Here is a 72,089-nt window from a genome sequence, read left to right as displayed (position 1 = left end):
TTGGACTGCTAGAAAGCAGGCATTCTTTATTGCAGCGCTGGATACACGGGGGATAATTCCACCTAGCGTGCATACCACAGCTTTAGCACAAACAGGTTATATAGAATAACTAATTGCATATTAACCAGATTAGTATACATATTCATAGAAATGATTATAACTGATTATCGTAGCACTGCCTACATCCGATCATGCGTAACGAAGGATCCATTTGAATCGAAGGGCTGCTTTTACAACCACCGACCCATTTGAAGTTCTCGTTGGCTGTCCTTGAAGTCTTTATTCTTGTCCTTGTTCTTTCATCTTGAAGCTTAACGCAGTTTCAATCGCATGCGGTCTGTTTCAACATTGTTCTCATCTAGCGCACAGGAACATCTACTCCTAAGCGCAAAGAACGGCGAAACTTAGGAGTAACTACTTCTACTAGTTAATTGCTCGGCTATACTTTTGTCTATTGTTTCAATCATAGTGTTAGTAGAAGATTTCCAATCATTATTTACCAAATCTCACTTTTACAGTCACCTAGCAGCAAACCAGTCTCCATGGCTGGTACAAAATATTAAAACCATCAAAATATTTAGACATACCATACAGAATGTACGGAAATATGCTACCAATTCCCCCCCTTCCTGCTTGAGAATACTAATTCTTTTAGTAGTCTCGCTTGAACAGAGATCGTGCCGCAGCTCGTTTAAGACAGCTAAAAGCGAGACAGATTATAACAATGATGATAACTACTTCTCTTGCTTCGTTGGGGCGACAAGGGAAAGCTTCAGGCTACCCGGTAAAGGTATCGACTAGAACTGGGATATATCAGTATCCCTCTTTTTGAAGGAATTCTGTAAAATCAATTTGCCAATATTTTCCTGGAGAATTTCCTTGCTTAGTCATTCCAAAAAGGATTTTATTATTGGTTTGGGGATTATTACATATACAAACCTACTTGTAATTATTCGGATACTTTTTATCATATCTCTATTCAAAATACACGTTTGTAAATGTTTAACAAGGTTTTCTGTTCCCCAATGTACTTTGCTATGTTCAGCCGGGGCAATTTCTCTCATTGTTGCGGGTGGGACGCTTATTTAACCTGTTGGTGTTAACGGCCCATCCTGTTTCATTTTTGTTAGCCTGCAATTTAATAATTAGTTCTTCACCTTTTTCATTATAACTTGGAGCACCTTTAGGTAAATTTACACTTGCTCTGGAACTAGTGCTAGGATGCCTTTTTCTGCAGCTTCTTTAGCAGCTCTAGCAGTCAACTGGTTACCTGTTTCAGGGACGGTCCTACCCCACTGACGTGCTTTACGGTGCATTATCATGACTGCTGTTGGCTTTGGAATGGCTTCGAACAATTTCGGCATTTGTTCTGCATGCTGAATGGTGATTCCTTGTGCGGATAGCAGTCCTCTTTCTTTCCACGCTGCTCCACACGCACGTACTACTCCAAAAGCATACTTTGAGTCTGTCCCAATGTTGATTTGCTTTTCTTGACTTAGTTCCAGTGCTCGAGTAAGAGCTATCAATTCAGCCTTTTGGGCAGATGCATTTGAAGGCAAAGCTCGCGATTCAATTACCTTCTCGGTAGCGGTTACCGTGTATCCTCATAAACGTTTTCCTTCACGGATGAAACCGCTTCTGTCGGTATATACTTCCCAATCCGTTTCTTCCGCTGGCGCATCTCGGAGATCCGGTCGGCCGGAGTAGACTTCTTCAATTGTCTGCAGGCAGTCATGTTCCGGTTCTCCTTCAACCTGATCGGTTGTTAAAAACACAGCAGGGTTAACGATAGGAGCACTTTTTAAGGAAACATCATCTTGCTCCAGCAACACCGCTTGGTATTTCGGCATTCTACTAGGGGATAACCAATGCCCTCCTTTCTGTTCGAGCACAGCGATCACTATGTGGGGAACATACACTGCAATTCTCTGTCCTAGGGTGAACTTACGAGCTTCTTGGATCAATAGCGCAGTTGCAGCGACGGCTCTCAGACGACCGGGCCATCCCAGACTCACGTTGTCTAATTGCTTCGAGAAGTAGGCCACAGCTCGCCGACTTGGTCCCAGATATTGGGCCGGCACACCCAGAGCTATACCTTTTCTTTCATGAGTAAAAAGTTCAAATGTCTTTGTGAGATCTGGCGGGCCTTGGGCTGGCCGCCTCCATTAAAGCCCGTTTTAGTTGTTTGAAAGCAGCTTTCCTGGCACCAATCTAATCTATAAATCCGTTGTGTGAGGTTTTGAGCTGCTCCTATAAAGGTCGGACCAGCAAGCTGTAATTTGCAATCCACAGGCGACACCACCCGACCGTTCCCAGAAATGCTCGCAATTCTTTCAGAGTCTTGGCCTCAGGGACGTGACATATTGTCTTCTTTCTCTCGGTTCCTAATTGTCTCTGTCCTTTCAGGATTTCCAAACCCAAATAAGTTACTTCTCTCTGGGTTATTTGGGCTTTTTCTTTTGACACTCGATAGCCACCGATTCCCAAAAACTTCAAAAGGCTAAGAGTTAACTTGGTGCATGGTTCTTCTGTCTCGGCTGCAATTATTAGATCACCCGCATATTGCAACAAGATTCCTTGATTATTTTCTTTCTTCCAAATCTCTAATTCTCATGCCAATTGACTTCCAAAAATGGTAGGGCTGTTCTTAAAGCCTTGAGGCAAGACTGTCCACGTATATTGGGGTGCTTCCTGACACCTCCTGCCCTCCATTTGCACCCCTGAACCCCCTTCAGTGGCTGCTCCTCAGGAGCCGCTCTTCTGAGCCACATGCCAAATTCTGGGGACACCTCCTAACTCACAACTTCCCAGAGACTCTGAGCTCTGCTACGTGCCCACAAAGTCAAGTCCCGAGGCTTATAACCTACGAGGGGCCTGCCACAAGCTGCAAAGTTTCTAGGGACAACATGGCATTCTGTGGGCAATGAGGAAAGGCAATGAGGCATCCCAGACCCTAAAAGACACTATGCCTTATGGCCCTGCTGCCTTCTTGAGAACTACTAAAGCTCCATAGACACATGCATACAAGATGCTCACCCTAACCCCTACTAAATAATGTCACCATCGGTCCTATTAAGAGAGATAGTATCAGCAACTTACACAGAATACAGCAAAGCTGGTGAAAAAAACAAGGTTCCATTTTCAATAAAGTCAGGAATTCCAGGAAAACACAATGCATCGAGAACTAAAAAAAAAACCAAAACAATGCATACTATTAAACCATCTCACCGCCCCTGAACACTCAAAACAAAATTACTGACCTGAAAAAAAAAGAAATAAAAGCTACATACAAGTGTTACTTTCTACCACACATGCTGCTGAACCTTGAGTGGTCCTGAAGCTCTTACCTCAGGCAGACACCTCTTCCCAAAGAGCTGAGCCAGCTCAAAAGCTGTAAAGGACTCAAGAGCTGAGCACCAACACCAGAAAAACCCAGGAGCACAATGAACTCCCTCAGCAGAGGCTGTGGCTCATATACCCTGTGGCCCTGCCCACCACCCTTCCCACATTCACCTGGGAAAGGGGAAGGGCAAACCACCAGAACTTACAATGTCAGCTGGAGGAGCAGCAGCAGTGTTCTCACCTGCCTTAAATTTAGAGCAAGCAAAGCCCTGAACAGAGAAAGCGATCCTTACTAGCAAAAACGATACCTGCTTTTGTACTACAGCTACAACTATGGCATCGGCAACGTGACCAGGTAGGGAATTAAACTTAATTTTTCTGGGGCGTAGATAGAAAAAGATAGATGTCCTTCTAAACAATGTAAGAAACTAGCTCATTAAATGCAATAACAAAGCTGTTATCAAAATTGAAGTGCTTGAGTTTCCTATAAAAAAAGCCAAAATGCTGTAGGGTTACGCTTCATTTCTAGCAAGGCTGTGCATACCAATTTCTAGCAAGGCTGCACGCACCGCCTAACTTCTACCAGAACTACCTTCTGGATAGGACTGAATCACAAACCAGAATTACATTCCTTAAGAATCCCTTCTCAAAAATATCTCTGGTTGCAAAGTAAGTTATTTACGGTAAATCGCTGACATTTCAGGGTCGCTATGATTGTCTCTCTGACTGACTCCCTTAAGAGAACTAGATGATTCCCAAAGGACAGAAACCATTAAAAACACATGGAAATACAAGATACGTACCAGGAACTGTATGAAGCAGCCTAATTAATACCTTACTAGCTAAAGCAAAACTAAATTGCAAAACACAATAAACACCACCACGGGAGATGTGTCGATAAAAATAGATGAAGGCTATTGCCTCCTCTGAAAAACTCAAGAGAAGATCTAAGCTGACGATAGACATCTTTGGGGTACCAGACACCAAACAGAAACATACTGTAAGGTGGGAAAAAAAAAAAGACTGCTTTGGACCACAAAGATGGCTTTGGAAAAGGCTCCAGTAGAGCAAGAGGCATCGTCGCAGGGATTAGAGAGATCCAGAAGGGGCCAGAGAGACCAAAGAAGCCTTGGGGGTGCAAGGAGCTCAAAAGGGAATTGAACAAAGAACAGGTGTCCTCAGGGGATCGGGGACCAAATGGAGGTGCACCAAACGGATGACAGGACAGAAAGACCCACCGGGGTACCGGATATGGACTCAGCAAGGGTTTTTTTACAACACGTTTTTTTACAACACTGTTTTACAACAGTTTTTTACAACAGTTTTTCACAACAGTTTTTCACGTTTTTTTACAACAGGTTTTCACAACAGTTTTTCACGTTTTTTTACAACAGTTTTTCACAACATGTTTTTTCACAACACAGTTTTACAACAGCAACTTCAAAGTTTTACAATAGTTTTACAATACAGTTTTACAGTAGCAACCCTAAAGTTTCACACTTTTTTTACAACACGTTTTTTTACGTTTTTTTGCAACACGTTATTTGGCAACACCATTTTTTTACAGTACAGTTTTTTTACAGTACAGTTTTTTACAACACATTTTTCTACAACACGTTTTTTACAACACAGTTTTACAACAGCAACTTCCAGGTTTACAATAGGTTTACAATACAGTTTTACAACTCAGTTTTACAGTAGCTACCCTAAAGCTTCACAACACGCGTTTTTACACCACGTGTTTTTAAAACACATTTATTTTACAACACAGTTATTTCCAACACTGTTTTTACAAAACAGTTATTTCCAACAATGTTTTTTCAACACGTTTTTTACAACACTGGTTTTTACAACACAGTTTTACAACAGCAACTTCAAAGTTTTACAATAGTTTTACAATTCACTTTTACAGTAGCAACCCTAAACCTTCAGAACACGTTTTTTACAACACGGTTTTTTACAACACGGTTTTACAACAGCAACTTCAAAGTTTTACAATAGTTTTACAAAACGGTTTTACAATACAGTTTTACAGTAGCAACTCTGAAGTTTTTCAATACAGTTTCACAATACAGTTTTACAGTAGCAACTCTAAAGTTTTTCAATACAGTTTCACAATACAGTTTTAGAGTAGCAACCCTAAAGTTTCACAACATGTTTTTTCACAACACGTTTTTTTTACAACATGTTTTTTTACCATACTTTTTTACAACACAGTTATTTACAACACTATTTTTGCAACAAGATTTTTTAGCAACAGGGGTTTTTCGCAACACGGTTTTTTCACAACACGTTTTTTGCAACACGTTTTTCACAACACGTTTTTTCACACCACAGTGTTACACAACACAGTTTTACAACAGCAACTTCAAAGTTTTACAATAGTTTTACAATACAGTTTTAAAACACGGTTTTACAATACAGTTTTACAGTAGCAACTCTAAAATTTTACAATAACATTTTCCAATACAGTTTTAGAGTAGCAACCCTAAAGTTTCACAACACGTTTTTCCACAACACGTTTTTTACAATACGATTTTTTACAACACATTATTTACAACAGTTTTTTGTGACAGTTTTTTCGCAACACACTTTTTCGCAACACAGTTTTACAACAGCAACTTCAAGGTTTTACAATAGTTTTAAAACACGGTTTTACAATACAGTTTTACAGTAGCCACCCTAACATTTTACAATACCGCGTTTCAATACAGATTTACAGTAGCAACTAAAGTTTACAATACCGTTTTAAGGTAGCAACCCTAAAGCTTCACAACGGCTCTTTTTTACAACACAGTTTTACAAAACACAGTTTTAAAACAGCAACTTTAACGTTTTACAAAACAGTTTTACAACTCAGATTTACAATACTGTTTTACAGTAGCTACCCTAAAGCTTCACAGCACGTGTTTTTTCACCACGCCGTTTTCTCCAACGCCGTTTTCTCACCACGCCGTTTTCTCCAACGCTGGTTTTTCACCACGCCGTTTTCTCACCACGCCGTTTTCTCCAACGCTGGTTTTTCACCACGCCGTTTTCTCACCACGCCGTTTTCTCCAACGCTGGTTTTTCACCACGCCGTTTTCTCCAACGCTGGTTTTTCACCACGCCGTTTTCTCACCACGCCGTTTTCTCCAACGCTGGTTTCTCACCACGCCGTTTTCTCAGAACGCCGTTTTCTCCAACGCTGGTTTCTCACCACGCCGTTTTCTCCAACGCCGGTTTCTCACCACGCCGGTTTCTCCAACGCCGGTTTTTCACCACGCCGGTTTCTCCAACGCCGGTTTCTCCAACGCCGGTTTCTCACCACGCCGGTTTTTCACCACACCGGTTTCTCACCACGCCGGTTTTTCACCACGCCGGTTTCTCACCACGCCGGTTTCTCACCACGCCGGTTTCTCCAACGCCGGTTTCTCACCACGCCGGTTTCTCACCACGCCGGTTTCTCACCACGCCGGTTTCTCACCACGCCGGTTTCTCACCACGCCGGTTTCTCACCACGCCGGTTTCTCCAACGCCGGTTTCTCACCACGCCGGTTTCTCACCACGCCGGTTTCTCCAACGCCGGTTTCTCACCACGCCGGTTTCTCACCATGCCGGTTTTTCACCACGCCGGTTTCTCACCACGCCGGTTTCTCCAACGCCGGTTTCTCACCACGCCGGTTTCTCACCACGCCGGTTTCTCACCACGCCGGTTTCTCCAACGCCGGTTTCTCACCACGCCGGTTTCTCACCACGCCGGTTTCTCCAACGCCGGTTTCTCACCACGCCGGTTTCTCATCACGCCGGTTTCTCCAACGCCGGTTTCTCACCACGCCGGTTTCTCACCACGCCGGTTTCTCCAACGCCGGTTTCTCACCACGCCGGTTTCTCACCACGCCGGTTTCTCCAACGCCGGTTTCTCACCACGCCGGTTTCTCACCACGCCGGTTTCTCCAACGCCGGTTTCTCACCACGCCGGTTTCTCCAACGCCGGTTTCTCACCACGCCGGTTTCTCACCACGCCGGTTTCTCACCACGCCGGTTTCTCCAACGCCGGTTTCTCACCACGCCGGTTTCTCACCACGCCGGTTTCTCACCACGCCGGTTTCTCACCACGCCGGTTTCTCCCACGCCGGTTTCTCCCCACGCCGGTTTCTCCCCACGCCGGTTTCTCCCCACGCCGGTTTCTCCCCACGCCGGTTTCTCCAACGCCGGTTTCTCACCACGCCGGTTTCTCCAACGCCGGTTTCTCACCACGCCGGTTTCTCACCACGCCGGTTTCTCCAACGCCGGTTTCTCACCACGCCGGTTTCTCCAACGCCGGTTTCTCACCACGCCGGTTTCTCACCACGCCGGTTTCTCACCACGCCGGTTTCTCACCACGCCGGTTTCTCACCACGCCGGTTTCTCACCACGCCGGTTTCTCACCACGCCGGTTTCTCACCACGCCGGTTTCTCCAACGCCGGTTTCTCCCCACGCCGGTTTCTCCCCACGCCGGTTTCTCCCCACGCCGGTTTCTCCCCACGCCGGTTTCTCCCCACGCCGGTTTCTCCCCACGCCGGTTTCTCCCCACGCCGGTTTCTCCCCACGCCGGTTTCTCCCCACGCCGGTTTCTCCCCACGCCGGTTTCTCCCCACGCCGGTTTCTCCCCACGCCGGTTTCTCCCACGCCGGTTTCTCCCCACGCCGGTTTCTCCCCACGCCGGTTTCTCCCCACGCCGGTTTCTCCCCACGCCGGTTTCTCCCACGCCGGTTTCTCCCACGCCGGTTTCTCCCCACGCCGGTTTCTCCCCACGCCGGTTTCTCCCCACGCCGGTTTCTCCCCACGCCGGTTTCTCCCCACGCCGGTTTCTCCCCACGCCGGTTTCTCCAACGCCGGTTTCTCCCCACGCCGGTTTCTCCCCACGCCGGTTTCTCCAACGCCGGTTTCTCACCACGCCGGTTTCTCCAACGCCGGTTTCTCCAACGCCGGTTTCTCACCACGCCGGTTTCTCACCACGCCGGTTTCTCACCACGCCGGTTTCTCCAACGCCGGTTTCTCACCACGCCGGTTTCTCCAACGCCGGTTTCTCACCACGCCGGTTTCTCCAACGCCGGTTTCTCACCACGCCGGTTTCTCACCACGCCGGTTTCTCCAACGCCGGTTTCTCACCACGCCGGTTTCTCACCACGCCGGTTTCTCCAACGCCGGTTTCTCACCACGCCGGTTTCTCACCACGCCGGTTTCTCCAACGCCGGTTTCTCACCACGCCGGTTTCTCACCACGCCGGTTTCTCCAACGCCGGTTTCTCACCGCGCCGGTTTCTCACCGCGCCGGTTTCTCCAACGCCGGTTTCTCACCGCGCCGGTTTCTCACCACGCCGGTTTCTCACCGCGCCGGTTTCTCCAACGCCGGTTTCTCACCGCGCCGGTTTCTCCAACGCCGGTTTCTCACCGCGCCGGTTTCTCCAACGCCGGTTTCTCACCGCGACGGTTTCTCCAACGCCGGTTTCTCACCGCGCCGGTTTCTCCAACGCCGGTTTCTCACCGCGCCGGTTTCTCCAACGCCGGTTTCTCCCCGCGCCGGTTTCTCCCCGCGCCGGTTTCTCACACGCCGGTTTCTCCCCGCGCCGGTTTCTCCCCGCGCCGGTTTCTCCCCGCGCCGGTTTCTCCCCGCGCCGGTTTCTCCCCGCGCCGGTTTCTCCCCGCGCCGGTTTCTCCCCGCGCCGGTTTCTCCAACGCCGGTTTCTCCCCGCGCCGGTTTCTGCAACGCCGGTTTCTCCCCGCGCCGGTTTCTCCAACGCCGGTTTCTCACCACGCCGGTTTCTCCAACGCCGGTTTCTCACCACGCCGGTTTCTCCAACGCCGGTTTCTCACCACGCCGGTTTCTCCAACGCCGGTTTCTCACCACGCCGGTTTCTCCAACGCCGGTTTCTCACCACGCCGGTTTCTCCAACGCCGGTTTCTCACCACGCCGGTTTCTCACCACGCCGGTTTCTCACCACGCCGGTTTCTCCAACGCCGGTTTTTCACCACGCCGGTTTCTCCAACGCCGGTTTCTCCAACGCCGGTTTTTCACCACGCCGGTTTCTCCAACGCCGGTTTCTCACCACGCCGGTTTCTCACCACGCCGGTTTCTCCAACGCCGGTTTTTCACCACGCCGGTTTCTCACCACGCCGGTTTCTCCAACGCCGGTTTCTCACCACGCCGGTTTCTCCAACGCCGGTTTTTCACCACGCCGGTTTCTCCAACTCCGGTTTCTCACCACGCCGGTTTCTCCAACGCCGGTTTCTCCAACGCCGGTTTTTCACCACGCCGGTTTTTCACCACGCCGGTTTCTCACCACGCCGGTTTCTCCAACGCCGGTTTTTCACCACGCCGGTTTCTCACCACGCCGGTTTCTCCAACGCCGGTTTTTCACCACGCCGGTTTCTCACCACGCCGGTTTCTCACCACGCCGGTTTCTCCAACGCCGGTTTTTCACCACGCCGGTTTTTCACCACGCCGGTTTCTCACCACGCCGGTTTCTCACCACGCCGGTTTCTCACCACGCCGGTTTCTCACCACGCCGGTTTCTCCAACGCCGGTTTCTCACCACGCCGGTTTCTCCAACGCCGGTTTCTCACCACGCCGGTTTCTCCAACGCCGGTTTCTCACCACGCCGGTTTCTCCAACGCCGGTTTCTCACCACGCCGGTTTCTCCAACGCCGGTTTCTCCAACGCCGGTTTCTCCCCACGCCGGTTTCTCCCCACGCCGGTTTCTCCAACGCCGGTTTCTCCAACGCCGGTTTCTCCAACGCCGGTTTCTCCAACGCCGGTTTCTCCCCACGCCGGTTTCTCCCCACGCCGGTTTCTCCAACGCCGGTTTCTCCCCACGCCGGTTTCTCCCCACGCCGGTTTCTCCCCACGCCGGTTTCTCCAACGCCGGTTTCTCCCCACGCCGGTTTCTCCAACGCCGGTTTCTCCCCACGCCGGTTTCTCCAACGCCGGTTTCTCCAACGCCGGTTTCTCCCCACGCCGGTTTCTCCAACGCCGGTTTCTCCAACGCCGGTTTCTCACCACGCCGGTTTCTCACCACGCCGGTTTCTCCAACGCCGGTTTCTCACCACGCCGGTTTCTCACCACGCCGGTTTCTCACCACGCCGGTTTCTCACCACGCCGGTTTCTCACCACGCCGGTTTCTCCAACGCCGGTTTCTCCAACGCCGGTTTTTCACCACGCCGGTTTCTCCCCACGCCGGTTTTTCACCACGCCGGTTTCTCACCACGCCGGTTTCTCCAACGCCGGTTTTTCACCACGCCGGTTTCTCACCACGCCGGTTTTTCACCACGCCGGTTTCTCCAACGCCGGTTTTTCACCACGCCGGTTTCTCACCACGCCGGTTTCTCCAACGCCGGTTTTTCACCACGCCGGTTTCTCACCACGCCGGTTTCTCCAACGCCGGTTTTTCACCACGCCGGTTTCTCCAACGCCGGTTTCTCCAACGCCGGTTTCTCACCACGCCGGTTTCTCCAACGCCGGTTTCTCACCACGCCGGTTTCTCCAACGCCGGTTTCTCACCACGCCGGTTTCTCCAACGCCGGTTTCTCACCACGCCGGTTTCTCCAACGCCGGTTTCTCCAACGCCGGTTTCTCACCACGCCGGTTTCTCACCACGCCGGTTTCTCACCACGCCGGTTTTTCACCACGCCGGTTTCTCACCACGCCGGTTTTTCCAACGCCGGTTTCTCACCACGCCGGTTTCTCACCACGCCGGTTTCTCACCACGCCGGTTTCTCCAACGCCGGTTTCTCACCACGCCGGTTTCTCCAACGCCGGTTTCTCACCACGCCGGTTTCTCCAACGCCGGTTTCTCACCACGCCGGTTTCTCCAACGCCGGTTTCTCACCACGCCGGTTTCTCCAACGCCGGTTTCTCCAACGCCGGTTTTTCACCACGCCGGTTTTTCACCACGCCGGTTTCTCACCACGCCGGTTTCTCACCACGCCGGTTTCTCCAACGCCGGTTTCTCACCACGCCGGTTTCTCACCACGCCGGTTTCTCACCACGCCGGTTTCTCACCACGCCGGTTTTTCACCACGCCGGTTTCTCACCACGCCGGTTTCTCACCACGCCGGTTTCTCACCACGCCGGTTTCTCACCACGCCGGTTTCTCCAACGCCGGTTTCTCACCACGCCGGTTTCTCACCACGCCGGTTTCTCACCACGCCGGTTTCTCACCACGCCGGTTTCTCACCACGCCGGTTTCTCACCACGCCGGTTTCTCCAACGCCGGTTTCTCACCACGCCGGTTTTTCACCACGCCGGTTTCTCCAACGCCGGTTTTTCACCACGCCGGTTTCTCACCACGCCGGTTTCTCCAACGCCGGTTTTTCACCACGCCGGTTTCTCACCACGCCGGTTTCTCCAACGCCGGTTTCTCACCACGCCGGTTTCTCCAACGCCGGTTTTTCACCACGCCGGTTTCTCCAACGCCGGTTTCTCACCACGCCGGTTTCTCCAACGCCGGTTTCTCACCACGCCGGTTTCTCACCACGCCGGTTTCTCACCACGCCGGTTTCTCACCACGCCGGTTTCTCACCACGCCGGTTTCTCCAACGCCGGTTTCTCCAACGCCGGTTTCTCACCACGCCGGTTTCTCCAACGCCGGTTTCTCACCACGCCGGTTTCTCCAACGCCGGTTTCTCACCACGCCGGTTTCTCCAACGCCGGTTTCTCACCACGCCGGTTTCTCCAACGCCGGTTTCTCACCACGCCGGTTTCTCCAACGCCGGTTTCTCACCACGCCGGTTTCTCCAACGCCGGTTTCTCCCCACGCCGGTTTCTCCAACGCCGGTTTCTCCCCACGCCGGTTTCTCCAACGCCGGTTTCTCCAACGCCGGTTTCTCACCACGCCGGTTTCTCCCCACGCCGGTTTCTCCAACGCCGGTTTCTCCCCACGCCGGTTTCTCCCCACGCCGGTTTCTCCCCACGCCGGTTTCTCCCCACGCCGGTTTCTCCAACGCCGGCTTCTCACCACGCCGGTTTCTCACCACGCCGGTTTCTCCAACGCCGGTTTTTCACCACGCCGGTTTCTCACCACGCCGGTTTCTCCAACGCCGGTTTTTCACCACGCCGGTTTCTCACCACGCCGGTTTCTCCAACGCCGGTTTTTCACCACGCCGGTTTCTCACCACGCCGGTTTCTCCAACGCCGGTTTTTCACCACGCCGGTTTCTCACCACGCCGGTTTCTCCAACGCCGGTTTTTCACCACGCCGGTTTCTCACCACGCCGGTTTCTCCAACGCCGGTTTTTCACCACGCCGGTTTCTCACCACGCCGGTTTCTCCAACGCCGGTTTTTCACCACGCCGGTTTCTCCAACGCCGGTTTCTCCAACGCCGGTTTCTCACCACGCCGGTTTCTCCAACGCCGGTTTCTCACCACGCCGGTTTCTCACCACGCCGGTTTCTCACCACGCCGGTTTCTCCAACGCCGGTTTTTCACCACGCCGGTTTCTCACCACGCCGGTTTCTCCAACGCCGGTTTCTCACCACGCCGGTTTCTCACCACGCCGGTTTCTCCAACGCCGGTTTCTCACCACGCCGGTTTCTCCAACGCCGGTTTTTCACCACGCCGGTTTCTCCAACGCCGGTTTTTCACCACGCCGGTTTCTCCAACGCCGGTTTTTCACCACGCCGGTTTCTCACCACGCCGGTTTCTCCAACGCCGGTTTTTCACCACGCCGGTTTCTCACCACGCCGGTTTCTCCAACGCCGGTTTCTCACCACGCCGGTTTCTCACCACGCCGGTTTCTCCAACGCCGGTTTCTCACCACGCCGGTTTCTCACCACGCCGGTTTCTCCAACGCCGGTTTCTCACCACGCCGGTTTCTCCAACGCCGGTTTTTCACCACGCCGGTTTCTCCAACGCCGGTTTCTCACCACGCCGGTTTCTCCAACGCCGGTTTCTCCAACGCCGGTTTTTCACCACGCCGGTTTCTCACCACGCCGGTTTCTCACCACGCCGGTTTCTCACCACGCCGGTTTCTCACCACGCCGGTTTCTCACCACGCCGGTTTTTCCAACGCCGGTTTCTCACCACGCCGGTTTCTCACCACGTCGGTTTCTCCAACGCCGGTTTCTCACCACGCCGGTTTCTCCAACGCCGGTTTCTCACCACGCCGGTTTCTCCAACGCCGGTTTCTCACCACGCCGGTTTCTCCAACGCCGGTTTCTCACCACGCCGGTTTCTCCAACGCCGGTTTCTCACCACGCCGGTTTCTCCAACGCCGGTTTCTCCAACGCCGGTTTTTCACCACGCCGGTTTTTCACCACGCCGGTTTCTCACCACGCCGGTTTCTCACCACGCCGGTTTCTCCAACGCCGGTTTCTCACCACGCCGGTTTTTCACCACGCCGGTTTCTCACCACGCCGGTTTCTCACCACGCCGGTTTCTCACCACGCCGGTTTCTCCAACGCCGGTTTTTCACCACGCCGGTTTCTCACCACGCCGGTTTCTCCAACGCCGGTTTTTCACCACGCCGGTTTCTCACCACGCCGGTTTCTCCAACGCCGGTTTCTCACCACGCCGGTTTCTCCAACGCCGGTTTCTCACCACGCCGGTTTCTCCAACGCCGGTTTTTCACCACGCCGGTTTCTCCAACGCCGGTTTCTCACCACGCCGGTTTCTCCAACGCCGGTTTCTCACCACGCCGGTTTCTCCAACGCCGGTTTCTCACCACGCCGGTTTCTCACCACGCCGGTTTCTCACCACGCCGGTTTCTCACCACGCCGGTTTCTCCAACGCCGGTTTCTCACCACGCCGGTTTCTCCAACGCCGGTTTCTCACCACGCCGGTTTCTCCAACGCCGGTTTCTCACCACGCCGGTTTCTCCAACGCCGGTTTCTCACCACGCCGGTTTCTCACCACGCCGGTTTCTCCAACGCCGGTTTCTCCAACGCCGGTTTCTCACCACGCCGGTTTCTCCAACGCCGGTTTCTCACCACGCCGGTTTCTCACCACGCCGGTTTCTCACCACGCCGGTTTCTCACCACGCCGGTTTCTCACCACGCCGGTTTCTCCAACGCCGGTTTCTCACCACGCCGGTTTCTCCAACGCCGGTTTCTCACCACGCCGGTTTCTCCAACGCCGGTTTCTCACCACGCCGGTTTCTCCAACGCCGGTTTCTCCCCACGCCGGTTTCTCCAACGCCGGTTTCTCCAACGCCGGTTTCTCCCCACGCCGGTTTCTCCCCACGCCGGTTTCTCCCCACGCCGGTTTCTCCCCACGCCGGTTTCTCCCCACGCCGGTTTCTCCCCACGCCGGTTTCTCCCCACGCCGGTTTCTCCCCACGCCGGTTTCTCCCCACGCCGGTTTCTCCCCACGCCGGTTTCTCCAACGCCGGTTTCTCCCCACGCCGGTTTCTCCCCACGCCGGTTTCTCCCCACGCCGGCTTCTCACCACGCCGGCTTCTCACCACGCCGGTTTCTCACCACGCCGGTTTCTCACCACGCCGGTTTTTCACCACGCCGGTTTCTCACCACGCCGGTTTCTCACCACGCCGGTTTCTCCAACGCCGGTTTTTCACCACGCCGGTTTCTCACCACGCCGGTTTCTCCAACGCCGGTTTTTCACCACGCCGGTTTCTCACCACGCCGGTTTCTCCAACGCCGGTTTTTCACCACGCCGGTTTCTCACCACGCCGGTTTCTCCAACGCCGGTTTTTCACCACGCCGGTTTCTCACCACGCCGGTTTCTCCAACGCCGGTTTTTCACCACGCCGGTTTCTCACCACGCCGGTTTCTCCAACGCCGGTTTTTCACCACGCCGGTTTCTCACCACGCCGGTTTCTCCAACGCCGGTTTCTCACCACGCCGGTTTCTCCAACGCCGGTTTCTCACCACGCCGGTTTCTCCAACGCCGGTTTCTCACCACGCCGGTTTCTCCAACGCCGGTTTCTCACCACGCCGGTTTCTCCAACGCCGGTTTCTCACCACGCCGGTTTCTCCAACGCCGGTTTCTCACCACGCCGGTTTCTCCAACGCCGGTTTCTCACCACGCCGGTTTCTCCAACGCCGGTTTCTCACCACGCCGGTTTCTCACCACGCCGGTTTCTCCAACGCCGGTTTCTCACCACGCCGGTTTCTCCAACGCCGGTTTCTCACCACGCCGGTTTCTCCAACGCCGGTTTCTCACCACGCCGGTTTCTCCAACGCCGGTTTCTCACCACGCCGGTTTCTCACCACGCCGGTTTCTCACCACGCCGGTTTCTCACCACGCCGGTTTCTCCAACGCCGGTTTCTCACCACGCCGGTTTCTCCAACGCCGGTTTTTCACCACGCCGGTTTCTCACCACGCCGGTTTCTCACCACGCCGGTTTCTCACCACGCCGGTTTCTCACCACGCCGGTTTCTCACCACGCCGGTTTCTCACCACGCCGGTTTCTCACCACGCCGGTTTCTCACCACGCCGGTTTCTCACCACGCCGGTTTCTCACCACGCCGGTTTCTCACCACGCCGGTTTCTCACCACGCCGGTTTCTCACCACGCCGGTTTCTCACCACGCCGGTTTCTCCAACGCCGGTTTCTCACCACGCCGGTTTCTCCAACGCCGGTTTCTCACCACGCCGGTTTCTCCAACGCCGGTTTCTCACCACGCCGGTTTCTCCAACGCCGGTTTCTCACCACGCCGGTTTCTCCAACGCCGGTTTCTCACCACGCCGGTTTCTCCAACGCCGGTTTCTCACCACGCCGGTTTCTCCAACGCCGGTTTCTCACCACGCCGGTTTCTCACCACGCCGGTTTCTCACCACGCCGGTTTCTCACCACGCCGGTTTCTCACCACGCCGGTTTCTCCAACGCCGGTTTTTCACCACGCCGGTTTCTCACCACGCCGGTTTCTCCAACGCCGGTTTCTCACCACGCCGGTTTCTCACCACGCCGGTTTCTCACCACGCCGGTTTCTCACCACGCCGGTTTCTCACCACGCCGGTTTCTCCAACGCCGGTTTCTCACCACGCCGGTTTCTCCAACGCCGGTTTCTCACCACGCCGGTTTCTCCAACGCCGGTTTCTCACCACGCCGGTTTCTCCAACGCCGGTTTCTCACCACGCCGGTTTCTCCAACGCCGGTTTCTCACCACGCCGGTTTCTCCAACGCCGGTTTCTCACCACGCCGGTTTCTCACCACGCCGGTTTCTCACCACGCCGGTTTCTCCCCACGCCGGTTTCTCCCCACGCCGGTTTCCCCAACGCCGGTTTCTCCCCACGCCGGTTTCTCCAACGCCGGTTTCTCCAACGCCGGTTTCTCACCATGCCGGTTTCTCCAACGCCGGTTTCTCACCACGCCGGTTTCTCACCACGCCGGTTTCTCCCCACGCCGGTTTCTCCCCACGCCGGTTTCTCCCCACGCCGGTTTCTCCCCACGCCGGTTTCTCCCCACGCCGGTTTCTCCAACGCCGGTTTCTCCCCACGCCGGTTTCTCCCCACGCCGGTTTCTCCAACGCCGGTTTCTCCAACGCCGGTTTCTCCCCACGCCGGTTTCTCCAACGCCGGTTTCTCCCCACGCCGGTTTCTCCCCACGCCGGCTTCTCACCACGCCGGCTTCTCCCCACGCCGGCTTCTCACCACGCCGGCTTCTCACCACGCCGGTTTCTCACCACGCCGGTTTCTCACCACGCCGGTTTCTCCAACGCCGGTTTCTCACCACGCCGGTTTCTCCAACGCCGGTTTCTCACCACGCCGGTTTCTCCAACGCCGGTTTCTCACCACGCCGGTTTCTCCAACGCCGGTTTCTCACCACGCCGGTTTCTCCAACGCCGGTTTCTCACCACGCCGGTTTCTCCAACGCCGGTTTCTCACCACGCCGGTTTCTCCAACGCCGGTTTCTCACCACGCCGGTTTCTCCAACGCCGGTTTCTCACCACGCCGGTTTCTCACCACGCCGGTTTCTCACCACGCCGGTTTCTCCAACGCCGGTTTCTCCCCACGCCGGTTTCTCCCCACGCCGGTTTCTCCCCACGCCGGTTTCTCCCCACGCCGGTTTCTCCCCACGCCGGTTTCTCACCACGCCGGTTTCTCCAACGCCGGTTTCTCACCACGCCGGTTTCTCCAACGCCGGTTTTTCACCACGCCGGTTTCTCACCACGCCGGTTTCTCCAACGCCGGTTTCTCACCACGCCGGTTTCTCCAACGCTGGTTTCTCCAACGCCGGTTTTTCACCACGCCGTTTTCTCCAACGCTGGTTTTTCACCACGCCGTTTTCTCCAACGCTGGTTTCTCCAACGCTGGTTTTTCACCACGCCGTTTTCTCCAACGCCGGTTTCTCACACGCCGGTTTCTCCAACGCTGGTTTCTCCAACGCTGGTTTTTCACCACGCCGTTTTCTCCAACGCTGGTTTTTCACCACGCCGTTTTCTCCAACGCCGTTTTCTCCAACGCTGGTTTTTCACCACGCCGTTTTCTCCAACGCTGGTTTTTCACCACGCCGTTTTCTCCAACGCTGGTTTTTCACCACGCCGTTTTCTCCAACGCTGGTTTTTCACCACGCCGTTTTCTCCAACGCTGGTTTTTCACCACGCCGTTTTCTCCAACGCTGGTTTTTCACCACGCCGTTTTCTCCAACGCTGGTTTTTCACCACGCCGTTTTCTCCAACGCTGGTTTTTCAACACGTTTTTTCCAACACTCTTTTTCCAACACTCTTTTTCCACAACACGTTTCTTTACAACCTATTATTTACAACACAGTTTTTTACAAGATAATTATTTACAACTCAGTGTTACACAACACAGTTTTACAACAGCAACTTCAATGTCTTACAATAGTTTTACAACATGGTTTTACAGTAGCAACCCTCAAGCTTCACAACACGTCTTTTTACAACACAGTTTTACACAACAAACTTTTACACAACACAGTTTTACACAACACAGTTTTGAAACAGCAACTTTAAAGTTTTACAATACTTTTACAATACAGTTTTACAACTCGGTTTTACAATAGAGTTTTACAGTAGCAACCCTAAAGCTTCACAACACGTGTATTTACACCACATATTTTTCCAACACAGTTTTTTACCACACAGTTTTTCCAACACTTTTTTTACACCACAGTTTTACAACAGCAACTTCAAAGTTTTACAATAGGTTTACAATATAGTTTTAGAGTAGCAGCCCTAAAGTTTCACGTTTTTTACAACACGTTTTTTACAACACAGTTTTACACAACACAGTTTTCAAACAGCAAATTTAAAGTTTTACAATAATTTACAATACATTTTTACAGTAGCAACCCTAAAGCTTCACAACACGTGTTTTACCCCACAGTTTTTTCAACACGTTTTTTACCACACAGCTTTACAACAGCAACTTCAAAGCTTTACAACAGTCTTACAATACAGTTTTAGAGTAGCAACCCTAAACCCTCACGACACGTTTTTTTACAACACGGTTTTACACAACACGGTTTTACACAACACGGTTTTACACAACACGGTTTTACACCAGCAACTCCAAAGTTTTACACAACACGGTTTTACACCAGCAACTCCAAAGTTTTACACAACACGGTTTTACAACAGCAACTCCAAAGTTTTACACAACACGGTTTTACAACAGCAACTCCAAAGTTTTACAATAGTTTCACAATACAGTTTTACAACTCGGTTTTACAGTAGCAACCCTAAAGTTTTACAATACCGTTTTACAATACAGTTTTAAGGTAGCAACCCTAAAGCTTCACAACACCTTTTTTTTACAACACAGTTTTACACAACACAGTTTTCAAACAGCAACTTTAAAGTTTTACAGTACTTTTACAATACAGTTTTACAGTAGCAACCCTAAAGCTTCACAACACGTTTTTTGACAACACGTTTTTTGCAACAGGTTTTTTGACAACACGTTTTTTGCAACAGGTTTTTTGACAACACGTTTTTTGCAACAGGTTTTTTGACAACACGTTTTTTGACAACAGGTTTTTTGACAACACGTTTTTTGACAACACGTTTTTTGACAACACGTTTTTTGCAACACGTTTTTTGCAACACGTTTTTTGCAACACGTTTTTTGCAACACGTTTTTTGCAACACGTTTTTTGCAACAGGTTTTTTGCAACACGTTTTTTGCAACAGGTTTTTTGACAACAGGTTTTTTGACAACACGTTTTTTGACAACAGGTTTTTTGACAACAGGTTTTTTGCAACAGGTTTTTTGACAACACGTTTTTTGCAACAGGTTTTTTGACAACACGTTTTTTGCAACAGGTTTTTTGCAACAGGTTTTTTGCAACAGGTTTTTTGCAACAGGTTTTTTGCAACAGGTTTTTTGCAACACGTTTTTTGCAACAGGTTTTTTGCAACACGTTTTTTGACAACACGTTTTTTGCAACAGGTTTTTTGACAACACGTTTTTTGCAACAGGTTTTTTGACAACACGTTTTTTGACAACACGTTTTTTGCAACAGGTTTTTTGACAACACGTTTTTTGCAACAGGTTTTTTGACAACACGTTTTTTGACAACACGTTTTTTGCAACAGGTTTTTTGACAACACGTTTTTTGACAACACGTTTTTTGACAACACGTTTTTTGCAACAGGTTTTTTGACAACACGTTTTTTGACAACACGTTTTTTGCAACAGGTTTTTTGACAACACGTTTTTTGCAACAGGTTTTTTGACAACACGTTTTTTGCAACAGGTTTTTTGACAACACGTTTTTTGCAACAGGTTTTTTGACAACACGTTTTTTGCAACAGGTTTTTTGACAACACGTTTTTTGCAACAGGTTTTTTGCAACAGGTTTTTTGACAACACGTTTTTTGCAACAGGTTTTTTGACAACACGTTTTTTGCAACAGGTTTTTTGACAACACGTTTTTTGCAACAGGTTTTTTGCAACAGGTTTTTTGACAACACGTTTTTTGCAACAGGTTTTTTGACAACACGTTTTTTGCAACAGGTTTTTTGACAACACGTTTTTTGCAACAGGTTTTTTGACAACACGTTTTTTGCAACAGGTTTTTTGACAACACGTTTTTTGCAACAGGTTTTTTTACAACACAGTTTTACAACAGCAACTTCAAAGTTTTACAATAGGTTTACAATACAGTTTTAGAGTAGCAGCCCTAAGGTTTCACGTTTTTTTACAACACGTTTTTTTACAACACAAATTTTTTACCATACGTTTTTCACAACACCTCTTTTTCCAACACGTTTCTTTACAACATAATTATTTACAACTCAGTTTTACACAACACGGTTTTACAGTAGCAACCCTAAAGCTACACAACACTCTTTTACACGTCTTTTACACAACACGTCTTTTACACAACACTCTTTTACACAACACGTCTTTTACACAACACTCTTTTACACAACACGTCTTTTACACAACACGTCTTTTACACAACACTCTTTTACACAACACTCTTTTACACAACACGTCTTTTACACAACACGTCTTTTACACAACACGTCTTTTACACAACACTCTTTTACACAACACTCTTTTACACAACACTCTTTTACACAACACGTCTTTTACACAACACGTCTTTTACACAACACTCTTTTAAACAACACGTCTTTTACACAACACTCTTTTACACAACACGTCTTTTACACAACACGTCTTTTACACAACACGTCTTTTACACAACACTCTTTTACACAACAGTCTTTTACACAACACGTCTTTTACACGTCTTTTACACAACACGTCTTTTACACGTCTTTTACACAACACGTCTTTTACACGTCTTTTACACAACACGTCTTTTACACGTCTTTTACACAACACGTCTTTTACACAACACGTCTTTTACACAACACGTCTTTTACACAACACTCTTTTACACAACACGTCTTTTACACGTCTTTTACACAACACGTCTTTTACACGTCTTTTACACAACACGTCTTTTACACGTCTTTTACACAACACGTCTTTTACACAACACGTCTTTTACACGTCTTTTACACAACACGTCTTTTACACAACACGTCTTTTACACAACACGTCTTTTACACGTCTTTTACACAACACGTCTTTTACACGTCTTTTACACAACACGTCTTTTACACAACACGTCTTTTACACAACACGTCTTTTACACAACACGTCTTTTACACTACACGTCTTTTACACGTCTTTTACACAACACGTCTTTTACACGTCTTTTACACAACACGTCTTTTACACTACACGTCTTTTACACGTCTTTTACACAACACGTCTTTTACACAACACGTCTTTTACACTACACGTCTTTTACACGTCTTTTACACAACACGTCTTTTACACAACACGTCTTTTACACAACACGTCTTTTACACTACACGTCTTTTACACGTCTTTTACACAACACGTCTTTTACACAACACGTCTTTTACACTACACGTCTTTTACACGTCTTTTACACAACACGTCTTTTACACAACACGTCTTTTACACAACACGTCTTTTACACTACACGTCTTTTACACGTCTTTTACACAACACGTCTTTTACACAACACGTCTTTTACACAACACGTCTTTTACACAACACGTCTTTTACACGTCTTTTACACTACACGTCTTTAACACGTCTTTTACACAACACGTCTTTTACACAACACGTCTTTTACACAACACGTCTTTTACACAACACGTCTTTTACACGTCTTTTACACTACACGTCTTTAACACGTCTTTTACACAACACGTCTTTTACACAACACGTCTTTTACACAACACGTCTTTTACACAACACGTCTTTTACACTACACGTCTTTTACACAACACGTCTTTTACACAACACGTCTTTTACACAACACGTCTTTTACACGTCTTTTACACAACACGTCTTTTACACGTCTTTTACACAACACGTCTTTTACACAACACGTCTTTTACACAACACGTCTTTTACACAACACGTCTTTTACACAACACGTCTTTTACACGTCTTTTACACAACACGTCTTTTACACGTCTTTTACACAACACGTCTTTTACACAACACGTCTTTTACACAACACGTCTTTTACACAACACGTCTTTTACACAACACGTCTTTAACACGTCTTTTACACAACACGTCTTTAACACGTCTTTTACACAACACGTCTTTTACACGTCTTTTACACTACACGTCTTTTACACGTCTTTTACACTACACGTCTTTAACACGTCTTTTACACAACACGTCTTTTACACAACACGTCTTTTACACAACACGTCTTTTACACAACACGTCTTTTACACGTCTTTTACACAACACGTCTTTTACACGTCTTTTACACTACACGTCTTTAACACGTCTTTTACACAACACGTCTTTTACACAACACGTCTTTTACACAACACGTCTTTTACACAACACGTCTTTTACACAACACGTCTTTTACACGTCTTTTACACAACACGTCTTTAACACGTCTTTTACACAACACGTCTTTAACACGTCTTTTACACAACACGTCTTTAACACGTCTTTTACACAACACGTCTTTTACACGTCTTTTACACAACACGTCTTTTACACGTCTTTTACACTACACGTCTTTTACACAACACGTCTTTTACACAACACGTCTTTTACACTACACGTCTTTTACACTACACGTCTTTTACACTACACGTCTTTTACACTACACGTCTTTTACACGTCTTTTACACAACACGTCTTTTACACGTCTTTTACACAACACGTCTTTTACACGTCTTTTACACAACACGTCTTTTACACAACACGTCTTTTACACTACACGTCTTTTACACAACACGTCTTTTACACGTCTTTTACACAACACGTCTTTTACACAACACGTCTTTTACACTACACGTCTTTTACACAACACGTCTTTTACACTACACGTCTTTTACACTACACGTCTTTTACACAACACGTCTTTTACACTACACGTCTTTTACACGTCTTTTACACAACACGTCTTTTACACGTCTTTTACACAACACGTCTTTTACACAACACGTCTTTTACACTACACGTCTTTTACACGTCTTTTACACAACACGTCTTTTACACGTCTTTTACACAACACGTCTTTTACACAACACGTCTTTTACACAACACGTCTTTTACACTACACGTCTTTTACACGTCTTTTACACTACACGTCTTTTACACGTCTTTTACACAACACGTCTTTTACACTACACGTCTTTTACACGTCTTTTACACAACACGTCTTTTACACAACACGTCTTTTACACAACACGTCTTTTACACTACACGTCTTTTACACGTCTTTTACACTACACGTCTTTTACACGTCTTTTACACAACACGTCTTTTACACTACACGTCTTTTACACGTCTTTTACACAACACGTCTTTTACACTACACGTCTTTTACACAACACGTCTTTTACACAACACGTCTTTTACACTACACGTCTTTTACACGTCTTTTACACTACACGTCTTTTACACGTCTTTTACACAACACGTCTTTTACACGTCTTTTACACAACACGTCTTTTACACTACACGTCTTTTACACAACACGTCTTTTACACAACACGTCTTTTACACTACACGTCTTTTACACGTCTTTTACACTACACGTCTTTTACACGTCTTTTACACAACACGTCTTTTACACAACACGTCTTTTACACTACACGTCTTTTACACAACACGTCTTTTACACAACACTCTTTTACACAACACGTCTTTTACACTACACGTCTTTTACACGTCTTTTACACTACACGTCTTTTACACGTCTTTTACACAACACGTCTTTTACACGTCTTTTACACAACACGTCTTTTACACAACACGTCTTTTACACAACACTCTTTTACACAACACGTCTTTTACACAACACGTCTTTTACACTACACGTCTTTTACACGTCTTTTACACTACACGTCTTTTACACGTCTTTTACACTACACGTCTTTTACACGTCTTTTACACTACACGTCTTTTACACGTCTTTTACACAACACGTCTTTTACACAACACGTCTTTTACACAACACGTCTTTTACACAACACGTCTTTTACACAACACGTCTTTTACACAACACGTCTTTTACACAACACTCTTTTACACAACACTCTTTTACACAACACGTCTTTTACACTACACGTCTTTTACACGTCTTTTACACTACACGTCTTTTACACGTCTTTTACACTACACGTCTTTTACACGTCTTTTACACAACACGTCTTTTACACGTCTTTTACACAACACGTCTTTTACACGTCTTTTACACAACACGTCTTTTACACAACACGTCTTTTACACAACACGTCTTTTACACAACACGTCTTTTACACAACACGTCTTTTACACGTCTTTTACACAACACGTCTTTTACACAACACGTCTTTTACACAACACGTCTTTTACACAACACGTCTTTTACACGTCTTTTACACAACACGTCTTTTACACGTCTTTTACACAACACGTCTTTTACACAACACGTCTTTTACACGTCTTTTACACAACACGTCTTTTACACGTCTTTTACACAACACGTCTTTTACACGTCTTTTACACAACACGTCTTTTACACAACACGTCTTTTACACAACACGTCTTTTACACAACACGTCTTTTACACAACACGTCTTTTACACAACACGTCTTTTACACAACACGTCTTTTACACGTCTTTTACACAACACGTCTTTTACACAACACGTCTTTTACACAACACGTCTTTTACACAACACGTCTTTTACACGTCTTTTACACGTCTTTTACACAACACGTCTTTTACACGTCTTTTACACAACACGTCTTTTACACGTCTTTTACACAACACGTCTTTTACACGTCTTTTACACAACACGTCTTTTACACAACACGTCTTTTACACAACACGTCTTTTACACAACACGTCTTTTACACGTCTTTTACACAACACGTCTTTTACACGTCTTTTACACAACACGTCTTTTACACGTCTTTTACACAACACGTCTTTTACACGTCTTTTACACTACACGTCTTTTACACTACACGTCTTTTACACAACACGTCTTTTACACAACACGTCTTTTACACGTCTTTTACACTACACGTCTTTTACACTACACGTCTTTTACACTACACGTCTTTTACACAACACGTCTTTTACACTACACGTCTTTTACACGTCTTTTACACTACACGTCTTTTACACGTCTTTTACACTACACGTCTTTTACACGTCTTTTACACAACACGTCTTTTACACGTCTTTTACACTACACGTCTTTTACACGTCTTTTACACTACACGTCTTTTACACGTCTTTTACACTACACGTCTTTTACACGTCTTTTACACTACACGTCTTTTACACGTCTTTTACACTACACGTCTTTTACACTACACGTCTTTTACACTACACGTCTTTTACACAACACGTCTTTTACACTACACGTCTTTTACACAACACGTCTTTTACACGTCTTTTACACTACACGTCTTTTACACAACACGTCTTTTACACTACACGTCTTTTACACAACACGTCTTTTACACGTCTTTTACACAACACGTCTTTTACACTACACGTCTTTTACATGTCTTTTACACTACACGTCTTTTACACAACACGTCTTTTACACTACACGTCTTTTACACAACACGTCTTTTACACGTCTTTTACACAACACGTCTTTTACACTACACGTCTTTTACATGTCTTTTACACTACACGTCTTTTACACAACACGTCTTTTACACTACACGTCTTTTACATGTCTTTTACACTACACGTCTTTTACACAACACGTCTTTTACACTACACGTCTTTTACACAACACGTCTTTTACACAACACGTCTTTTACACTACACGTCTTTTACACAACACGTCTTTTACACGTCTTTTACACAACACGTCTTTTACACGTCTTTTACACTACACGTCTTTTACACGTCTTTTACACTACACGTCTTTTACACAACACGTCTTTTACACTACACGTCTTTTACACAACACGTCTTTTACACAACACGTCTTACACTACACGTCTTTTACACAACACGTCTTTTACACTACACGTCTTTTACACGTCTTTTACACTACACGTCTTTTACACGTCTTTTACACTACACGTCTTTTACACTACACGTCTTTTACACAACACGTCTTTTACACTACACGTCTTTTACACAACACGTCTTTTACACTACACGTCTTTTACACAACACGTCTTTTACACTACACGTCTTTTACACGTCTTTTACACAACACGTCTTTTACACGTCTTTTACACAACACGTCTTTTACACGTCTTTTACACGTCTTTTACACGTCTTTTACACAACACGTCTTTTACACAACACGTCTTTTACACTACACGTCTTTTACACGTCTTTTACACAACACGTCTTTTACACAACACGTCTTTTACACAACACGTCTTTTACACTACACGTCTTTTACACGTCTTTTACACAACACGTCTTTTACACGTCTTTTACACAACACGTCTTTTACACAACACGTCTTTTACACAACACGTCTTTTACACTACACGTCTTTTACACGTCTTTTACACAACACGTCTTTTACACAACACGTCTTTTACACTACACGTCTTTTACACGTCTTTTACACAACACGTCTTTTACACAACACGTCTTTTACACTACACGTCTTTTACACGTCTTTTACACAACACGTCTTTTACACAACACGTCTTTTACACTACACGTCTTTTACACAACACGTCTTTTACACTACACGTCTTTTACACGTCTTTTACACAACACGTCTTTTACACAACACGTCTTTTACACTACACGTCTTTTACACGTCTTTTACACAACACGTCTTTTACACAACACGTCTTTTACACTACACGTCTTTTACACGTCTTTTACACAACACGTCTTTTACACAACACGTCTTTTACACTACACGTCTTTTACACGTCTTTTACACTACACGTCTTTTACACGTCTTTTACACTACACGTCTTTTACACGTCTTTTACACAACACGTCTTTTACACGTCTTTTACACAACACGTCTTTTACACAACACGTCTTTTACACAACACGTCTTTTACACAACACGTCTTTTACACTACACGTCTTTTACACGTCTTTTACACAACACGTCTTTTACACAACACGTCTTTTACACAACACGTCTTTTACACTACACGTCTTTTACACGTCTTTTACACAACACGTCTTTTACACAACACGTCTTTTACACAACACGTCTTTTACACAACACGTCTTTTACACGTCTTTTACACAACACGTCTTTTACACTACACGTCTTTTACACGTCTTTTACACAACACGTCTTTTACACAACACGTCTTTTACACAACACGTCTTTTACACTACACGTCTTTTACACGTCTTTTACACAACACGTCTTTTACACAACACGTCTTTTACACTACACGTCTTTTACACGTCTTTTACACTACACGTCTTTTACACAACACGTCTTTTACACTACACGTCTTTTACACGTCTTTTACACTACACGTCTTTTACACGTCTTTTACACTACACGTCTTTTACACGTCTTTTACACTACACGTCTTTTACACGTCTTTTACACAACACGTCTTTTACACGTCTTTTACACAACACGTCTTTTACACAACACGTCTTTTACACGTCTTTTACACTACACGTCTTTTACACGTCTTTTACACTACACGTCTTTTACACGTCTTTTACACAACACGTCTTTTACACGTCTTTTACACAACACGTCTTTTACACAACACGTCTTTTACACAACACGTCTTTTACACTACACGTCTTTTACACGTCTTTTACACAACACGTCTTTTACACAACACGTCTTTTACACAACACGTCTTTTACACGTCTTTTACACAACACGTCTTTTACACGTCTTTTACACAACACGTCTTTTACACAACACGTCTTTTACACAACACGTCTTTTACACAACACGTCTTTTACACTACACGTCTTTTACACGTCTTTTACACAACACGTCTTTTACACAACACGTCTTTTACACTACACGTCTTTTACACGTCTTTTACACAACACGTCTTTTACACAACACGTCTTTTACACTACACGTCTTTTACACGTCTTTTACACAACACGTCTTTTACACAACACGTCTTTTACACAACACGTCTTTTACACAACACGTCTTTTACACAACACGTCTTTTACACAACACGTCTTTTACACAACACGTCTTTTACACTACACGTCTTTTACACAACACGTCTTTTACACGTCTTTTACACTACACGTCTTTTACACAACACGTCTTTTACACAACACGTCTTTTACACAACACGTCTTTTACACAACACGTCTTTTACACGTCTTTTACACAACACGTCTTTTACACAACACGTCTTTTACACAACACGTCTTTTACACTACACGTCTTTTACACAACACGTCTTTTACACTACACGTCTTTTACACTACACGTCTTTTACACAACACGTCTTTTACACTACACGTCTTTTACACTACACGTCTTTTACACAACACGTCTTTTACACAACACGTCTTTTACACGTCTTTTACACTACACGTCTTTTACACTACACGTCTTTTACACTACACGTCTTTTACACAACACGTCTTTTACACTACACGTCTTTTACACGTCTTTTACACTACACGTCTTTTACACTACACGTCTTTTACACAACACGTCTTTTACACTACACGTCTTTTACACAACACGTCTTTTACACAACACGTCTTTTACACGTCTTTTACACTACACGTCTTTTACACGTCTTTTACACTACACGTCTTTTACACGTCTTTTACACTACACGTCTTTTACACGTCTTTTACACAACACGTCTTTTACACAACACGTCTTTTACACTACACGTCTTTTACACAACACGTCTTTTACACAACACGTCTTTTACACTACACGTCTTTTACACGTCTTTTACACTACACGTCTTTTACACAACACGTCTTTTACACTACACGTCTTTTACACGTCTTTTACACGTCTTTTACACAACACGTCTTTTACACAACACTCTTTTACACAACACTCTTTTACACAACAGTCTTTTACACAACACGTCTTTTACACTACACGTCTTTTACACGTCTTTTACACTACACGTCTTTTACACGTCTTTTACACTACACGTCTTTTACACGTCTTTTACACAACACGTCTTTTACACAACACGTCTTTTACACAACACTCTTTTACACAACACTCTTTTACACAACACGTCTTTTACACAACACGTCTTTTACACAACACGTCTTTTACACTACACGTCTTTTACACGTCTTTTACACTACACGTCTTTTACACGTCTTTTACACTACACGTCTTTTACACGTCTTTTACACAACACGTCTTTTACACAACACGTCTTTTACACAACACTCTTTTACACAACACTCTTTTACACAACAGTCTTTTACACAACACGTCTTTTACACTACACGTCTTTTACACGTCTTTTACACTACACGTCTTTTACACGTCTTTTACACTACACGTCTTTTACACGTCTTTTACACAACACGTCTTTTACACAACACGTCTTTTACACAACACTCTTTTACACAACACTCTTTTACACAACACGTCTTTTACACAACACTCTTTTACACAACACTCTTTTACACAACACGTCTTTTACACAACACGTCTTTTACACAACACGTCTTTTACACTACACGTCTTTTACACGTCTTTTACACTACACGTCTTTTACACGTCTTTTACACTACACGTCTTTTACACGTCTTTTACACAACACGTCTTTTACACAACACGTCTTTTACACAACACTCTTTTACACAACACTCTTTTACACAACAGTCTTTTACACAACACGTCTTTTACACTACACGTCTTTTACACGTCTTTTACACTACACGTCTTTTACACGTCTTTTACACTACACGTCTTTTACACGTCTTTTACACAACACGTCTTTTACACAACACGTCTTTTACACAACACTCTTTTACACAACACTCTTTTACACAACACGTCTTTTACACAACACTCTTTTACACAACACTCTTTTACACAACACGTCTTTTACACAACACGTCTTTTACACAACACGTCTTTTACACTACACGTCTTTTACACGTCTTTTACACTACACGTCTTTTACACGTCTTTTACACAACACGTCTTTTACACAACACTCTTTTACACAACACGTCTTTTACACAACACGTCTTTTACACAACACTCTTTTACACAACACTCTTTTACACAACACGTCTTTTACACTACACGTCTTTTACACGTCTTTTACACGTCTTTTACACAACACGTCTTTTACACAACACGTCTTTTACACAACACGTCTTTTACACAACACGTCTTTTACACTACACGTCTTTTACACTACACGTCTTTTACACGTCTTTTACACAACACGTCTTTTACACAACACTCTTTTACACAACACGTCTTTTACACGTCTTTTACACAACACGTCTTTTACACAACACGTCTTTTACACAACACGTCTTTTACACAACACGTCTTTTACACGTCTTTTACACTACACGTCTTTTACACAACACGTCTTTTACACTACACGTCTTTTACACAACACGTCTTTTACACTACACGTCTTTTACACGTCTTTTACACTACACGTCTTTTACACGTCTTTTACACTACACGTCTTTTACACGTCTTTTACACTACACGTCTTTTACACGTCTTTTACACTACACGTCTTTTACACGTCTTTTACACTACACGTCTTTTACACGTCTTTTACACTACACGTCTTTTACACGTCTTTTACACTACACGTCTTTTACACGTCTTTTACACAACACGTCTTTTACACGTCTTTTACACTACACGTCTTTTACACGTCTTTTACACAACACGTCTTTTACACGTCTTTTACACGTCTTTTACACTACACGTCTTTTACACGTCTTTTACACAACACGTCTTTTACACAACACGTCTTTTACACAACACGTCTTTTACACTACACGTCTTTTACACAACACGTCTTTTACACTACACGTCTTTTACACTACACGTCTTTTACACAACACGTCTTTTACACAACACGTCTTTTACACGTCTTTTACACAACACGTCTTTTACACGTCTTTTACACTACACGTCTTTTACACTACACGTCTTTTACACTACACGTCTTTTACACTACACGTCTTTTACACTACACGTCTTTTACACTACACGTCTTTTACACTACACGTCTTTTACACTACACGTCTTTTACACTACACGTCTTTTACACAACACGTCTTTTACACAACACGTCTTTTACACAACACGTCTTTTACACAACACGTCTTTTACACTACACGTCTTTTACACTACACGTCTTTTACACTACACGTCTTTTACACTACACGTCTTTTACACTACACGTCTTTTACACTACACGTCTTTTACACTACACGTCTTTTACACAACACGTCTTTTACACTACACGTCTTTTACACTACACGTCTTTTACACTACACGTCTTTTACACTACACGTCTTTTACACTACACGTCTTTTACACTACACGTCTTTTACACTACACGTCTTTTACACTACACGTCTTTTACACAACACGTCTTTTACACAACACGTCTTTTACACAACACGTCTTTTACACTACACGTCTTTTACACTACACGTCTTTTACACAACACGTCTTTTACACTACACGTCTTTTACACTACACGTCTTTTACACAACACGTCTTTTACACTACACGTCTTTTACACTACACGTCTTTTACACTACACGTCTTTTACACTACACGTCTTTTACACTACACGTCTTTTACACTACACGTCTTTTACACAACACACTTTTCAAACAGCAACTTTAAAATTTTACAATACTTTTACAATACAGTTTTACAGTAGCAACCCTAAAGCTTCACAGCACATGTTTTTTACACCACAGGTTTTTCAGCACGTGTTTTTTACACCACAGGTTTTTCAGCACGTGTTTTTTACACCACAGGTTTTTCAGCACGTGTTTTTACACCACGGGTTTTTCAGCACGTGTTTTTTACACCACGGGTTTTTCAGCACGTGTTTTTTACACCACGGGTTTTTCAGCACGTGTTTTTTACACCACAGGTTTTTCAGCACGTGTTTTTTACACCACAGGTTTTTCAGCACGTGTTTTTACACCACAGGTTTACAACAGCAACTTCAAAGCTTTACAATAGTCTTACAGTACAGTTTTAGAGTAGCAACCCTAAACCTTCACAACACGTTTTTTTACAACACGTTTTTTACAACACGGTTTTACAACAGCAACTTCAATGTTTTACAATAGTTTTACAATACAGCTTCACAACACGGTTTTACAATACCGTTTTAAGGTAGCAACCCTAAAGCTTCACAACGCGGTTTTACACCACGCGGTTTTACACCAGCAACTACAAAGTTTTACAATGCAGTTTTACACCACGGTTTTACAACTCAGCTTTACAATACCGTTTTAAGGTAGCAACCCTAAAGCTTCACCACGCCGTTTCTTCACCACGCCGTTTCTTCACCACACAATTATTTACGACTCAGTTTTACAACAGCAACTCCAATGTTTTACAATACTTTTACAATACAGTTTTACAACTCGGTTTTACAATACAGTTTTACAGTAGCAACCCTAAAGTTTTACAATACCGTGTTTCAATACAGTTTTAGAGTAGCTACCATAAAGCTTCACAACACTTGTTTTTACACTACGTGTTTTTGTCAACACGTTTTCCACAACGCAGTTTTTTGTCAACACAGTTTTACAAGAGCAACTTCAAAGTTTTACAATACCATTTCTCAATACAGTTTTAGAGTAGCAACCCTAAAGTTTCACGTTTTTTTACAACACGTTTTTTTGCAACGCAGTTTTTTTACAACATGGTTTTTACAACACAGTTTTGCAACAGCAACTTCAAGGTTTTACAATAGGTTTGCAACACGGTTTTACAATACTGTTTTACAGTAGCTACCCTAAAGCTTCACAACGCAGTTGGTTGTTGTTTCCAACGCATTTTTCTACAACGCGTTTTTCTACAACACAGTTTTAGAGTAGCAACTAAAGTTTTACAATACCGTGTTTCAATACAGTTTTACGGTAGCTACCATAAAGCTTCACAACACTTGTTTTTACACCACGTTTTTAAAACAAAGTTATTTACAGCACCATTTTGTCAACGCGTGGTTTTTGCAACGCGCGCTTCTTTTTACAACGCAGTTATTTCCAACGCGTGGTTTTTGCAACGCGCGCTTCTTTTTACAACGCAGTTATTTCCAACACATTGTTTTTACAACGCGCGGTTCTTTTTACAACGCGCGGTTCTTTTTACAACGCAGTTATTTCCAACACATTGTTTTTACAACAGCAACTTCAAAGTTTTACAATAGTTTTACAATTCAGTTTTACAGTAGCACCCCTAAACCTTCACAACACGGTTTTTTACAACACGGTTTTACAACAGCAACTTCAAAGTTTTATAATGGTTTTCGCAACACGGGTTTTAGAGTAGCAACCCTGAAGTTTTACAATAGCTTTACACAACAACAACTCAGCTTTACAGTAGCAACCCTAAAGCTTCACAACACGTTCCTCTACAACACACACGTTCCTCTACAACACACACGTTCCTCTACAACACGAACTACTTTCCCAACCCCCCACTTAATGACACATACCACAGTGTTATGCTTACCCGCTCATTCCAGAGTCAGAACCTACGACCATCATCACTCATGGTACCTGAGATAGCAAGACACACAAAATTAGCATAGCACTCGTGAGAAGTCACCAGCCCCATACTCTTCCTCCCTAATCCACAGCTCACCTCAAACGCTCATCCAATTCCAAAGGTGGCCTGCACAGCGCGTCCAAAACAAAAGGGAAAAGCTTAAACCAAACTGCCCCATCATACTTCGATATACAACACCAACCCAGCCCACAACCACCTCACCTTCTCAGACTGCTCATCGGCCTGTGGCTTCGCCCCTCCAAGGCTGCGTGCGCCACCTGCAAAAAGCAAAGCAGAAGACGCATGCCGAGACACCGCCCGAAACCTCAGCCCGCCCGCACCGATTCCCAACTCCCTCTCCTTTACCTTGGCCGCTCAACCACCCCACCTCTGCCATCGACAGCTTGCCACGTTGAAGCCTCCATACCACCTGCAAAAAACAAATAACAAGGGATGCTGCCAACTTCACCAACAATACACCACCTCCAAAGGAACTGTTGCTTCAACCCAGTAGTCATGGCTCAACTTGCCAAGTCACCTCCGGTGCTGACAGCCCGCTCCGCTCATTCCTTCGCACCTTCAAAATATAAAAAAAGTAAAAACCCTATCACCTAATCATAGAGCCACCGGCCGCATCGTCCCTCTGACTCCACTCACAGACCCACCTCCTTACGGCGCTCCGCTGCCTTTCCCCGTCGCTCTCTGGCACGCATCTTGTCCCTTCGCACCTAAAAAAAAAACCATATTGAACAAGTCACCTGGATGCAGAGCAAGAGCTTAACAACTCCAGAGGTCTTGATTCCATCTACAAAGACCATCTGGAGTCCAACTACAGCCTGCCATCTTAAAATGAAAACAAAACAAAAAAAAAACCCACGCCAACCAAAAAAAAACCAGGGCAAAACTTTAAGCCCATCACGTGCAAGACTTAACACCTTAGAGATTCAAATCCACTTCACTACCCCTCAACAGCCCCTGCCACACGGCTCCAATCGTCTCCGTAAAACACTATCGGCACGGCTGTCCACACAGCCCACCGACGCCTACTTGAGCTGAGATGACTGTACGACCCTCACCTAAACAGTCTAGGCACATCGTTTCACCTATAGACTCTTATCGCTGTTCCACCTACCCCTGACTCTACATCCCCGGGCAGAGCAGCTCCAAGCCAAACACACCCATGCGCAGAACCTCGCCACGTGGAACGCTACCAACGAGGCGATTCAAAGAGAGAAAAAACTCTCAGCAAAAAGAATGACCCCCGGACGGGAGGCGCCATCGGGCAAGATGACCTACGGGGCCGCCACCGTGAGGCCAGGAGGCTCTACGGCAGACCCCGAGGAGAGGAGTCGAACGTAACACCCCGTTACAAGACGGCACTGTCAAAACCCAGATGACGGATGTGCCAGAAGCCTGGCGTCAAGACCTAAGGACATCAGGATGCGGGGAAGAAGTCCCAGTCCGAGAAAACGGATGGCTAGAGAGCGGGGCTGCCGACGCAGAAGAGGACCGACCGGAACCCGCCGAGACCGATCCACGCTTTAGAGCTCCGAACGCAAGAAAAGAAGCACCCGATTAGCACCGGGCCGATGAGTACGGGCATTCGAGACCCTAGGGACGGCGCCCAAAGCGCATGCCACGCTCCTCCGGCGCAAAGCGCGACGAGGACATCGAGACCCGAGGAAGGTCGAAGGCACAGAAGACAGACTACGCAAACTACACACCACTGCGGACACAGGTCGGAACTGCCCTGCCCGGCACACGCAGGTCTCGCGCTGAAAAGCAACCCGCTCCCTTTGCCTGCCTAAAGGGGACTGCTTTGGGACAGCCCTCTCTCCTGCGCTAACTTTAAAACCCCTCCCTCCCTGCAATTCCCAGCTTTGTCCCTTCCTCCCAGCCTCTCCCCAGCCCTGGTCCCTCAACGTAGCTTTCAGAGGGCCGAGGGGCTGAGTCCATCCTCCACAAAAACCACACAGGCTAACTGGGATGTTCCTCAAGGTGACACATTGGTCTTCAACATCTGCAATAGAACAAGCACAGAAAAAAAATAAACCAGAAAAGGGAGTAAGCATCCCGCCAGCCAACGCCAACTACTTCCCCAACTCCCCCCTCCTCACAAGCGCCACCGTGTTCACTTCCCCGCTCATTCCAGAATCAGACCCTGCAGCCATCGTCACTCGTGGTACCTAAGGTACCAAGACACACCAAATTAGCATGGCGCTCGTGAGAAGTCATCGGCCCCACGCTCCTCCTCGCTAATCCACAGCTCTCCTCAAACGCTCATCCAATTCAAAGATAGCCCACACAGCGCCTCCAAAACAGAAGGTAAATGCTTAACCGAGCAGCCGCATAATACTTTGCTGTTCAACACTGACCCGACCGACAACCGCCTCACCTTCTCGGACCGCTCACTGGCATGCAGCTTTGCAGGAGACCTTATAGCAGACTTCATGGTATGTAAAGGGTGCCTATAAGAAACCTGGAGAGACTCTTTTTACAAGGGTGTACAGCAATAGGACAAGGTGGTAACAACTTTAGTCCTAAAGAGGGTACATTTAGTTTAGGTGTTAGGAAGAAGTTTCTCACTATGGGTGGCGAGGCACTGGAACGGGTTGCCCGGAGAACCTGCGGATGCACCCTCCCTGGAAGCATTCGAGACCAGGTCAGATGGGGCTTTGAGCAACCTGGTCTTGCAGAAGGTGTCACTACCCATTGCTGGGGGGTTGGAACCAGAGGATCTTTATGGTCCCTTCCAACCCAAACCATTCTATGACATCCAAATTCAACTGCAAAACTCATCTGAGAAAGGCTGGTGAACCCTCCTCCCTTTCCCCATCAGTCCCAAAACTTTAGAAACCCCTTTTCTTCTTCTCAACTGTCAGGAAAGCAACCCCACTGCTTCCTGACACCTCCTGCCCTCCATTTGCACCCCTGAACCCCCTTCAGTGGCTACTCCTCAGGAGCCGCTCTTCTGAGCCACATCCCAAATTCTGGGGGCACCTCCTAACCTACAACTTCCCAGAGACTCTGAGCTCTGCCACATGTCCACAAAATAAAGTTAAGTCCTAAGGCTTATAATCCACGAGGGGCTTGCCACAAGCTGCAAAGGTTCTAGGGACAACATGGCATTCTGTGGGCAATGAGGAAAGGTGACGAGGCATCCCAGGGCCTGAAAGGCACTGTGCCTCCTGGCCCTTCTGCTTTCTTCAGAAATACTAAAACTCCATATACAGATGCATATAAGATGTTCACTCTAACCCCTGCTAAACAACGTCATCATCGGTCCCGTTAAGAGAGATATCAGCAACTTACACAGCATACAGCAGAACTGGTGAAAAAAACAAGGTTCCGTTTTCAATAAAGTTGGGAATTCCAGGAAAACACAATGCATGAAGAATTAAAAAAAAAAAAAAAAGCATACTATTAAACCCTCTTTCTACCCCTGAACACTCAAAACAAAATTACTGACCTGAAAAAAAGAGAGGAAAAAAAAAAGCTGCATACAAGTGTTACTTTCTACTACACATGCTGCTGAACCTTGACTGGTCCTGAAGCTCTTACCTCAGGCAGACACCTCTTCCCAAAGGGCTGAGCCAGCTCAAAAGCTGCAAAGGACTCAAGGAAGAGCTGAGCACCAACACCAGAGAAACCCAGGAGCACAATGAACTCCCTCAGCAGAGGCTGTGGCTCAAATACCCTAACCCTCCGCCCACCACCCTTAGCACAATCCCCTGGGAAAGGGGAAGGGCAAACCACCAGAAGGTATGAAGTCAGCTGGAGGAGCAGCAGGAGTGTTCTCACCTGCCTTAAATTTACAGCAAGCAAAGCCCTGAACAGAGAAAGTAACCCCTGCAGGAAATGACACTACTTGCTCCTGTACTACAGCTACACCTATTGCATCAGCAATGTGACCGGGTAGAGAATTAAACTTAATTTTTCTGGGGTGTAGATAGAAAACAATAGATGTCCTTCTAAACTATGTAAGAAACTAGCTCATTAAATGCAATGACAATGTTGTTATCAAAATTGATGTGCTTTAGTTTCCTATAAAAAAGCCAAAACACTCTGGGGTTATGCTTCATTTCTAGCAAGACTGTGCATACCACCTAACTTCTACCAGAACTACCTTCTGGATAGGGATGAATCAAAAAGCAGAATTAGATCCCTTAAGAATTCCATCTCCAAAATATCTCTGGTTGCAAAGTAAATTATTTACTGTGAATAGCCAATGATTCAGAGTCCCCCTGAGCGTGTCTCCAACTGACTCCCTTAACAGAGGTACAAGAGTCCCAAAGTGCAAAAGACACCAAAAAAACATGGAAATACACGGGGGGGACCAGGCAGCAGCCATGCCCCAAAGGGACAGGCTGGGGGGGTGGGGCAACAACACCCCCTGCAGTCATGCAGCAAAGGGTCGGCAGCAGCCACGCCCCCCGCAGTTTACGTGGGGACAGCAGCCACAAATGACACCGAGAAAACATGGAACTTCAGGGATACCCGGTGGGTGGGGGGAAGGGGGTGACACCCCCACCAATCGGCATGGGAAAAAACTCGCATGGAAGGTGGGTTAGATGGATAGTTTGGGGTGGAAAGATACGTGCGCAAGAACATGCACAGGCTGGGGGGGGCATGCATGAGGTTTACCTTCACCAGGGGCTCCACCCACGTAATCCACAGTAGGTAAACTCGTCTGGGATAATCTGCAACAGCAATTCCACTCTGGGTTCTTGACCCAACGCCAGATAATCCACACTGCCTGCCCCATGGAGGGGGTGCTTCCCACAGGATGGGGCATCTGCTGAGCATCACCACACCCTTACGACAACACATCTGAAAAATTAAAATCACAAATTGTATTTCAGCATATTAAAAAAATAACACCAAATGAGTAGAAGAATTCCAGCAAAGGGAGAGGCTAGCAGGTGCCCTAATTAGGACTCAAGCTAAACAGGTCAGCTCACAATACGACACATCCTTTAGAAGGTAGACTGATGAAAACTGGTTTGCTGCTAGATAACTGTATAAGTGAGATTTGATAAATGATCGTATATTAACATTATGGTTGAAACAGTAGACAACGGGTAGCTGGGGACATAATTACAAAAGTGTAGTCAAGTGATTAACTAGTAATTATTCATAAGTTTTGCAGTTCTTTGCTCTTATGACTAGATGGTCCTGTACACTAGATGAGAACAATGCTGAAACTGACCACATGTGATTGAAACTGCATTAAGCTTCAAGATCAAAGAACAAGGACAAGAATAAAGACTTCAAGGACAGCCAACAGGAACTTCAAATGGGTCGGTGGTCGTAAAAGCAGCCCTTTGCCTCAAATGGATCCTTCATTGCGTATGATAGGATGTAGGCAGTACTAAGATAATCAGTTGCAATCATTTTTATGTATATGTATACTAATCTGATTAATATGCAATTAGTTATTCTATATAACCTGTTTGTGCTAAAGCTGTGGTATGCACACTAGGTGGAAATATCCCCCGTGCATCCAGCGCTGCAATAAAGAATGCCTGCTTTCTAAAACTCCAAAACAAGTCTTAGAGAGTTTCTTTGACCGGCTTTTCAGTATCAGAGAGGTGCAATTGCAACAAAATGAGTCCAAAGGGGGCTTACAGGGCTAAAAGTGTGCTGCAGGGAAAATCTAAGACCTCGGGAGACATTGTGACAGTAGCAGAGGGCTTCTGAGAGGGACAGGCAAAAGAAGGCTCGAGGCCATGATGAAGAAGTCCAGAAGGGATTTGAATAGACTACAGGTGTCCTCAGGGGACTAGGGACTGAACAGAGGTATGCTAGCTAGCATAGAGGACAACGTGAGCATTCTGGAGATGAAAGATGGCATCAGGAAAGGTTCTCAGGGAGGGAGAAGGGTGCAAAGTGCACAACAGAGCCAAAAGAGGGCTGTGGGGCACAAGGATGGCCTCAGGAGGCATGATGATGGGAGAAGAAGGGTGCTGAGAGTGAAAGACAGAAGGCAGCTCTGGGACACAATGCAAAACTCAAGAAGGTGTCCCAGCAATGTACAGATGTCCTCAGGGGATGAGCGACAGAATGGAGACATCCAAGATGGCAGTGAATAAGGTAAGAGTGCTCTGGGGCACAATGAAAGCCTCAGGAAGAATTGTCTCTGAATACGAAAGAAACAAAGCCTGCTACAGAACTCAAGGATAGCGATGGAACAGAAGGATGCTCGCAGGAAGCATTGTGACAGAAATAGAGGGGTGCTGAGGTAGACAGAGACACAGAAGAAGGCTCGAGGGCACAAAGATACTCGGGAGGAGATTTGAACACGGTACAGGTATCATGAGGGAGACTGACCCACTGGAGGCAAGCGAGATGGAAGAGAGGACAAAAAGACTGCTCTGAGGAAGAGGCAACGTTCTGACAAACCAAGGGGGGTGCAAATTACACCCAGAGATAAAAGCATGCCGAGGAGACCCTCTAAAGCCTGAGGATGAACCAAGAAAAGAGCCCCCCAAAAAATAAAAGTAGACATAGAAAGAAAATTTAAAAAAAATAAACGGGTACAAGGCACAGGAGAAAAATTTAAAAATAGGGACAGAAAACTACATAAAAGTAGACATAGAAAAGAAATTCAAGAAGGAAGGCATTAAAGGAGGAAAAAAATTTAAAAATAGGGACAACAAACTAAGTAAATGGAGACATAAAGAAAATTCTAAAATTGACAACCTACCCAACTGTTGTGGTTTAACCCCAGCCAGCAACTAAGCAGCCGCTCGCTCGCTCCCACCACCACCCAGTGGGTTAGGGGAGAGAATCGAGGGGAAAAAAAAAAAAGTAAAACTTGTGGTTTGATATAAAGACAGTTTAATAGGACAGAAATGAAGATAATAATAAAATAATTGGAGATAATAATATACAAAACAAGCGATGTGCAATGCAATTGCTCACCGCTCACCTACCGATGCCCAGTTAGTTCCCAAGCAGCGATCTGGGGCCCCTGCTCCCCACCCCCAGCCAACTCCCCCCAGTTTATATACTGTGCATGACATCATAAGGTACGGAATATCCCTTTGGCCAGTTTAGGTCAGCTGTCCTGGCTGTGTCCCCTCCCAACTTCTTGTGCCCCTCCAGCCTTCTTGCTGGCTGGGCATGAGAAGCTGAAAAATACTTGACTTGTTTTAAATACTACTTAGCAACAACTGAAAACACCAGTGTGGTATTGTCGTGGTTTCAGCCCAGCCGGTAACAAAGGACCACGCAGCCGCTCACTCACTCCTCCCACCCCCTCCGGTGGGATAGGGAGGAGACGGAGGAGAGAAAAGAAAAAAAAACTGGAACCTCGAGGGTTGAGATAAGGGCAGTTTACTGGGACAAACAACAACGGTACTAATGAAAGAATATACAAAAAGTGTGATGCACAGTGCAGCTGCTCACCACCCGGAACACGACGCTCCACCACTTCCCCCACCGAAAGTCCAGAGCGCTCCCCCCGGCCCGCTCCCCATTTATATACCAAGCATGATGTCACATGGTATGGAATAGCTCCTTGGCTAGTTCAGGTCAGCTGCCCCGGCTATGCCCCCCCACCTCCCAGGTTCCTGTAAAAATTAACTCTATCCCAGCTGAACCCAGGACAGTTATCAACATTCTTCTCAAAATAAATCCAAACCATAACACTATACCAGCTACTAGAAAGAAAATTAACTCTGTCCCAGCCAAAATCAGGACACCAACAGACAAGAAAGAATTAAAAAGTAGGGACAGGAGGTAGATAAAAGCAGATGTAGAGAAAAAAAAAATTAAAGCGCAACAAGATTAAGAAAATAAAGGAAAAAAAAATGGGAACATCAAACTAAAACAAAATTTTAAAAGTGACAGCATTTTTAAATTACACAGCACAGACTAGAATAAAATATAAAGACAGTGAACTGGATAAAAGTAGATAAAAAAATAAAAGCAACAGGACACAGGAAATAAAAAAATAGGGTTAGACATCTTGATAAAAGTGGACATAGAAAATTTTAAAAGTCATAACATAGAGAACAGATAGGAAAAAAGGAAACAATAGAGACAGAAAAATACATAAAAGTGAACAAAGAAACAAAATTCAAAAGTGAAGGCATTAAGAGAGGAAAAAATTTTAAAATAGCAAAAACCCCTAAATAGACGGTGTGAGAGGCTGAAAGAGTTAATGTCTCAAACATCATGGTGGGGCAAGTTCTGCTTAACAACAAACTCTGCATAACAAGGAACCCTGCATAGCAAGGAACCACAGGTGAAAAGAAGCGGATCAGCACCCATCAGCAACAGGAGGGGAAGGGCATGCCAGAGGGTGCACAGCTCCCTGTTCTGATAATGCTGTTCTGATATGCTGAGCAGGACAGCTCACCATGCATGACAAAAGATCACATCTGCAGGGAAGGGGAAGTTACCCCCCAAACGACCCCCAAGTCCCAAAGGCTCACACACCACTCACTCATGACACCTAATTAACCTAACAAGTTTGAGTGCCTGCCCGAAGGAGGGGCAAGGACGATAAAAGCACACAAACTGAAGCCCCAGGTGTGCAAGTCCAGCAGGACTGGACCCCTCAGTTGACTGAACCAATGCTGCACCCAGGACTGGTGAAATCTTCCTCTTCTCTCTGTCTTGTTTCTCTCTTTCTTTTTCCTTTTCTATAATCCCTACATTTTATCCCTGTAAACATAAACCGTCGACCAAGTCTGGGACTAGGAGTGAATCCAGCTGCCCCCAGGCTCCTCTGTGAGAAGGAGTCTAGAAAGCAAAGGGGTCTGCTCTGAACCTCGTGACTCGACCGGAGGGCTCTCCTTCTTGTCTTCCCTGAACCGATCCCAAAATAAGCAAGGCCTGTAGTATATGTTTGGTGATGTAGGGTTAGCACAGGTTACACAGTTTACTGATGTAGTTTCATGCCAATTTTTGTGGTGAGCGAATAAAGTTGAGTTTTGTGAGTTAAAGGATCCCTAGTGTCGTTTCACTTTAATCCTGACCTGGGAACCGGCAAACCTGAGTTGTCATCCTGAGAAAGTGAGATGTGACAGACGAAGGCATAGAAAGAAAATTTTAAAAGCAACTGAGTATGGGACATACTAGAATGGATTAAAAAATAAAGACAGCAAACTGGCTAAAAATAGACGAGGAAAGAAAATTTAAAAGAGATGGGGTACAGGACAGACAGGAAAATTTAAAAAAAGGGAGTGACATCTTGATAAAAGTAGACATAGAACAGAAATTTTAAAAGTGACAGATACAGTAAACAGGAAAAAATTAAAAATAGGGACAGAAAACAAGATAAAAGTACACCTAGAAAAAAAGATTTGAAAAGTAAAAGAATTATGAGAGAAAAAATTGAAAAATAGGGACAGTGAACTACATAAAAGTAGACATAGAAAATTTTAAAAGCAATGCAGTTCATGACACAGGAAAGAATTAAAAAATAGAAACAGTTACTGGATAAAAGAAGACATAGAAAGACCATTTTAAAAGCACAGCATTAAGGAATTAAAGGGAAAAAAATAGGGACAGCAAACTAAAACAGACAGGAAATTTTAAAAGCAATGGAGTCTAAGACAAAGGAAAAAATTTTAAAATATTGATAGGCTGAAAAAGAGAGAGATACATAGAAAGTAAATTTTAAAAGTGATGCGGTATAGGACAGACAGGAAAGAATTAAAAACCAGTAATATGCAGCATCATAAAAGTAGACATAGAAGGAAAATTTAAAAAGTGATGGGGTACAGGACAGGAAAGAATTAAAAAATAGAGACAGAACTGGTTAACAGAGATAGAAAATTTTAAAAAGTGATGGGAATAAGGAAAAATGGAAAAGAATGAAAAATAGGGACAGCGAACTAAAGAAATAAAGATGTAGAACCAAAATCTAAAAAGCAACAGGCTACAGGACAGACAAGAAAGTATTAAACAATAGTGACAGCACACTAAATAGAGAAATAGAAAGGAAATGTAAAAGTGATGGAGTGCAAGACAGCGGAAAAATTAAAAAACAAAGTGAACTGGATAAAAGGTGACACAGAAAGAAAATTTTAACAGTGACAGCATTAAAGAAAGGCTAGGAAAAAAAATAAAAAATAAGGATAGGGTGAATAAGAGAGAGACACAGAGAAAGAAAATGTAAGAAGTGACAGGGTACACGACAGCCAGGAAAGAATCAAAAAGCTGTGATACACTGCTTGATAAAAGTAGACATAGAAGGAAAATTTAAAAAATTATGGCATACAGGACAGGAAAGATATTTAAAAATAGGGAGAGAAAAATAGATAAATAGAGAGATGGAAAGAAAATTTTTAAAACAATGAGGTGCAAGACAGAGATGAAAAAACTAAAAATATATAGACAGTTGAACTGTATAAAACTAGCCATAGAAAGAAAATTTAAAAAGCAACTGCTTACAGGACATACAGGAAAGAATTAAAAAATAGGGACAGCAAACAAACAGACGCAGAAAGAAAATGTTAAAAGTGAGATGGTACAGGACAGAGGATAAAATTAAAAAACAAAGACAGTGAATAGGTTAAAGTAGGCATAGAAAGCAAATTGGAAAAAAGTGACAGGTGTCATGGTTTAACCCCAGCTGGCAACTAAGCACCACCCAGCCGCTTGCTCACTGCCCCCCTGCAGTGGGATGGGGGAGAAAAACCAGAAAAAAAGTAAAACTCACAGGTTGAGATAAAGCCAGTTTAATAGGTAAAGCAGAAGCCACGCGCACAAGCAAAGCAAGACAAGGAATTCATTCCTTGAAGCGTCCCGCCAGCAGGCGGGTGTTCAGCCATCTCCAGGAAAGCAGGGCTCCATCATGCGTAACGGTTATGTGGGAAGACAAATGCCATCGCTCTGAATGTCCCCCCTTTCTTCTCCTTCCCCCAGCTTTATATGCTGAGCATGACATCGTATGGTCTGGAACAGCCCTCGGGTCAGTTGGGGTCAGCTGTCCCAGCTGTGTCCCCTCCCAGCTCCTTGTTCAGCCCCAGCCTGCTCACTGGTGGGGCAGGGTGGGAAGCAGAACAGCCCTTGACTCTGAGCAAGCACTGCTCAACAATAACAAAAACATCCCTGTGTTATCAACACTGTTTTCAGCACAACTCCAAAACGTAGCCCCATACTAGCTACTGGGAGGAAAATCAACTCTATCCCAGCCCAAACCAGCACAACAGGGTACATGACAGAGACAAAAGAATTAAAAAATAGGGACAGCTAACTAAACAAACAGACATAGGAAGAAAATTTAAAAGGTGATGGGCTACATGACAGACGGGAATAACTTAAAGACAGTGAATAGGTTAAAGTAGACATAGAAAGAAAAAGTAAAAAGCAACGGGGTACACAATAGTGAGGAAAGAATTAAAAAACAGTGATACACAGCTCGACAGAAGTAGACATAGAAGGAAAATTTAAGAAGTGATTGGGTACAGGACAGAAAAAATTTTAAAAATAGCCACAGTGAACTAAAACTGAGAAATATAAAGGAAATTTAAAAGTATCACAGGGGCACAGGACAGAGAGATAAAAAATAAAGACAGTAAACTGGATAAAAGTAGACATAGAAAGCAAATTTTCAAAGCAACAGGGTACACAACAGACAGGAAATAATTAAAAAATAGCAATAGGCAGCTTCATAAATGTAGATGTAGCATCGTGGTTTAACCCTGGCTGGCAACTAAGTACCATACAGCTGCTCACTTACTCCCTCCTACAGTGGGATAGGGGGAGAATCAGGAGGGTAAATGTGAGAAACTCATGGGTTGATATAAAAAGTTTAATAATTAAAAAGACTTTTTTTTAAAAGTTGTAACAGAAAAAAAAAACCACCAGCAAATGAAAACATTTGCTTACCACCAACTGACCGATGCCCAGCCAGTCTCAAGCAACTGGGTACAGGACAAAGAGGGAAGAATTAAAATATAGGGTCAGGGAGACAGAGAGGGGAAAACATAGAAATTAAATTTTAAAAGTAATGGGGTACAAGGCGGTGCAGAAAAAAAAAAAACAGGGAGAAGCAGCTGGTTAGAGAGAGGCATATTAAACATTTAAAAGGCAACAGGGTACTGGGCAGAGTTGACAGAAGAATAACAAGTTTTGAGGAGCCATACACGTAGGTGGGCAGGCAGAGAGGGAGACGGAGGAAGGGAGGCAGAGGTGGGCCAGGATGTAGAGGAGAGGATGTGCGACTCACCACGGCTCCTGGTGCCGGCAGGAGACCTTCACTGCCCCGACGTTTCTCTCTCTGCCTCTGCCCCTTCCTCCTCCCCAGTGCCGGCTGCCTGACCCTCACCCACTCGGCAGCACGCAGCGGACGCCTCAATGCTCCTCATCCACAAGGCTTCCTTGATACATGGCAGCTCACGCATGTAGCCAACAGAGGCCAGGAACAGCTCAGAGGGATCCTTCCTTGCCACAGGGACTGGCCATTCCTTGCTGCAGGCACCTACCAGCCAGACCCCCTTGCACTCCCTCCTCGGCCAGTTCCCCTGCCCAGGCAGCCCCCTTTACAGCTGGAGCCCCTTCACACAGCAGGGCCAGCCCCATCCTCAACCTCAGTGGCCACACCTGGGGCCATCCCAGCCCCAGCTGGAGCCCATCAGGAACAGGGGCCATTGCCAAAGCCCCACAGCATATTATCCCTGCCCCTGCACCTACCCACATCCAAGGACACAGAGGAGGCAGGAAAAATTTATTCATTAATGCATATAAGAAATCCTGGCAATGAGTTGGCTACAAGGCTCAGTGCCCAAAGGCAGCAGGATGGGGTGATAAAAGGGAAGAGTAAAGCAGGAGGAAGGACAGAGGGACACAGAGGTGCAAGACAGGGAGCCAGAAAATGGGATGCTGGGAACAAGAGAGGGACAAGAAGCAGGAAAACAGTGTAGAGAGAGAAGCGCAGAGAGACTGAGCAAAACAACAGGGATGGAGATGGAGGAATAAATAATAGGAAGTGGGGGAGAGAAGGTGAAGGGACTGGCAGGACAACAAGATAAAGACAGGACAAGGGACAGGGAAACATTCTCAAGTGATATGGGAGAAGAAACAGCAAGAACTAGAAAACAGAAACAGGGAGCCAGGTAGAGAGAAAATTTTCAAAAAGCAACAGCATATGAGAAACATAGGCAAGAACTAACAAATAGGCACAGGGAGACAGAAAGAGGGAGACGTAGAAAGACAATCTAAGAAGTGACAGGGTACAGGACAGAGAGGGAAGAGTTAAGAACTAGAGACAGGGAGATGGATAGAAGGAAACAGAAAATTTTGAAAGCAACAGGGTACAAGAATCAAAAAGTAGGTACATGGAGCTGCATAGAGGGAGACATAAGAACGAAATTTGAAAAGCAACAGGGTACAAGAAACACAGGTGAGAAATTAAAATAAGGTCAGGGAGACAAAAAGAAGGAAAAGTAGCAAGAAAATTTAAAAAGCAACTGGGTTTAAGAAACATGCAAGAATTTAAATAAGGATGGAGAAGTAGAAAGTTTCAAAAGTGACGACATACAAGAAACATAGGCCAGATTTTAAAAATAGGGACAGGGAGCCTGAGAGAAGGAAACTGTGGTGGGTTGACCTTGGCTGGCTGACGAGCGTCCACCAAGCCACTCTACCATTCCCCCTCCTCAACAAGACCGGAGGGTAGAAAATACAACAAAAAAGCTTGTGGGTCAAGATAAGGACAGAGCAATCGCTCACCAATTACTGTCACAGGCAAAACAGACTCGACTTGGGGAAATTAATTTATTGTCAGTCAAAATCAGAGTACAATACGAACAAATCTGAAAAACACCTTCCCCCCACCCCTCTCTTTTTTTCCTGGGCTCATCTTCACTCCTGACTTCTCTACCTCCTCCTACCGAGCAGCACAGGGGGAGAAGGAGGGGGGGGTTGCAGTCAGTTCATCACAAGTTGTCTCTGCTGCTCCTTCCTTCTTTGTGCTCTTCTTCTGTTCCAGTGTGGTGTCACTCCCATGGGGCCGCAGGTCCTGCCAGAAAACCTGCTCCAGTGTGGGCTCCTCTCCACAGCGTCACAGCCTCCTTCGGGTGAATCCGCCTGCTCTGGCGAGGGGTCCTCCGTCGGCTGCAGGGTGCATATCTGCTCCGCCATGGACCTCCGTGGGCTGCAGGGGGACAGCCTGTGTCACCATGGTCTTCACTGCAGGCTGCAGGGGAATCTCTGCTTTAGGACCTGGATCACCACCTCCTTTTTCTTCTTCACTGACCTTGGTGTCTGCAGGACTGACAGCTTCTGCACAGCTTTTTTTTAGCCCTTCTTAAATATCACAGAGGTGCTACCAGCGTTGCTGGTTGGCTCAGCTTTGACCAGTAGCAGCTCCATCTTGGAGCTGGAACTGGCTGTGCCCAACATGGGGGCAAGTCCTGGTGTCTTCTCAAAGAACCCACCCCTGCAGCCCCTATCCACTCCCCTGCCCCAGCTTGCCACACAAACTCACTACAACAGTGATCGGCTACAGGGCAGAGAGGCGGGATTGAAAAGTAAGGAAAGGGAGACAGAGAGAGACAGGGTGGGGAAATAGCAATGGGCTACAGGACAGAGAGGAGGAACTAATAAAAAAGGAGAGGGTACCAGACAGAGAGATGGATAAAAACAAATATTAGTGATGAGCCACAGGGCAAAAGGAAGAATTAAAAAACGGGACAGTGAGGTAGATGAGAGAGACTGAGAAATATCAAAAACACTGATGATCTAAAGGGGAGAGAGAGGGGAAATAAAGAATAGGGACAGGGAACCAGACAGAGAGAGAATAATAAAGACAAAAATGGGCTATGGGACAGTGAGGGAAGAAGTTAAAACATAGGGACAGGGACCTGGAACAAGAGAATCTAAGAAAGTAAAAGTGTATCCAGAATACAGGGCAGAGAAAGGAATTTAAAAATAGAGACACAGCATCAGACAGGTGAGAGCGGTGGGAATTGTGAAGGGCTAAAGGGCAGACAGGGAGGAATTAACAAGATTGGGATAAGAAGACAGACGGATAGATGGAGAAAGACAAAGTAGTGATGGGCTGCAAGGCAGAGACAGAGAATAAAAAAAAAGAGGGATGGGACAGGTCAGAAGTGCAGAGAGAAAAAGAAAACAGAGAGGCAGAACAACAGAGAAAGAGGGGGACTTAGAGAACAAGAAAGGGAGAGGTACAGAAAAAAAAAACACACAAAAAAATTAAAGCAGTGAGAGAAAGAGAAGGTGGGGGCAGGGAGGGACTGGGATGCAGAAGAGGGGTGACACAGCCCCAGGGGTCCAGGACTCACTGTACCTCCTGCTGTTGGAGCTGCTGGGAGAATTTGACAGTTCAGACATGTCTGTCTCTCTCTCCCTCTCCCTTCCTCCTCTGTAGCTGCACTCACTTGACTGTCATCCACCTAAGAGAATAGATTGGTGTCTTCCAGCTCTTACAATATGAGGCTTCCTAGAAACACAGCCTCACATGCACACACACTACATGGCTGTACTGTGGTTTTGGTTATGCATACAGACCCTGCCGTGCACACTGGTGATCGGACCTGCTGCGGACTACACTAGGAAGGATCCATCCTCACGTGGAGAGGCAGGCTATCTCCTATCTGCAGCTGGTGGCTGGATCCTCTTTATTTTATTCTTCAGCAGCTTTACCATTCTGTGGCCTCTCCAGCTTCAGCGTCAGCTTCAGCAGCTCCTGTCCACAGCCAGTAAGCGCTCCACCTGTCCCTCTGTGCTCCCGCGCCGCAAGGAGAGGGAGGCCAGGCAGAGACAGCCCATGCAAGCCTGAGGCTGCTGCAGTCAACGGCATCCCCAGGGGACGAACAGACAACCGCACCCACAGCGTGGCCTCTGGGAGAAGGAAAGAGGCAGCAGTGACCATTATTACCGCAGCTCGACCCTGGCCGGAGCCCCTCCTTCCGCAGACACCGCTCGTTCCCTGCGCCGCTGCTAACGGCACCCCCGTTAAGGGAGACTCCAGACCACCGCAGGGCCAGCTTGCTGCCCTCGCGACAGGGCTCGGGGGCTGCCTGCGGCTACAGCGCAGGCTTCAGGGGAGGGGCTGGAGCTGGGGGCAGCCGCACAGGCCAAGTGGGGCCGGGGGAGCTCTGGCGACTCGGGCAGGCGCCCGCTAGCCACGCCTGGGGGGTGCCCGCCTCCGTCCCCTCTTCCCTTCTACCGGCTCTCAGGGAACTCCCCAGCGCTGCCCTGGCCCGGCTCGCCTCCGGCGGACCGGCAGCCTGCCGCGGCGGCAGCTTCACAGCTTCCCATCCCGCCAGGGGGCAGGAGGCACCCCCTACCCCCGCCCCCGCTGAAAGGGATCGCTCGTCTCACCCGCAGTCCCGGCGCTCGCCCGCTGCCACCCAGACCCGCGCCCTGCGAGCCGCCACGCTGCTCCCGGGGACCGCGCATGCGCCGGAGGGGCTGGAGCCGACGCGCGAACGCCGGGCTGCCCCACGCGCAGAACGGCGCATGCGCCCGGGAGGGCTGGTCGGGGAGCGGGCGCGGCAGGAAGACCGCGGAAAACCACGCGAAACCGGCAACGGTCCTGTGTCTGACCTGGTCTGACTCCGGGGGCCGCGGCGGCAGCGAGGACTACGCCGCTCCCGAGAGCCACGGAGCTGGCCGGCCGCCGAGTCCGCGAAAACTACAACTCCCGGCATGCCCCGGGAGGCAGCCAGCCCCGCTGCCTGACCCCGAGGGGACGCCGCTTCCGTTTCCGCCCACCCCCACGCCGGCGCAGCCGCAATCCCCGCCGGGCACCCAGCGCCGCTCCGGGCAGCTCCGGCGCGCTCCCGCCGCCGGCTCCGGCACGGCGCGGCACCCCCCGCCCGGCTCCGGTCAGTCCCCGTCGCCGCCGCTCCGGCACGGCGCGGCACCCCCCGCCCGGCTCCGGGCAGCGCCCGCCGCCGCCGCTCCGGCACGGCGCGGCCCCGCCCCGCTGCCACTCCGCGCGTCTGGCACGGACCCCGCCGTCCTCCTCGGGGCTTTCCCCGGGACCCGCCGGGCGATTGCGCCCCCCCCCCGGCCCACGTGCTCCCGGCCCCCCGCGAGCCCCCAGGGCCCCGGCCTCGGCACAGGCGGCCCCCGCCTCCCCCGGGCCACCCCCGCCTGGGACGGTCGCGGTCCGAGGGGCGCCCGGCCCCGCTCACCTTCTCCCGAGGGGCAGCCGCAGCCCGGCCACCGCTCTGCTCTGCTCCGCTCCGCTCCTGCCTGGGCTCCCACCGGCCCCGCCGCGGCCCCTCCCCCGGCAGCCCCCCCTTCCCAGGGAGGGGCCGTCGCCATCAGCCTCACTGCCCGCACCTGGGGCTCCTCCAGCCCCGGCCCGCAGCTGTGGTACCGAAATCCCGAATAAAACTCCACAACACCCATGGGAAGTTCAGAAGCAGGCGCTTCGTTTATGGAATGAAAGATGTCAAAGTAAGATGACTCTTGACGAGCTGTTCACTGGGGTAAAAATACAGATTTTAATACCCGTCTTATTTTAGTTCTAAGACTTGGCAATTGCCAGGTATCATCTTTTCGATTTACCCAGGTCCACCGCCGAGGCCACAAGGGAGATTTCTTCCAGAGAGAGGATAGAGTTATTAAGTCTAAAGTCCATTATTTGCTTTTGTCCTTCAGGAAAAGGTGAGTGGAGCATCTATCATCACTATTCACCCAAGCAGTTAACAACCCTAAACTTTTCACCTGTCCTTTAATACAGTCACTTCCAAGCTAATTTTTTTCCATTATTAAGAGGGGACCCAGGATCATTTAAAATATTATTCTACTTTCTACAAATACATGCCCCATCTTAGAGCTTTAGCTACTAGAGAAAGTCTTTGGATTTGGGGGTCAGAGGAGTTGCAAGTCTAAACTTTCATACCCTTCTCTTTAGGATGTGTGATTTTTCTCTGTATGTCTAAACCAGTCTAAATTTCCCTAGATGGTCCTGACTCTGGGTGGATCTAACAAGGATCCTGGAACTCCAGTAAATTCCAAACATCGTTTTATATTTTAAATATCGTCCCAAGTTCCTTTCTGCACTTGTCTCTACGGTTTTGGCAACTGACAGCCCCAAGGGGTCTTTGTACAAGTTTCTCCCGAAGGGCGATAAATTTATTCTTTTGTCCGTGAGGTGGATGGTTTGGTAATGTTATAATTCAAAATGCTATAATTCCTTCTTTCAAATTTAAAAAAATAATTGCCTTTTAAATCCATCCAATTTAATTTGCTAAAATGATTCTCATTGTTCTACGTCTTTTCTCAAGTTTTGGTTAAATTCAGTGTCAGTATTCTCCACGGAACTAGATTTTCATCTGACTTTGGAATCGGAAGGCAGGCTGTTATCGAGGTTAAATTTTGTGTCTTTACAAAACTTCGAATCAATTCCAAAACTAGAATTTTTTTTTTTTAATCAAAATTACAGAAACGGTTAATATCAAGATTAATAGCTCAAACAATAATTGTTTCATTTTGTTTATCTTATGTATAGAACCCCTCAAAAAAAATACTTAAACCCTATAACACACAAAAAGATTACTGCCCTTGACAATATTCCTAATAGCAACCCCAATATTATAAATTTTACACAATTGTTTTCCCAAATAGATAACGTGAAACTTACTTATAGGTTTTCAGTTTCAAAGGGCCAGTTTCTTTAGACTTCCAATTTCCTGTTGGTGCTTTCTTTAGTCTTGAATAATGAAGCCAAGGTTCTTCGCCCAGACCTTTACTGCTCTAAGTGTTGTTAAAATGACTCGATACGGTCCTTTCCACTTCTCAATGATTTTATATATATTCAATCTCCTGGTCGGAAGGGATGCGCTGCTACGTCCAATTCTAAGGGTCCAGCTGCGGAGACATACTGACGAAGTTCTTGAAAAGAATTTCTCAAAGAAATCATAACACCTTTTAAAAACATATCTCCAAAGCCACTCCAGATACTCAGAACATAGGACTCTTGATACGGTCTTTCATATAACATTGCATAATGACTTAAATTTTCTTTCTCTTCTGGCTATACTCTGATTCTTAATAGAGCCATGGGTAAGGCTTTAACCCATGTGAGTGAGGTTTCCTGACAAATTTTACTCAACCGTTGCTTGAGGGTATAGTTCATTCTTTCTCCCCCCCCCCCCCCCCGCCCCCTTGCTTGTGGTCTATATGGGGTGTGATAGTCTCAATCTATAGCTAATACTTTGCTCGACTTGTCTCATCATCTTTGCTATGAAATGAGGGCCATTGTCAGATGACATTCTTACAGGCACCCCATATTTTGGTATTATCTCTTTGAGCAAGACTTTAACTACTTCTCTTGCTTTGTCGGTGTGACAAGGGAAAGCCTCGGGCCACCCAGTAAAGATATCAACTAAAACTAGGGTAGATCCTTCTTTTCAAGGCAATTCTATAAAATCAATTTGCTAGTATTCCCCTAAAAAATTTCCTTATTTAATAATTCCAAAGATAATCTTATTACTGATTTGGGGATCATTTTATATGTAAATTTCACATCCGCTTATAATTGTTTAAACAATCTTTGTCATATTTTACTTTCTGTTCCCCGATATACTTTGTTATGTTCAGCTCGGGCAATTTCTCTTGTTATCGTGGGCGGGACTATTATTTGACCTGTCGGTGTTACAGCCTGTCCTGTTTCATTTTGTTAGCCTGCAATCTAACAATTAATTCTTCCATCTTTTTCATTATAATTTGGAGTTTCTTTAGGCCATTTTATACTTTTCTCTGGAACTAGCGCTAGGATGCCTTTTTCTGCAGCCGCTTTAGCAGCTTTATCAGCCAGTCGGTTACCTGCGTTAGGAACAGTCTTACCTAACTGATGCGCTTTACAGCGCGTTATCGTGACTGCTGTTGGTTTTTGAACGGTTTCTAACAATTTCGGTATTTGTTCTGCATGCTGAATGGTGGTTCCTTGTGCAGATAACAGTCCTCTTTCTCTCCATATCGCTCCATGTGCACGTACTACTCCAAAAGCGTACTTTGAGTCTGTCCAAATGTTGACTCGCTTTCCTTGACTTAGTTCCAGAGCTCGAATAAGAGCTATCAATTCAGCCTTTTGGGCAGATGTCATCGAAGGCAAAGTTCGCAACGCAATTACCTCCTCGGTTGTTATTGTCTATCTGGATAAACGTTTTCCTTCACAGATGAAACCGCTTCCGTCGGTATACAGTTCTGTGATGGGTTAACCCTGGCTGGATGCCAGGTGCCCACCAGAGCTGTTCTATCACTCCCCCTCCTTCTCAACTGGACAGGGGAGAGAAAATATAACAAAGAGCTTGTGGGTCGAGATAAGGATAGGAGAGATCACTCACCAATTACTGTCACGGGCAAAACAGACTCAGCTTGGGGAAAAATTAACTTGATTTATTACAAATCAACCGGAGTAGGGTAATGAGAAATAAAACCAAATCTCAGAACACCTTCCCTCCACCCCTCCCTTCTTCCCGGGCACAACTTCACTCCCGGATTCTCTACCACCCCCCCAGCGGCACAGGGGGACGGGGATGGGGTTTACGGTCAGTTCATCACACGTTATTTTCTGCCGCTTCATCCTCCTCAGGGGGAGGACTCATCACACTCTTCCCCTGCTCCAGCGTGGGGTCCCACCCACGGGAGACAGTCCTCCACGAACTTCTCCAACGTGGGTCCTTCCCACGGGCTGCAGTTCTTCACGAACTGCTCCAGCATGGGTCCTTTCCACAGTGTGCAGTCCTTCAGGCACAGACTGCTCCAGCGTGAGCCCCCCACGGGGTCACAAGTCCTGCCAGAAAACCTGCTCTGTGGGCTCCTCTCTCCACAGATCCGCAGGTCCTGCCAGGAGCCTGCTCCAGCGCGGGGTTCCCACGGGGTCACAGCCTCCTTCGGGAACCCACCTGCTCCGGCGTGGGGTCCTCCACGGGCTGCAGGTGGATATCTGCTCCACTGTGGACCTCCATGGACTGCAGGGGGACAGCCTGCCTCACCATGGTCTTCACCACGGGCTGCAGGGGAATCTCTGCTCCGGCGCCTGGAGCATCTCCTCCCCCTCCTTCTTCACTGACCTTGGTGTCCGCAGGGTTGTTTCTCTTACATGTTCTCACTCCTCTCTCCGGCTGCCGAATACCGCCGTCCCAACTTTTTTTCCTTCTTAAAAATGTTATCACAGAGGCGTTACCACTATCGCTGATTGGCTTGGCCTTGGCCGGCGGCGGGTCTGTCTTAGAGCCGGCTGGTATGGGCTCTGTCGAACACAGGGGAAGCTTCCAGCAGCTTCTTACAGAAGCCACCCCTGTAACCCCACCCGCTACCAAAACCTTGCCACACAAAACCAATACATTCCACCCCTCGCCTCTGTGCATCACATTTTTAAGAACTATCATTAAAATCTACATTCATCACACAAAATCTTCACTCACATCAACAAAAAAGAATTCCCCACACCAAAATCAAAATAATATCATCACAAAACCGACAAAAAGTGGACAATTTACACACAATCCACCCCTCGTCCCTTCACCACAATTACAACAATAAAAATTCCCCGCTCGTCATGCAGCTCTTAACTCTCTAGCTGCGTTCAGTCCATGTTTTGCCCGTTACCTCTCTCAGTTACTATCCTTATCTCAAATTCCTCACTTGCCCGCATTCTCCACCAAAAAGACTGTGATGGGTTAACCCTGGCTGGATGCCAGGTGCCCACCAGAGCTGTTCTATCACTCCCCCTCCTTCTCAACTGGACAGGGGAGAGAAAATATAACAAAGAGCTTGTGGGTCGAGATAAGGATAGGAGAGATCACTCACCAATTACCGTCACGGGCAAAACAGACTCAGTTTGGGGAAAAATTAACTTGATTTATTACAAATCAACCGGAGTAGGGTAATGAGAAATAAAACCAAATCTCAGAACACCTTCCCTCCACCCCTCCCTTCTTCCCGGGCACAACTTCACTCCCGGATTCTCTACCACCCCCCCAGCGGCACAGGGGGACGGGGATGGGGTTTACGGTCAGTTCATCACACGTTATTTTCTGCCGCTTCATCCTCCTCAGGGGGAGGACTCATCACACTCTTCCCCTGCTCCAGCGTGGGGTCCCACCCACGGGAGACAGTCCTCCACGAACTTCTCCAACGTGGGTCCTTCCCACGGGCTGCAGTTCTTCACGAACTGCTCCAGCATGGGTCCTTTCCACAGTGTGCAGTCCTTCAGGCACAGACTGCTCCAGCGTGAGCCCCCCACGGGGTCACAAGTCCTGCCAGAAAACCTGCTCTGTGGGCTCCTCTCTCCACAGATCCGCAGGTCCTGCCAGGAGCCTGCTCCAGCGCGGGGTTCCCACGGGGTCACAGCCTCCTTCGGGAACCCACCTGCTCCGGCGTGGGGTCCTCCACGGGCTGCAGGTGGATATCTGCTCCACTGTGGACCTCCATGGACTGCAGGGGGACAGCCTGCCTCACCATGGTCTTCACCACGGGCTGCAGGGGAATCTCTGCTCCGGCGCCTGGAGCATCTCCTCCCCCTCCTTCTTCACTGACCTTGGTGTCCGCAGGGTTGTTTCTCTTACATGTTCTCACTCCTCTCTCCGGCTGCCGAATACCGCCGTCCCAACTTTTTTTCCTTCTTAAAAATGTTATCACAGAGGCGTTACCACTATCGCTGATTGGCTTGGCCTTGGCCGGCGGCGGGTCTGTCTTAGAGCCGGCTGGTATGGGCTCTGTCGAACACAGGGGAAGCTTCCAGCAGCTTCTTACAGAAGCCACCCCTGTAACCCCACCCGCTACCAAAACCTTGCCACACAAAACCAATACAAGTTCCCAGTCTGCTTCTTCTAGCGGCACATCTCAGAGATCCAGTCAGCTGGGGTAAACTCCTTCAGTTGTCTGCAAGCAGTCACGTTCCAGTTCTCCTTTAACTTGATCAGTTGTTGAAAACACAACAGGGTTAACGGTGGTAGTAGTTTTTAAGTAAACATCATCTTGTTCCAGCAACACCACTCGGTATTTCAGCATTCTGCTAGGGGATAACCAATGCCCCCCTTTCTGTTTTAGCGCAACAGTTGTCGTATGGGAAACGTACAGTAATCCTTTGTCCTCAGGTGAACTTACGAGCTTCCTGGATCAGTAGCACAGTTGCAGCGACGGCTCTCAGACGACCAGAGCATCCCAGACTCACGTGATCTAATCGCTTCGAGAAGCAGGCCACAGCTCGCCCACTTGGCCCTAAATATTGGGCCGGCATGCCCAGAGCTATACCTCTTCTTTCGCGAGTGAAAAGTTCAAATGTCTTTGTGAGATCCGGCAGGCCTAGGGCTGGCACCCCTATTACAGCCTGTTTCAATTCTTTGAAAGTAGCTTTCTCGGCATCAGTCCAATCCATTGTTTGAGGTTTTGAGCTGCTCCTACAAAGGTCGGACCCGCAAGCCGCAACTGATAATCGACAGGTGACACCACGCAACCGTTCCCGGAAATGCTCGTCATTAATTTGTTAGTCTTAGGTTCGGGGAGACGACAAATTGCCTCTTTGCTCTCAGTTCCTAATTGTCTCTGTCCTTTTAGGATTTTAAAACTCAAATAAGTTTCTTCTTTCTGGGTTATTTGGGTTTTTTCTTTTGACACTCGCTATCCACTGATTCCCAAAGAGTTCAAAAAGTTAATAGTTAACTTTGTGCGTTGTTCTTCCATCTCAGCTACAATTAACAGATCATCCATACATTTCAACAAGATTTCTTGATTATTTTCTTTCTTCCAAAGCTCTAATTCTCGTGCCAATGGATTTCCAAAAATGGTAAGACTATTCTTAAAGCCTTGAGGCAAGACTGTCCCTGTATATTGTCTTTTTCTCCCTGTCTCAGGATTTTCCCATTCAAAAGCAAAAAGCTCTTGACTGTTGGGATCCAAGGGAATACAGAAAAAGGCATCTTTTCAGTCTAACACTGTGAACCGTTCTCGTTTCTCTGTTAGGGTTGTTAACAAAGTATAAGGATTTGCTACTACCGGATGAATATCTTGTACTATTTGATTTATTGCTCTGAGGTGTTGAACTAATCTATAATCTTTTTCATTAGCCTTTTAACAGGCAAGGTCGGGGTGTTATATTTGGATTCACATTCTGTTAACAATTTATATCTTAAAAATTTTTGTATTATCAATAGTAACCCTTTCCGGCTTTCCAGTTTTAGGGGGTATGGCTTAATTCGTAGCGGATTCGATCCTGGCTTTAAATCCAGTCTCACAGGTTCTGCTTTTTGGATTTACCGGGAACTTCCCAGTCCAGACGATTGGAATTACAGCATTATACTTTGACTGGTATGATCTTCTGCTTTCGGTAACCATCCTGTAACAACAAAGCCACTGCTTCGATACGTTTAGTTTCTGGAATTAAAATTTTAATCTCTCCATTTTTTAATTTAATTTCTGCCTCTAAGTTCTCCAGTAGATCTCCCCTTAACAGGAGTTTAGGAGAATTTGGCACATACAAAAACTGCTGAGTGACCCATTGCTTTCCTAATTTCATTGTTAAAGATTTAAAGAAGGGTCTAGTTTCTCGTTCACTTGTTGCACCAACACCACCAATTTCTTCAAAACTTAACTCTCCCTCTAAGGTATTTAAAACTGAAAAGGTGACTCTAGCGTCAATTCATATTCAATTTTCTGTTCTCCCAGTTTAGCTGTAACCAGAGCTTCTGCTGGGAGACTCCCCTCCGGTCCCCGTCAGCTGCGTTCACTTAAAAAGAACAAAGCGACATATGGCACTTCATTCCATTTACTCTCTCTCCTACAAAACAACAGTAATTGCAATATAGTATTATAACTCAAAGTTCTGTTTGTTTCCCATTTTTCCTGCAATTCACCCCAGTGTGCCAACAAACATCCCAACGGTGATGGTTTTGGTATCTTTTCATCAGCAGTTCTATTTCCTGCACTCTTATTCTTAAACAATTTTGCTAATGCCATTATACTTATATACATTCAAATCCCAAATACCAAACAAACGCAAATGACAGTTGTCCCAAATAATACACAAAGTCCAACCCAGCAATAGCTTTCGCTTACGACTTAGGGGCAGACGCCTAGGCTTCCACTGCAAACGGGTACCCTCCAAGCCCCAACCCTGCGAAGCTTTCGCCGCGCCTCACGGGCAGGCTTTCCAAACAAATTCCAAAGCAGCAGCGCCTTACCTTTTTTCCAGGGAACGCCGCGAGGAGCTTTGTGAGTCGAGGGCGATGGTTCTCCCCGAGAATACCTCGGCGCCGGCCGGAGTTCGATCGACACTCGATCTCGTCCAGTCTCACTCGCAAGGTCCCGTCTGGGTCGCCAAAACCGTTACCGAAATCCGGAATAGAACTCCTTAACACCAACGTGAAGTTAAGAAGCGGGCACTTCGTCTATCGCAGCGCTGGGGACACGGGGGATCGCTCCTCCAAAGGCGTGTCCCACTTAGTATCAAAATGCGTCAGTTTTTACAGACTTTTTCTGTCAGGTCATTGTTACATAAGCTCTTTCCATAAAAAGGCATACTATGCTCGTTCTTAAATGTAACCTTTCTAAGGATTGGTCCTTTGATTATATAACCTTATCAATATTCTTATTTAAAAACAATCATTGGTCAGTTACACTTAGCTCTACTGACTGGAATCTTCGATACTCAAATCAAGATGGGAAGGGTAAGGGGGTTTCCAAGCAGCAAACTGGCGTCCACGACGGTTTCCTTCGTTTCTTGAAACGGAACATAGAAAAACCTGTAACTTCCTGGTGAGGTTTCTAGGGTTAGCTGTTTCCAACCTTAACAATATTAAGGTTCCGATAGTCACACGTAACGCAGTTCCTAAAGTTTCTATGGCTACGTTTCAAACGTAACAATCCTATACGTTACGCTTCACAATTTTACTTCTTAATCAAACCTAACTCTTCTACGTGATTAAATTTTGATTTCTTTACCAGAATATTTGCAACAGCTGGAGCCCAGCAGGAACAGGGGGGGCACGGCCCGACCCCCCCCAGCGCCTCACCTCCTCCTCCCCTGGGCTCCCTCACGGCCCCTCGCCCCGTGCAAAGGGAGCGCAAACGCAGCCCGGAGGGCAACGGGGCCGGCCACGAGTCCTGCCAGCGAGTCCGCTCCGGGGCTCAGGGCCCCCCCCCCGACGCTCCCCCTGCCCCTGGGACACCTCTGATAGCATATTTCCGTACATTCTGTATGGCACGTCTAAATAGTTTTGGATGGTTTTAATATTTTGTACCAGCCGTGGAAACTGGTTTGCTGCTAGGTGACTGTAAAAGTGAGATTTAGTAAATAATTATTAGAAATCTTACACTAACGCGATGATTGAAACAATAGACAAAAGTATAGCCAAGCAATTAACTAGCAGAGGTAGGTACTCCTAAGTTTTGCAGTTCTTTGCTCTTAGGACTAGATGAGAACAATGCTGAAACTGACCGCATGCGATTGAAACTGCGTTAAGCCTCAAGATCAAAGAACCAAGGACGAGAATAAAGACTTCAAGGACAGCCAGCAAGAACTTCAAATGGGTCGGTGGTCGCAAAAGCAGCCCTTCGTCTCAAATGGATCCTTCATTGCGCGTGATCGGATGTAGGCAGTGCTATGATAATCGGTTGCCATCATTTTTATGTATACGTATACTAATCTGATTCATATGCAATTAGATAGTCTATATGACCTGTTTGTGCTAAAGGTGTGGCACGCACGCTAGGTGGAACTATCCCCCATGCATCCAGCGCTGCAGTGAAGAATGCCTGCTTTCTAAAACTCCAAAACGAGCCTTCGAGAGTTTCTTGCACCAGCTTTTCAGTATCAGAGGTACAAGGGAGGAAAGGAAAAAAAAAAAAAGCAGCGGCGTGGGAAAGAGAGGGGCCAGGGGAGGGGCAGGGAGGGACCAGAACGCAGAAGAGGGGAGAGAGAGACAGGGCCCCGAGGGCCCGGGGCTCACCACAGCTCTCTTTCTTGGCGCTGCCAGCAGACTTTGCCAGTTCAGACGCTTCTTTCGGCTCCTCTCCCGCTCCCCTCCTCTTCCGTAACTCTGGCTGCACGGCCGTCCTCCCCCTAGGAGAACACGCGTCTCACAGGTCTCGCAAGACGAGGCTTCCTGGGCACGGAGCCTCGCTGGCCCGCACGCCACGCGGCCGTACCGCACCGTCGGTGCTGCATACGGACCCTGCGGTGCACCCTGGCGGTCTGACCTGCTGTGGACTACGAAGAGGGATCCTTCCACACGCGGAGAGGCAGGCTCCCTCTTGCCTGCAGCGGGAGGCAGCTGCCGGCCGGGCGGCCTTCCGTTTCTTCTTCTCTACCTTTCTCTGGCCTCTCCAGCTTCAGCCGCAGCAGCTCCTGCCCACAGCCAGTAAGTGCCCTGCCTGTCCCTTTGTGCTCCCACGCCATGCCGCGCCGCGCCACGCCGCGCGGAGAGGGAGGCCAGGCAGAGACAGCCCATGCAAGCTTTCCTTTCCGGCGGCGTTTCCTTACCGGGAGGAAGCGAGGAGCGCGGCGGCACCTCCCGCCGGCGCCGCATTGCCGGTGCCGTCGGACGGCACGTGCGGGACGGGGGCAGCCCCGCGCACTCGCAGCCTCCGAGCTGCAGTACCGAACATTGGTCACGAGGTGGCGGAAGAGAGCGGCGGCGAAAGGCGCCGCCAGCGCGCATGCGCGGATCCCGAGCTCCTGTGCCGCGTTCTGGTTGCCAGGCAACAGCAGGAGGGCTGCAAAACGCGCCACCGCGCATGCGCGGCTCCCGAACGCCAGGACCGCCTCCTGGTTGCTAGGCAACAGCAGGAGTGCCGTAAACCGCGCCACCGCGCATGCGCGGTAGCCGAGGCGTCGTGTCGCGCTACGCTTGCTAGGCAACAGCGGCGAGCGCCGTAAAAGGCGCACCGCGCATGCGCGCCTCCGAGCCGCCGTACAGCGCCCCGGTTGCTAGGCAACAGCACGAGCGCCGTATACCGCGCCATCGCGCATGCGCGGTTGCCGAGGCGTCGTGTCGCGCTACGGTTGCTAGGCAACAGCGGCGAGCGCCGTAAAAGGCGCACCGCGCATGCGCGCCTCCGCGCTGCCGTACAGCACCTCGGCTGCTAGGCAACAGCACGCGGGCCGTAAACTGCGCCACCGCGCATGCGCGGTTGCCGAGGCGTCGTGTCGCGCTACGGTTGCTAGGCAACAGCGGCGAGCGCCGTAAAAGGCGCACCGCGCATGCGCGCCTCCGCGCTGCCGTACAGCGTCTTGGTTGCTAGGCAACAGCACGAGCGCCGTAAACCGCCCCACCGCGCATGCGCGGTTGCCGAGGCGTCGTGTCGCGCTACGGTTGCTAGGCAACAGCGGCGAGCGTCGTACAAGGCGCACCACGCATGCGCGCCTCCGAGCTGCCGTACAGCATCCTCATTGCTAGGCAACAGCACGAACGACGTAAACCGCCCCAGCGCGCATGCGCGATTGCCGAGGCGTCGTGTCGCGCTACGGCTGCTAGGCAACAGCGGCGAGCGCCGTAAAAGGAGCAGCGCGCAAGCGCCCCTCCCCAGCTGCCGTACAGCCTCTCCCTTACCAGGCAACAGCGGGGGCCCAGCCACACGCACCACCGCGCATGCGCGCCTCCCGAACGCCAGTTCCCGCCTTCGCTCGCCGGGCAGCAGCACCCCCGCAACGATCCTCTTCTGAGCATCAGCTGGATGAGACACCACTGACAGCTCAGCCCAGCAGAGACCAGCCACAGGCGGCAGCTACTTACTGGGGGCACAGGGCTTACGTTGACCTGCCCTTTCCCCACTCGCAGCCCGGGCAGTCCTCTTCATTGCCTCCGTTCCAAAAAGCACCCGAGCGGCTGGAGCCTTTACAGCAGTCAAGCGCAAACAACAGACAATGCGGGCGGTCGCTTCTGTCCCTGCCCCCCCACCCCATTCTCTAGAGAGGAGAAGCAGCACAGGGAACCTGCAAACGGCAGGGGGGGTTGCCCTGGACCAAGCCCCAGGGACTGCTGTATCCGTCTGCACGTGGCATCAGGGTTGTGGGAGGGACAGCAGCCAGTCAACAGATGCTGGCGAGAGATTTAAAAAAAAAAATAATAACGCCTGGTTCAGGTGACAGCCTGAAGGCAGGCCACGAGAGACCCAAAGCTGCTTCGTGCCAGAGGGGCAGCTCTGTTCAGCAGGAAACGGCGCGTCCCAGCGGACCAGATGCGAGTGGCCGACCTGCAAGTGAGCGATACCCTGGCGATCCTGGGGCTCTGTTGGGGTGGGCGCACCTTTCCTCACCTCTGTGCTATCACAACTCTGCTCTCCTAATCCTGCACGCACGCAAGGCTTCTTGGGCGGGGCTTGTCTCTTATCGAAGAGACGCTGCACGGTGTTACTTACCGCCCTGCCCTCCGGCGTGCAAAGTAATTAGACGGGAAGCAGGGAAAGCAAAAGAGGCGCGTCGGGATATTAGATGTCCTCAGCAGATGACCGCAGAGCCCTCGAGGTTCCACCTTTGCTCCCTACAGGAGCGTGGCTCCGCACCCCTTGCCGCTCCCGCCAGCAAGCGTCACAATTGCCCTTTGCTGCCTGCAACGCGCAGTACCTGCACGGCCCGAGTACTGCTGCTTACGGAGCAAGAGGCGCTCGCTATAAAGCGGCAATGAAGAACAAGGACGGCCCGTCAAGACGGCAGGAGGAACACAGAGAGCCTCCAGCATTAGCCAGGCAGGGCTTCCAACTCACCTCGTGTCGTGGTTTAACGCCAGCCGGCAACGAAGCCCCACGCGACCGCTCACTCGCTCCCCCGCCCCCAGTGGGACGGGGAGACAATCGGAAGGGCGGAAGTGGGAAAACTCGTGGCTTGAAACAAAAACAGTTGAATCATTAAAAAGAAACAACAACAACAACAACAACAACTTGTAAGGAAAAGAAGAAAAAAAATGACAGAGAATGGGGTGCAGGCAGCATGCCAGGGGTCTGAAGCCTGACGGATGATGGGGGGGGTGGGTGTGTGGAATACGGAGGAGGGAAGGGGGGGGGGGGGGCAGGAGATAGGAGAGCAGGGGATGCGGGGGGAAACAACTCGCGTGGGTGAAGGGGGCGGGCCGGAGCAACAGGGGGGCATATGGGGGAGAAACACACTCGGCGGGAGGGTAGGGGAGGGTACAAAGGTGCACGGGGGGACACGGGTGGGGATGACCTACCCCAGGGAGTCCACCCGGGATGATCCACAGCAGGTAACTCACCTGGGATAACCCGCAACAGAGAATCCACACCGGGAGGACCCCCAGCAATGCCCCTCAAACTGCCTGTGCTTCATCCCCAATCTTCCCCAAACTGGGGAGTTTTCTGCTTTTTCAAAATACTCAGTTTGGGGTGTGTTTCAGTGCTTTTCCACAACATAAAAAGGGGAGATCTTTTGGTTGTGGTTTTGTGCATGAAAACGGGGTGGGTTTTTTTGCTTTCCAGCTGCACAAATCCAGGCGGATTTGGCTTTCCCAGGAGTCCCAAATCCGTTCGGTTTTTTCCCGTTGCAGACCCAGAATCAGGGGGGTTGGGGTTGTCCTGGTTTCGGCTGGAATAAAGTTAATTTTCTTCTGAGTAGCTGGTACAGGGCCATTTTGGATTTAGGATGAGAACAATGTTGACAACACACCGACGCTTTAGTTGTTGCTAAGCAGTGTTTATACTAAGTCAAGGACCTTCCAGCTTCTCATACCGCCCTGCCAGCAGAGGCTGGGGGTGCACAAGAAGAGTCGCTGAGCTAAAGGAGGATTCCAGGTAAACAGGTCAGCTCGAAATACACCACCTCCTTTAAAAGTTAAGAGCGATTTGAACGCTTAAAATCAGCATTTAGGCTAATCGATACCATTTTGAACACCTACTTAGCATACAAGTAAACACTCTTGCCGGTGTTGGAAAACGTCTCCTCCCTTCCTTACAGCACTGCTGCAGGGAGATAACCCTGGGAGGCTGCGGGACGAGGTCGTACGCAATCAGAATCTACGCTTACGGATCCACCGCAACAGCTACAGCCCTTGCGCTGCTGCTGCTGCTTTGCATCTTGCTCGTTTGGTGAATAAAGCTGAAAGTGAAGTGGAAAACTTCAAAAAGCAAAATGAAAAATAAAGAATAAATCTCAATAATTCACTTTACACTAAAAGGGTGTGCCCATGTTTATATACATCCAATAAAAATACATTATTGAAGCAGTAACTCACCAAAACCACCTCAGGACTCACTGTCACTAGTTACAAGGCTGCTGATGCTTCCTGGGAAAACCTGGAAAACACACGGAAGCGACGCCAGTTTGTCCTGTTTTGTCCGCGTCTCTTCTTTGACCTTGATTGCTTTTAGTACAGGTGCTAGTTATCTCAGTAAGGTTGTCGAGTACTCCTATAAGATATTTAAAAAAACTCATTGACTGCAGAAGCATAAAGCTTTTATCGTGAAAACAAAGCCCGTTTCTTCTGAACAGCTGAACTCTTACGAACAGTTTCTCCCCTCTTTTAGTACAAAATTATTTTCACGGTATCATTTACTAGTAAGCGCACGGAAACAGAAGATTACGTGCTTTCAGGAAGAGGAAATAGACAGAGGGAAGTCAACCTGGCGTAGGCGTAACGTGCTCCAGAACAGACCTTAGTTTTAGTATTCGTATTAAAATATTTCACAGAAAAAATGTGGAAGGAGAGTTGGCACATTCTTAATGTTAACTTTAAAGTCCATACTACAAGTACCTTTGGAAAAATGCAGACACACATCGTAGGCGTACCTTGTACTTGCAGACCACTGCGGAATCTTTCCATCTGTCTTGTACTTTCACGGCAGAAGAAAGGGCAACCACGGTGAAATGGTGGCAGCTGACATCCACCTGAGAGAGGGGGAAAAAAAAAACCCAACAAACAAAAAAACAAAACAAAACAAAACTTTAGCATAAAACTGGGTAGGAATCCAAAGCTGCCTTTTTTTGTGAAGGTTTGTGAAGACAGTACGACTGAGCAGAGCAAAAAGTATTTTTGCATCATCTTCGGTACAGCTGTTGACACAGGCCACTAAAGCTTTTGCATTTTTCAGACAACTGTGCCTTTTTTTTTTTTTTTTTTTTTTTTTTTTTGACTCATTGGTAACTTTAGTTTCACTAGAACTCCCTTTCCTAGATACACGCAGGTGACAGACATAGAGACCTACATACATTTTCTCAAGCCTTAGTATAGCCAAGACTTCATCACCCTATATGTCCCAAGCCGAGTATTTTTGCTAAAGAGCACAGCAACACATCTGTCCTTGTGAACTGCCTCGTTGCAAAAACGGAATGATTTTTTCCAGGCCGTTGCTCCAAACGGTCAAGATCTTTTAAAACCGCAGTTGTGCCACCAAACCCGCTCAGGGTCCCTCCTAGCTTTTGACTGCCCTGAGATTTAACAGGCACACGCTCCATTCCATCTTCCAACAGCAAAAATACGTTAACGCTCTCGGACCCAGAGCGCGACCCTACGGATGTCCACACACACACCCCTTGCCGTTTTGATGAGGAGCCACCGAGCATCCCTGCGAGCACAGCTGCACGCGCCAGATCGGTTTCACCTACGCCGCCAGTTACCGGTTTCGGTGAATGTAGTTTCTGACACTTTAAACCGAAAACCGTATCTCGATGCTTCGCCACAGTAGAAACGACCCATCGCTAGAATGCTACAAAAACGCAGTAACACAAGTTGCAAACCCACAGCAGCAACAGCTCCAGAAATATTTAGACCAGGAACAAGGGAGAAAAATAAAACAGCTTCATCTCACGCACAGGGGAGCGGCAGGCAGAGAAAAGGGTCGGCATTCTGAGCCCTTACAGAAAACGGGCATTCTCCTTCCATTCCTCAGCCCGTCCGTTAAGGTCTCAATACCGCAACGCTACTACGGCAACGTCGAGAGTAGGGAACAACAGCCCTGCCGCTGGACTTGCCATTGACCCATGCTATTTACCTAGCAGGATGCGTACGCAGAGGGACGCGTTTTGCCACGCACAACCCTGAACTTCCTGAAAGTTTACGTTTACCAAAAAAAAGCCATTTGGAACATATTGCCAAACAACATTTGGCAATAAAGCTTCGATGCGTTTGACACACGCAAATTTTTGGTCACTTGCTATTTGCTTCCTGTTGCTGCTGCTGTTCTTCCTTCAGAAATTCTACTTGTAGCCAAGTTATTCACTACTGGTTCAAGCATTTGCCTTCCTGGTATTACCAGCACATTCACAGAGGCAAGTAACTTAATTGCTCTTCTACGATTATCCAAATGACAATTACAGCCATGAAAGAGAAGGAGAGGTCAGGCAGCAGAAGAGCTCTGCAGGCTGGCACCAGTCAATAATGCACTCTTTAAAAACAAACAACAACAAAACAAAACCGTGACCCTGTATCCTTTTTTTTTTTTTTTTCTTTCAGAGCTCATCCCTGCCTCAGCATTTTGTCTCATCAGAGCATGAAGCGCAGGTGACCCGTACCCTGACGACTTTTGCGTGTGATGAATGCCTGTTCAGAAATAGTCCAGATCTGCAGGACTGGTGTCATTTTTATGGTTTTAATCATCATAACTCAGATTTTATTTACTCACGCATTTGTGAGGAAACTAATTCACTTTTAGACACTGCCTCTCCTTTTTTTGGGGGGGGGGGGGGGGGGGGGAATGTGCTAGAGACTGAAAAAAATTACGATTCAGAGCTCCCAACCATGACAGAGTGGTGGAGAAAGCAATGAAAGCAAAGACCAACAGCAGCAACATTAACTGAAAGTTGGCTTTAATTCCGATCACGTACTTAAGCGACTCTCCAAGTCTACGCCTCGGTCCGATGAACGACTAGTCCTTTTTTGGAAGGACAAACTTTTTTACTTAAAAGGCCTAGACTGAAGACTCCGCTGAACGGAATGGGGATTGTGCCACGGGACAACACGCCATCACCACTCTTAATGGGGAAGAAAAAAAAAAAAAATACAAATAAAAATCAAGTTTAAGTACCAGTTTCCATCATGTTTCACCCATTACATCTCTACTGGCATCTAGGTGCTCAAAAGTGAACTACAGGGACACCACATATTCCTAAAAATTCAGTTATACATAAAAAAATAAAAGGCTATCTCCAACTTGCCCATAAAATCAGTATGAACAGAGAGAAGAGAAACACTCGACCCTAAAGAAGCTAACAGGCAGCTCTGAATTTACCAGACATGAATTTTCGTTCTTTCACCTGAAACGCAAACATATCAAGGGACCAGTTCAGGAACAGGGCACGATCTGTTACAGCAATTTTTCCATCAGCTCTTCTGCACTAGCAGCAAATTTGCCTTTTCTGTGGGTTTAACGTGGAGCATCTGTAGTGCCCTCGAACTCGCAAGTGTTTCTCTCCGCTCCCCCAGCCCGATACGTGCGATTACCTGAGCGGCAAGCGGAATTAACCACGCAGGATTTTCTTCGTGTGACGCAGAAGGTGACGCTGGGAAAAGAGGAGACAAAGAAATGAACCTGCTTGTCACACCCAGCCAACGGTGAAAAGACAGGGGAGGATTCTGCCGGAAGGGCTCTGCACCCCAGGAGCTCCCACCGGCCGGTTTCTCTCCCCTTTGCCCGGTACCGAGGGGACGACGACACCTCGCCCGCGCCCCCTCGCGGGGGGGGGGCTGCCCCAGGAGAGCCGGGGGACCCCCACCTCGCTTCCGCCCGCGGGAACGGACCGGGCGAGACCCTCCACGCAGAGAGAGGAGCGTGGCGTGGATCGCATCCCCGAGGGAAGAGGCCGGGCTCCCCGCTGGCAGAAGGACAACTCACCTCCCTGCTGCTCGGAGCCGCTCGCTGCGGACAGCCCTGCCTGCGCCCGGCCGCTCTTCGGCCGTGCTGGGAGCGCGGTCCGGCCGACGGATGCTCCAGCGAAAAGACGCTCCAGCTCATCGCGCCTCCTGCTCGTTACAGCCGCAGGTACTTTTGCCTCTGGCTAACGCACGCTCCAGACAGCGGACACCCCGCCTCGTTCCAGCTCCCGCTTGCTACAGTTCTGGCTCACTGAAGCCCCAGCTCCGCACTGAAGCTCCGGCTGATTTCAGCTGCTTCTCCTTACAAGCTCCAGCTATGTGCAACGGCCTGGGCTTTCCATAAGGTTGTATATCAACTGCTGTCAAAACCGGAGCATTAGGATTAAACATCAGAGTTACGCGCCATATAAATATGCGTTAGTTTGGGCGATTAATTACCGAACAACTATTCTGAGCAGCGCAGAAAGAAGAGCTGCACTCAAAGAGGGCACGTGGGGTCTGAAAAGCGCCTTTCCCCCCCCCAGACCATCGCAGATGTTGAGTTCGGCCGGCTACGTGCCGGCCTCCCGAACTTCGGCGTCCGACACAACCAGACCCCCATCTCCGGGGAGGGTCCACGCGCCCTGCCCGCCCCCTGCTTCCCCCCGCAGCTCCCCACACCCTCCCACCCGCCTGCCAAACCAGCCAAGCCGGCTCCCGCTTTTGGCCCCCACGCCGGCTGACTCGGGGCCCATTTGGGAGCCAAAAAACCCGGCTGCCGAGCCTGTTCTCAAGGCCCAAAAACGCAGGGCCGGACCTCTGTTTCTGGGCCCAAAGCCGCGCAGCAGCTCGGTCTGTTTCCGAGCCCCAAAATCAGCCAGGCGAGCCTGTTTAGAAGCCCCAGGAACAGAAAACTTGTTCTCCATTTCTGACCCTGCAGCGCCCGCGGGCGACGCCGAGCGTAGCCACCCCACAGCCCTGCACCCCCGGGGCCCCACGCGCAGTTTTGGGGAGTGCTCGGGACCGGCGGAGGGCCCGGCCCCACGCCTCTGCGGGGCAGCCCCAGCACAGGCAGGGCGTCGCTTCACGATCGCCGTTTCAGGCTTTATTTCCCCGCCATGGCCGGCACGGCCAGGCCCCCACCCCAAACCCCCGAGCCGAAGCACCCCCGCGGGTAGCCGGGCCCAGCCACCCGGAAAACAAGAAAACCAAAGAGGGAACAAGACAGAGAACGTGGGGAAAGGCAAGGAGACGGACACAGAAACAGAGAGAGCGCGAGAGGGATAGGGAGCAGGACAGAGAGATGGAGCAAGAAAGGAAAAAGGGACGGGAGGCAGAACCAAGGGAAAGAGACACAAGGACGGGGAGCAGGACAAAGGGACGGAAGAGGAAAAAAAAAACAGCGACGGGCTGCAGGACAGAGATGAAGGGATTAAATAGACACAGGGAGCACGACAGAAGGACAGGGAGAGACAAAAGGGACAAAGAGCAGGCCAGCAGCGGAGGGGAGAAAACCAACTGCGATGGGCAGTGGGAGAGAGATACGGAAAAAGAAAAAAATACTGAGGAACAGAACAAAGAAAGAAGAGACAGCTAGCTGGACAGGGGGACACAGTTAGAAAGGACGGGAGAGGGAACGGGGCAGAGAGAGACAGACAGAAAAGGTAGCGAAAGAAAGCAAGGCAGAGGGACAGCAAGGCGGGGCGGGGGGGAAGGGACAGGGGTCTGGACAGATGGAGAAATAAGCAGCAGGGACAGAGGAAAAGAGACAGAAAGAGGGACAGGGAACATGGCAGAGAAGGACAAATCAGGACAGCGGCAGGACGGAGATAAAAAACTGGGACGGACCTCAGGACAGAGAGGAATACAAATACGAGCAGGGAGCGGGACAAAGGGATACAGCGAGAAACGACGGGACAGGAAGCAAGACAGAGCGACAGACAAGAACAATGGCAACGAGAGAGAGAGAAAGAGAGAGACCGTGAGAAGCACAGGGAGTTGGGGAATTTAGAAAGAGAAGTATCAGGAGCCCTGCAGAGAGAGGGAGGCTGAATAAAAAAGGGGCAGGAAGCAGCACAAAGGGTCAGAGAGAGTAAGAGATGAACAGGAAGGAGGACGGGGACAGTGAGATCCAGAATGACAAAAATAAACAGCAACAGCGAGCAAGACAAAGGGATAGAGAGAGAAAGAGAAAGTAGAAAGAAGAGAGATAGGAAGGCAGGGACACAGAGCGGCACGTACAGGCGCAGAGAGGAAAAGAACGCCAGGGAACAGGCCAGAGAAATTGGGAGGCGGGGAAAGAGGTGGATGCAGATCAGGACAAGGAGATGGAAAAGGAAAAAACAGCGACTGGCTGCAGGAGAAAGACGGGGGGCGGCGGGGCGGGGAAGAGGGAGAGGGAGCAGGACAAGAACGCAGAGAGAAAAAGGAAGGGGGGCAGTCGAACAAGAGAGAGAAAGGGGGAGAGGAAGAGGGAGCAGGACAAGAGAATAGACAGAAGAGGAGAGGTACAGGGAAGAAAAAAAAAAAACAAAAAACACAAACACCACCCAAAAAAACCCAAACGTCACAGCAGCATGGGAAAGCGAGGGGGCCAGGAGAGCGGGAGGGAGGGACCGGGACACACAAGAGGAGCGACAGGGCCTCGAGGGCCCAGGACTCACCACAGCTCTCGCTCTTGGAGCTGCCAGGAGACCTTGCCAGCTCAGACGCTTCTTTCTCCTTCTCTCCTCCCTTCCTCTTCTGGAACTCCCGTCGCTTGGCTGTCCTCCGCGTAACGGAACACGCGAGCGTCTCACAGCTCTTACGAGATGAGGCCTCCTAGACACGTAGCCTCGCAAGCCTGAGGCTGCTGCAGTCAACGGCATCCCCAGGGGACGAACGGACAACCGCACCCACAGCGTGGCCTCTGGGAGAGGGAAAGAGGCAGCAGTGACCGTTATTACCGCAGCTCGACCCTGGCCGGAGCCCCTCCTTCCGCAGGGGCTTCCGCAGACGCCGCTCGTTCCCCGCGCCGCTGCTAACGGCACCCCCGTTAAGGGAGACTCCAGACCACCGCAGGGCCAGCTTGCTGCCCTCGCGACAGGGCTCGGGGGCTGCCTGCGGCTACAGCGCAGGCTTCAGGGGAGGGGCTGGAGCTGGGGGCAGCCGCGCGGGCCGAGCGGGGCCGGGGGAGCTCTGGCGACTCGGGCGGGCGCCCGCTGGCCGCGCCTGGGGGGTGCCCGCCTCCGTCCCCTCTTCCCTTCTACCGGCTCTCTCTCGGGAACTCCCCGGCGCTGCCCTGGCCCGCCTCGCCTCCGGCGGACCGGCAGCCTGCCGCGGCGGCCGCTTCGCAGCTTCCCGTCCCGCCAGCCCCGGGCGGCCAGCGGGCAGGAGGCACCCCTCGCCCTCGCCCCCGCCCCCGCCCCCGCCGGAGGGGATCGCTCGCC

General features: G+C 48.2%; 2 long non-coding RNA genes across 2 annotated transcripts; one reads left to right on the top strand and one right to left on the bottom strand.

Moving 5' to 3' along the window:
* Positions 1 to 35,748: 35,748 nt before the first annotated feature.
* LOC128140177 (uncharacterized) lies at positions 35,749 to 45,940 on the bottom strand. The gene is made up of 3 exons (XR_008234638.1): positions 45,830 to 45,940; positions 36,378 to 36,461; positions 35,749 to 36,002 (listed from the first exon to the last, which is right to left on the bottom strand). It is a non-coding gene; the product is annotated as an uncharacterized LOC128140177 (long non-coding RNA).
* A 5,453-nt stretch (positions 45,941 to 51,393) lies between these two features.
* Positions 51,394 to 60,011, top strand: LOC128140175 (uncharacterized). Its single transcript, XR_008234637.1, has 3 exons — positions 51,394 to 51,583; positions 51,882 to 51,926; positions 59,870 to 60,011. It is a non-coding gene; the product is annotated as an uncharacterized LOC128140175 (long non-coding RNA).
* The last annotated feature ends 12,078 nt before the right edge of the window (positions 60,012 to 72,089 follow it).

Source organism: Harpia harpyja, chromosome 3, assembly GCF_026419915.1.
Source record: "Harpia harpyja isolate bHarHar1 chromosome 3, bHarHar1 primary haplotype, whole genome shotgun sequence".
Lineage (NCBI taxonomy): Eukaryota > Metazoa > Chordata > Aves > Accipitriformes > Accipitridae > Harpia > Harpia harpyja.
The sequence above is the reverse complement of the archived record's forward strand: the minus strand, read 5'-3'. Positions and strand labels throughout refer to the sequence as shown.